Consider the following 72,089-nt stretch of genomic DNA (forward strand, 5'->3'; position numbering starts at 1 on the left):
AACAGGTAAGTGACTTTCGTACATCCCTATCAAGTAGCTGAGGAAGGAACGGAAGCAAAAAGCAAGGGAGAAAAAGGAAGAATTATCCAATTGAATGCAGAGTTCCAGAGAATAGCAAGGAGAGACAAGAATGCCGTCTTAAATGAACAATGCAAAGAAATCGAGGAAAACAATAGAATTGGAAAGACTAGAGATCTCTTCAATAACATCGGAGCTATCAAGGGAACGTTTTGTGCAAAGACTGGCATGATAAAGGACAAAGAAGGCAGGGACCTCACAGAAAGTGAAGAGATTAAGAAGAGGTGGTAAGAATACACAGAAGAACTATACAAGAAAGATCTGAAAGTCCCTGATAGCCATGATAGTGTGGTCACTGAACTTGAGCGGACATCCTAGAAAGGGAAGTCAAGTGGGCCTTAGGAAGCATTACTAACAACAAAGCTAGCGGAGATGACAGTATTCCAGCTGAGCTATTTCAGATCCTAAAAGATGATGCTGTCAAAGTGGTGCACTCAATATGCCAACAAATTTGGAACATTCAACAGTGGCCACAAGACTGGAAAAGGTCAGTTTACATCCCAATCCCAAAGATGGGCAATGCCAAAGAGTGTTCAAACTACCATACATTTGCGCTCATTTCACATGCCAGCAAGGTGATGCTCAAAATCCTACAAGCTAGGCTTCAGCAGCATGTGAACTGAGAACTACTGGAAGTACAAGCTGGGTTTCGAATAGGCAGAGGAACTAGAGATCAAATCACCAACATTTGCTGGATCATGGAGAAAGCAAGAGAATTCCAGAAAAACGTCTATTTCTGCTTCATTGACTAGGCTAAAGCCTTTGATTGTGTGGATCACAACTAACTGTGGCAAATTCTTAAAGTGATGGGAGTACCAGACCACCTTACCTGTCTCCTGAGAAACCTGTACGAGGGTCAAGAAGCAATAGTAAGAACCAGACATGGAACAACCGCTTGGTTCAAAATTTGGAAAGGAGTAAACAAGGCTGTATATTGTCACCCTGTTTATTTAACTTATATGCAGAGTACATAATGAGAAACACTGGGTTGGATGAATCACAGGTTGGAATTAAGAATGCCGGGAGAATTATCAACAACCTCTGATAGGCAGACGATACCACCCTAATGGCAGAAAGTGAAGAGGATCTAAAGAGCCTCTTGTTGAGGGTGAAAGAGGAGAATGCAAAAGCTGGTTTGAAACTCAACATTAAAAAAACGAAGATCATGGCATCTGGCCCCATCACTTCCTGGCATATAGAAGGAGAAGAAATGGAAGCAGTGACAGATTTTACTTTCTTGGGCTTCAAGATCACCGCAGATGGTGACTGTAGCCATGAAATTAAAAGACGTGTGCTCCTTGGGAGGAAAGCTATGGCAAACCTAGACAGCATAGTAAGAATCAGAGACATCACTTTGCCGACGAAGGTTCATATAATCAAAGCTATGGTTTTCCCAGTAGTAGCGTATGGCTGTGAGAGCTGGATTCTAAGGAAGGCTGAGCACCGAAGAATCAATGCTTTCAAACTGTGGTGCTGGAGAGGAGTCTTACGAGTCCCCTGGACTGCAAGGAGGTCAAATCAGTCCATCCTAAAGGAAATCAACCCTGAGTGCTTATTGGAAGGACAGATACTGAAGCTGAAGCTCAAATATTCTGGCCACCTAATGCGAAGAGAAAAGTCACTGGAAAAGACCCTGATGCTGGGAAATATTGAAGGCCAAAGTAGAAGGGGACTTCAGAGGATGAGATGGCTTGATAGCATCCCCGATGCAATGAATATGGACTTGAGCACACTCCGGGAGAGAGTGCAGGACAGGAAGGCCTGGCGTGCTCTGATCCATGGGGTCATGAAGAGTCAGATATGACTGAACGATTGAACAACATCAAGGCATGATCACATGCTTTAACACGGGCTCAGTCATTTCCATCCTGAATCTTTTTCCAGTTGCCGTGGTCAGTGGAGGCTTGTGGGTTCTATTTCAACAGGGTTGTGAATCTGCATTGGATTTCAGTCAGAACTCTATAGGAGCTATCCAAGGATTGGAACCCATTTTGGGACAAGGTTGAGCAACTTCAATAACTCCTTCAGAGGTCGCACTGGTTGTGACTGAAATGAAACCCAGAATGGATTCACAGCCCCACTGAAATAGGCACCACCAGCCTTCACTGGTGGTATTTTTGCAAAAGGAAAAGGGAATACCTGCCATGGCCACAGGCTTTGACGTTCCAGCCTGCCTCCTCCACCCACCATCAACATTCGTTTTGATCGGGAGGAATATGCCACATCTAAGGCATGTGCCACAGTTTGAACACTGTTGTAGGTACTGTAGCTGTCTTGAGACAAGGCTCTTTCTATCTCCTCCTGGGGCAGCATGTCCAGTTGTCCTTTCTCTGTGCATCGTGTCCAACTTTTCTTGAATAATGCATGCTTTGAATAGAAACAGCTAAAAGCTGTTTGCCAAAGCTGTTTAGTAGCTAAAGAAAATGGTTCATAGTAGTCATATTTTGTCCTTTGGGTGGTCTTCATTATGGATGACAAAGAACCATGGAGAAATGGAAAGTAAGAAGGATCGTCAGACAAGATCATGTTGATGTCCTGAAAAGTTGTTGTGATCCAGAGTTTTGCCCCAGCTTGTCTCTTTTCAAGTATATGTTGTATAACGAGAATTGGAGAAAAGCCATAGTGAGAGTCCACATAGAAAACCATTACTTTGACTGTTTTCCACATGACAGGTAGATCATTCAGAGACATTTGGTACAAGACATTTCGTGGCAGTCTTTTTGAGAATGCAACACAAATCCCGTGACTGATCATGAGGGGTGTCATGGCCCTCATGAACCCCTCTCCATTGTCAGTGTCTGGAGCATAGAGTCCAATCCACGTCCATCCGAAAAACAGGAGGAGCTGGACAATCCCTGGGTACTGGGTTTCTTCCCTTGGGGCCATCCGGTAGACAAAAGGAAACTGAGTTTTATCATTAGGAACATGTGCAACAAAGCCATAACTCATCTAGTGAGGAAAAGAAAAGACTAGTGTTTAGCGCTGTTGTTGTTGTTGTTGTTGTTGTTTTAGGATATCGTATGGTTTTGTTTCATTCTGGTGCTGGTTTTTAATATGGTATTATTCTGCATGCTTCTCATTTTGCTTTAATTTTCAAACATAGTTTTCAATGTATTGTAAATAAATAAATAACATATAAACAAAGTAAAGATCAAATAATTGTTTACCAGAAATTATTAGTGTCTAATCAAATGCATGAACCTTCATTCAGGTATTACAGCTATGGATTGACAACGTGAGCAGAAAAGGCACTGGGGGGGGGGTGCCTTTTGCTCAGGGTTGGGTAGTATCATAAGGAAACCATAAGAACATAAGAAGAGCCATGCTGGATAACACCAATTGTCCATCTAGTCCAAAATTCTTTTCCCATTATGGCCAACCAGGCTCATGTGAAACCCAGAGTAGGACATGACAGGAGTGCAACAGCACCCTTCTTCCCATGTCCCCCAGCAACTGGTGCATGTAGGCATGATACTGGAGGTAACATTAATCTGGGGGGTGCATTGCCCGCAGTGGAAGCCTGCGGGGGCTAAAACCAACCATTATCATCAGAATCAGTGAAAAGGCTGAAATCCAAGGGTAGAATCCAACAAAGTCCTACTTACAGTAGACCCATTGAAATGAATGTGAGAAGTTGGTCAACCCCAAGTGATTGTGCTGGGAAAGAAAAGGGTGCAGGGAGAGTGCATCATGCTTCCCAGCATAATCAGGCTGGTGGGCTGTGCTGGAATGCAGCAGCGGAAGGATAGCAATGACCAGGAGGGGGCTGTATGCATGTTTTCCACCCCTGCTTTAGCTTCTCCCCGGTCATCATGTGCATCGTGCCGACTTCCCTATGTTGTTGTGTAACTTCAGCAGTGAGGAGATGGGAAACTTTTCAACAAACACTGAAGAAGCCTGGAAGGTCAGGATGGACCCTGGAAGGTTCTTCAGTGGGTAATTAACATGGTATTGGTAGCTGAAAACTGCATATGGGTGCCAAAACTTGGTTTGTCTCAGCTTCCATCCAAAGGCCACCAAAGGGCTCTGGGCCTGTGGTCCTTAGGCAGCTGCCCAGCCATTCCAACCCCTGACCCCAGAACTAATTATTGTCCTCCTCAAAATGCACTTTTGATGCCATGGCTCCCATTCTAAAGTTCCACCACTGCCACTACTCATGTCCAGCACACACACCAGAGGACCATCTTCCCCAGTGGGCACAGACGCCTTGAAGTGGAATTCAAGCCAAGCAAGTGCTCAGCTCACATTTCCATGGACCTCACATCCTCTCCAATCTCAATTCATACCTGTGGGATTTTGTAGATGCCCGACATGGTTGAAATCAGGATGGAGAGGTCAGATTCAGCCCCTTCAAGGACAGCCAGCGGGTGATTCTTTCTCCCACAGCTGTAGTTTGGAAGATTGCTTTCCCCACCAGCAACCAGCTGTAACATCGCATAGGATGTGGTTCTTCCATCGAAGTAAGACTTATAGACATCATAGCCCAGGGTGATGTTGGGTAAGAGGCTGGGAGTCTGATTGATCTCCTGAACAGCAAACAAGAAGGACAGGATGTGCCAGTACCTTGGATCTAGCAAACTGCGAAAGAATAAATGAAATGAAAATAGATCAGTCACACTGTCATCCTCCATTCAATGAAATCAAAATGCCATTTACTTTCTTTTATAAATCTAAAGCCCCTTTAAGGCAATATATATATATATATATATATATATATATATATATATATATACATACACACATACATACATACACACACACACACACACACACACATACATACATACAGTCAGAGGAGCCTATCCTGCAATAATGGTCTCTAAGGTAAATAAATATCCATTTCCTGTTTAAGAAAAACAAAGATTGTAAATTATGCTCCATTCCTGGACAGGGCAATCCACAGCCTTCAAATAACTGAAGCTCTCTGGGCGTTTTCAGAACAATTAAAATACATTATACAAGGTGTATAACCATTCACACCAAACCATATGAACAGACAGTGTGTACACAGAGGGCAGCATCCAGCTGTGATGCTCCGCAAACTCAAATACCGCTACCAGAGCTCTGCTGAATCTTTCTGCCGCACAGCCAGTTGCACAACAGGTGACACAATGAGTTGTTGTTGTTCAGTCGTTCAGTCATGTCCGACTCTTCGTGACCCCATGGACCATAGCACGCCAGGCCTTCCTGTCCTCCACTCTCTCCTGGAGTGTGCTCAAGTTCATATTCATTGCATTGCCGGTGATGCTATCTACTAGCCATCTCATCCTCTGCCATCCGCTTCTCCTTTGGCCTTCAATCCTTCCCAGCATCAGGGTCTTTTCCAGTGACTTTTCTCTTCGCATTTGGTGGCCTAAATATTTGAGCTTCAGTTTCAGTATCTGTCCTTCCAATGAGCACTCAGGGTTGATTTCTTTTAGGATGGACTGATTTGACCTCCTTGCAGTCCAGGGGACTCGTAAGAGTCTTCTCCAGCACCACAGTTCGAAAGCATCAATTCTTTGGCACTCAGCCTTCCTTATAGTCCAGCTCTCACAGCCATACGTTACTACTGGGAAAACCATAGCTTTGATTATGCAGACCTTTGTTGGCACGGTGATGTCTCTGCTTTTTACTACGCTGTCTGGGTTTGCCATAGCTTTCCTTGCAAGCAGCAATCATCTTGTAATTTCATGGCTACAGTCACCGTCTGCAGTGATCTTGGAGACCAAGAAAATAAAATCTGTCACTGCTTCCATTTCTTCCCCTTCTATATGCCAGAAAGTGATGGGGCCAGATTCCATGATCTTCATTTTTTTAATGTTGAGTTTCAAACCAGCTTTTGCACTCTCCACTTTCACCCTCAACAAGAGGCTCTTTAGATCCTCTTCACTTTCTGCCATTAGGGTGGTATCGTCTGCATATTGGAGGTTGTTGATAATTCTCCCAACAATCTTAATTCCGACCTGTGATTCATCCAACCCGGCGTTTCTCATGATGTACTCTGCAATCTAAGTTAAATAAGCAGGGCGACAATATGCAGCCTTGCCGTACTCCTTTCCCAATTTTGAACCAATCGGTTGTTCCATGTCCGGTTGTTCCATGTCTGGTAATCAACCATAGGACAAATCCAGGACTTGATTACAAACTCTCATCGTATGCTGGCAAATGCCTGAGAGAAGAGAAATGACTAAACACATATGTGTGTGGCCTTAATCTGGAAGACAATTCATAGGCATTACACCAATCACACCTCTGTTTTATTCTCCTAAGGGACTTTCCTCTCCAGGCATTTCAAACTCCAACTCCTGATTCCCATTTAGCAGCACAGCTACTGTTGATTGCAGAAGATGAAACGTCGAGCTTAAGTATGTGTGTGAATACTCTGTTGTTAGTGTTTCTGTCTTTAACATACATATCTGTGTTTCTTACCCCATAACTGGAGCAGCCTGTTGCAAGACATTTCAACTTTCCTTCACATTGTCTCTCAGATTGACAGTTGCTTCCAAGAGAACAAACAAAAGACAATGACATGCTTGACAAAAGTGGAATTTTCTGGATCTACAGACTGAAAACTCTCAGACCAAATAGCCTTAATCTGGAGTACAATTTGTAAGCATTACACCAATCATAACTCTGTTTTTTCTTCCTAAAGAATTTTCCTCTTCAGGCATTCCAAACTGCTACTCCTGATATCCATTTAACGGCACAGCTATTGTTGAGGGTGGAAGCCGAAACATGCATTTTAAAATATATATTTTTAAACCTCTGCTGTTGGTCGTTCTGTCTTTCTTAGATAAGAATCCTTCTTATATGAAGATCACAAGACCCTACCAGTTTAAGAGCAGAGTTAGGACTACCTCATGTTGGCTCAAGCTCCACAAAGACAGAAAATCAGAAGCTAAGGCGGATGCCCTAACTCAGTGGTCACCAAACTTTTTTGATCATGCACACATGTCAGTGAAAATCTTTTGAGCATGCACCCCGATATATGTATATTTATTTTTGAATTATATACATGTACTACCATACTGAAATATTATGTACATTATAAAACATACACAAAAATATAAATTAAGAAAGGATGAAATAAAGATGAAATAAACAATATATTTAAAATAATTTATTTTATTAATGGTATAAAAACCCTCTTTGGTTTCACTAAAAAATATTATTAATACTACTTTTTAGTGAAAGCAGTGGGATTGAATGCAGTCCATTATTTTATGCTTCATTCTTTTTTAAAATCTTGGCATAATCCTCTGTGATACAGCAATTCGAAGGTCTGGTTCTGATTTTTGATTTCTAATCTTATTTTGATACTTGGTTTTAATGGCTGTCATGGCTGAAAAAGACACCTCACAAGGATACATAGATCCAAATGGAAGAAGTGCATCATTGGCTCTGTTTACCAAGTCATGATTCTTATTTTTCAGTCCCATCCAGCAGTGATGCAAGGGTTTTGTTGAAATTCAGCTGGTAAACTTCCACCTTCCCTGATGTCTATCAGTCGTTCTTGTGAACTAATCGGAAGGTGTTGCATTTTTATATTTGTATTGAATGCATTCAAAACCCACGGAAACTCTTTGTTTCGAAGATTGTTGCACAGATTAGAAAATTCTGTTGCCAATTTTTTGAAGTGTGCAGATACGAGAGTTTTTACAGGTGACACACTTGCATCATTTTCAGCCACAAAATCACATATGGATGGAAACATTTCCAAACTTCCATTTCCGAAATGCTATCTCCACAGCATGAGTTCCTTTCAAAAAAACAGTGGCGAAAACATCAGCTTTACCTTGAAGGGGCAGATTCAGTGTGTTTAGTTCTTCAAAGACATCACCCAGGTAGCACGCCACTGAGAGCTGCTTCCCATCACAGGAAAGGGCAGCCATTTTGGAGCAAGTTTGCTCTCCTGCAGGAGGACGGCAGCTGCTCTGGTGCCATGGCGAAGCAAGCCACTGCGCCTTGCTCTGCTGTGCCTGGCAGGGACCGGCGCAGTTGCTCTCAGTTGCCATGGCAGAGACCCAATAAGACAGGAGCCGAGAGAGAAATGCTGTAGAGAGAGAAATCCCTCTCGGCTCCTCTCCAATCCTGCTGCTTCTACCACTGCCATCGTTGCACACCGCGGCAGCTCATCAGGGCAGCGGGAGGCTTCTCCATGATCAGGCAGCTCACACACCTCAATGGATCGTCTTGCACACACCTGATTTTGGAGACCACTGCCCTAACTGATATGCCCCATGATCAGTGATGATAGTGTGCTATATAATTGTGCTTGTTTACAACCTGCCCTCCATGACCCCCCCCCCACATTTCCCTTGGTCTTTGAGGCCCAAATTGGCAGATTTATTTATTTATTTTACGCAACGGGCCAGCTGCTTCTAGGGGCAAGTGGCTGCCATCTCTTTCTCCTTCCCCCTCTTTCTTCCTCCCACTCCCAGTGGAATTTTCTCTGCTGCTCCTCCTCTCAAGGAAGTTTTCTTCCTCCCAGTTTGCATCCCCGGAGGCGCAGCAGCCTGACTCTGAGTAGACATGTTGAGCAGACCGTTAAGGCTCACTGAGGGGAAAACCAAGCACGATGGTTCTCTGGTGCACACCTCCGGAAAAGTGCTTATGACGCAACTTTCCCTTCCTCCTATCGGCGCTGTTCCCCCCAGCAGGCCGAAGGCAGGATCGCTAGCTGAGGTCACACAGACTCCCGAACTGCACTGAAGCTGGTGTGACAGGAAAATCCATCACAAAATGACTTTGCAAAAATGTGGATTTTCTGGCATGAAAAGACGCAGTTGCTGCAGGGAGGGGTGAACGTGTTGTACCATGATCGTTTATGAAGGGGTAGAAGAACCAGAGTAAATCCCCCAGGTAGATAGGACATTGGGGAGAACTTCCATGCATAGAGGAGGTTGTCCTCTGCAGACACCCCATGTAGAATGTGACCAAAACAGTGAGGGAGGGGGTGGAGCTCGTGAACTCATCCCCGCTGTCCTTCCTCACATTCAGAGCTTACACGTGAGGAGAATGACTGAGTAGGGCTGGATTCTCACAGCCAACCTAATGAGCATACATAGAGTGTGTTCACTAGCATGTTAATATACTCCTAGTGGCAGACACAATCCTTGCATGTCCCTTTCCCACCCAACAGAAATTAAGAGCAAGAATCAGGGCCCTCGTGCTGCATTTCTGGTATAAACAGTGTGGTTTGTGACACTGGATCCTTCTGTTTCCTCCACCTGTTTGGATTGGGGGCCATGTGCTGCATTTCTGCTTTCAGGAAGGTGGTGTTTGGCCCTGATCCTTCTGCTCCCTGCACCTGTGCATTCCATCCCCAGCTCTCCCAAATTGTCCAATCGTCAACCTACATGTTACTTTAAAGATGTTCCTAGGTGTTTTCTTGTTTTACTCAACACTGAGCTCATCAGACCTACTATGGACCAGGACCCTAGAGTGGGGGCTTCATGCCTTTGCCCTACTTACATTACAACTGGATGCCATTTTGGCAATACAACTTGGAGGCACGGGGGGTGGGGGGTGGGGGAGGAGGTGATCCAGATCATGTCTACAGTGTGGGGGGCAAAGTTTTAAAGTCTCCCAAACCCCCATCCCCATTGCTAGGGTCTCAATCTGTGTAGTAACATGTTGTTTCCCTTTCTGAGGTCACATTCCATAACTAAAGGGGTAGACATGGCAGACAGAATTCCTCTGAAAACACAGGAGTACTGGCAGCAGTCTAGCTTCATGGAATCATAGAATCATAGGATTGGAAGGGGCCTACAAGACCATCGAGTCCAACCCCCTGATCAATGCAGGAAGCCTGATTCCCTGGCTGTCTCCCATCCAAGTCCTAACCAGGGCTGACCCTGCTTAGCTTCCGAGATCAGACGAGATCAGGCGCATCCAGCCCTGAGTCAAACGGAGCTGCTATGTGACTTAGGTTTTCATGGGGAAGAAAAACCTCAACAATTTTTGAATCACTACTCAGAATTTCACCAAACCGATGAAAGGCACACCTCCTTCTCAAGCGAGAATAATGTACATAAGTAGTTCCCATCAAAATGTGAAAGAAATTATGATCTGCTGAGCTGTGCTTTGGAGGAAAAAGTAGAAATGTGCCCATTGCAGCATATTGTGGCTCATACGGGCCGAACCTTACTTTTGTGACTCGCCTCCACGAAAGGGACACTCCTGAGTCCCTTTAATTATCTTCATATAGAAAATAATGTTATCCACTTGAAAGGAGACATAGTAATATTCGTATTTAGAAAATGTTACAAATGTTCAGAGAAGGTCGTCGGAATGCATTTAGCAAATGGACAAAACAATTAAATGGCTAATGAGGATGTTATCAAAATGTTATTCATAAAGCAATGGACACCAATTTCAGCAGGAACATTAGGCCTACATCTCCTGCCAGCCCATGAGCTTACTGTTATTAAACTATCCCAGTATGAAAAGGAAAATCTAGGGATGGACGGAAGTCCCTTACCTGGTCCCGCAGCTTGCTTCGCGGTGGGGGGGAGGCGCTTCGGTTCTTCCCCCGAAGTTTATGGTGGGGGGGAAGGCACCCCGCCTCGCCCGGCTGAAATTCAGGCCGGGGGGGAGGCACCCCATCCCTCGCCGCCGAAATTCAGGCCGGGGAGAAGCGCCCCATCTACCCGGCCGCGAGATACAAAAGTAAATGTAAAACACACACACACACACACGTGATAGGCTACGTAACGATTTACGTAGCCTATCATGGCTAGATTTCCAAAGTCAGCCGTGATAGGCTACGTAAATCATTACGTAGCCTATCACAGGTGACTTTGGAAAAAATAAAAGCGCGTATACAAATGGCGGCGCCCATGGGCGCCACCATTTGTGTTCCTTATTTGGGCCCGGGTAGTCTACATAAAGATTTACATAGACTACGGCAAAAATAAGGGCAACGCAAATAATGTTGCCCTTATTTTCGCCATAGTCTATGTAAATCTTTATGTAGACTACCCGTGCCCAAATAAGGAACACAAATGACGGTGCCCATGGGCGCCACCATTTGCGTACGCGCTTTTATTTTTTTTCAAAGTCAGCTGTGATAGGCTACGTAAAGATTTATGTAGCCTATCACCTTTTTTTTCTTTTTTACTTTACTTGGAAATGGCGGTGGCGGCAGCCAGTTGGAAGACCGGCCGCCACCGCCACCACCTCCGCACCGCCGCCGCACCACCGCCGGGACCCGCCGCCGCGAGAGACATTCGCACGAGGTAAGTCCCATCCTGGGGGGGGTGTTGGAGAATTTCCCCACCAATTTTGGGGGGCCGAATGCGTTGGCATTCAGCCTCCCAGAGATTTGTGGAGAAATTCTCTGACATCCCTAGGCACGACTGGAGCAAAGTTGGGAGAGTGAATTACTAGGGATGAGCAGGGATATGAAGAAATATGGGCTATTTCCAGTTAACAGGGACAGTGGCTGTCCAGGTTGTGAAGCATTTGATCTCTGCTACTTACCAATCAACCCTGGTGAAAGGGGACTTCAAAAACTCGTATGGCTGGAGATACTTAATATATTGTGAAGATAAGACTCCACTAATGAGGTAGTCTCCAGGCCGGTAGTAATTTAGTACTCCTTTTTGATTTCTGATTGGATCCAAGGGGCATTCTTCCTTTTTCATCTTGCAGGCTGCATGAGGCAGCAGCAGCAGCAGGAGCAGCAGTGATACCATGATGGTTCTGGTGTCTTGCTCCTTCTCAATGGACCTCTCAGCACTGAAGTCAGCTGGTCAGAAGAAGCCAGAACAGTCTTGCAAGGGCAAGGCTGCAATAGAATACAATGAGTTCTGAGCTGAAAGAGCTTTCCACCAAACTGCAGCACAGTTGTGGTCATCCCAGGCTGCCCTGGATCTCAGCACGGATATCAAAAGACCTATTTAAAACACCCGGCTTTTCACACTTAGTGCACTAAGTTGCCTCACAATGCCTTCAGTTCTGCTGTTTAGGTCTTTGGTCTCAAAGGGAATCTCCAGAAGACAGAAATCGCTTGAGCTTTGGCAAGAATCAGAATCAATCACAATGTTTTTGATATTTACAAGAGGGAGCATCACCTGTGCATCTTCATGGACTCTTGGAGCGGCCTGAGTCACAGCTGCAGAGCTGAAGAAAAACATGTTTTTGAGAACTCACTGATGAGGCTTCATCTTCTGATGTGGGTCAGCAAAGGGCGGGGGGAAAGATGAATGACCTTGGCCTGACCTTTGCTGCAGAATGCAACAAAAATGCCAGGATCAAAACAATCTTTTGGGATGTATACCAAGGATGGGGAATATGTGGCCTTCCACATGTTGTTGGATTAAGTCCCTTCACCCCGACCCAATGGTGAGGAATGCTGGGAGTTGCACTCCAAAAACATCTGAGGGGCCACATTGTTAGTAGGAGGGGAAGGGGTCTGGGGTCGGACCCTCAGCTCCTCCTTCTTAGGTCAAAGTGCTGTCTCTGACCTCAGAAGAGTTCCCCAAGCCATCCTGTTGTTCCTGGGACACTCACTCAAGGCCTGTAGGATGGCTCTCAAAAAGATGATCTTTTAAGATGCTGCAAAAATATATGTAGTTTTATTCCAAGAAGCAGAGCTGTGTTTCAGACATGAATATGGGCCTTCTTCAGGGGTAAGTTTTAATATATATAAATGCCTGCACAGATCTCTGAAAAAGATGAATCCTGCACTGTAATGTGTAGGGCTACTTCGCAGAATAAAACCACATGTTTTCTCATTCTGAGACTGTGTCATTATTCTGTTGCACTAGATCTAGGGGTGGACGGAAGTCCCTTACCTGTCGTCGAAGGACGTTCGCGGTGGGGGGGAGGCACTTCGCTGCTCCCCCTGCGAAGTTCAGGCCGGGGGGGAGGCTTCCCGCCTCGCCCCAGCCGAAATTCAGGCCGGGGAGGAGGCTTCCCGCCTCGCCCGGCTGCGAAAGCGAAAGTTTTTTTTTTTAAAAAAAACGCCCCCTGATAGGCTACGTGACGATTCACGTAGCCTATCACGGCTAGATCTGCAAAGTCAGCCGTGATAGGCTACGTCAATCGTCACGTAGCCTGTCACGGGTGATTTAAAAAAAAAAAAAGCGCGTACGCTAATGGCAGCCCCCATAGGGAGCTGCCATTCGCGTTCCTTATTTAGTCACTGTAGTCTAGGTAAATGTTTACGTAGACTACAGCGACCAAATAAGGAACGGGAATGGCGGCTCCCTATGTGGGCCGCCATTATCCGTACGCACTTTTTTTTTTTTTTTTTTAAAGTCACCCGTGATAGGCTACGTGACGATTGACGTAGCTTATCACGGCTGACTTTGCAAATCTAGCCGTGATAGGCTATGTGAATCGTCACGTAGCCTATCAGGGGGCGTTTTTTTTTTCTTTGATTGCAATGGCGGTGGCGGCAGCCAGTCGAAAGACCGGCTACTACTCCCGCCCCGCTCGAACACCCGCCAAACCGCCGGCCGGACCCGCCACCGGGAGGGACATTCGGTGAAGGTAAGTCCTGTCTCGGGGGGGGGGGTGCGGGGTGCGGGGGGGGTTCAGAGGATTTCTCCCCGAAACGTGTTTGGGGGGCCGAACACGTTGGTGCTCAGCCCCCTGAAGTTTCAGGGAGAAATTCTCCGCCATCCCTAACTAGATCTGTCAACTACGAACCCCCTAAACTGGAATCTCCTCCAAACATCTGCGAAGTTGTTTTGCTAGTTTTGGGCCATTGTCTGCCACAAATCCTGAGTTTTGTGCCACCACTCGAAGTGTGAAAATGATATACCCATAGGAGTAGCCTTGGGAATGTGGAAATGTCCACATTCTCATATCACCTCCAAAGCTGTGACAACGTTTTATGCTAATTTTGTGCCACAAAGTCCAGAAGCAGGAAACTATTTTGTCCTGGTACCTGAATCATGAAACAGACATACAAAAGAAAACTTTAGCTATTAGGCAGTATATAAATGTAATCCAGAAGGAAGGAAGGAAGGAAGGAAGGAAGGAAGGAAAGAAAGAAAGAAAGAAAGAAAGAAAGAAAGAAAGAAAGAAAGAAAGAGACCATTAGGTATGGCATGGTGAGAGCTGAAAAATCCACAATGTCATATCACCTCAGAATCTATTCCAATGACATATGCTTGTTTGGGCCATTTGGTGCAATAAGTCCTCAGCTTTGTGCCAGTACCAAAAAGTGTGAAAATGACATACTCTTAGGTGGGGCCTGGTGGAGGCAAAAAAATCCATATTCTCATAAGACTTCTGAACCTATGCCAAAGCTCTGCACTACTTTTGTGCTGTTTTGTTCCACAAAACCTGAGTTCTCCTTGGCTTCAGATGGATATTCTTGGCTTCTCGACCTTGGACTTTAATGACTAATGCTAGTTGCTGCTTATCGCTCAATTTGAACAATTCCCAACAGAAATAGCTGAAGCTCTCTGTTTTTTAATCTGGCTTTTTGCTGTTTGTTTGTTTTTTAATTAATATATTGTTGCCTTACTTGTAAGCAATCTTGTTAAGAGTTTATTCTGAAAGGCTGTGTATAAGTAAGTGTAGAAATATATTTTTTTCAAAATTTGGGCTCAAGTTACAGGAAGCCAGATTTCAGGTGAACATCAAGAAAAATTTCCGGACTGTTAGAGCAGTACGGCAATTGAACCAATTACCTAGGGTGGTGGTGGGCTCTCCCATACTGGAAGTATTGAAGATGAGGCTGGACAGCCACCTGTCAGAGATGCTCTGACTTGGATTCCTGCACTGAGCAGGGGGTTGGACTTGATAGCCTTGTAGACCCCTTCCAACCCTACTATTCCATGATTCTATGGGTTATGAAGAGTTGGACACGAATTAAAGACTGAACAACAACTATGATTCTTTGAAAAAGCAACACTCTTTTGGTTTAATTCTGCTCATGATGAAAAAAGAAATAATACGTCACTTGGTCTTTCAAACAGCAAATATTATGAAAGAACCTTGACCTTAATACCTTAAATGCATCATGTGGTAAGCCATGGAGGAGTGTATTATAGATCTCTGAAGATTAACTAAATTGTGATTAAGTAAAGAAGTAAAACGTTTATGGTGGAGAGCATAGGGATGTACGACTTGTGTATCTTCAGTGCCGCTTGACTTCCGCAGTTTGCGGCCAGAGCTCCGTACTGTCGTTCGCAAGCCCCCGGAATTCTCCTTTTTTTTTTTCCACTCCAAGAATTACGAAGATAAATCCATACCGACAGCCATAATTCTGCATAACTTCCGTAAGAAAGGCTATTTTTCGTAGATATTTACAAATTTTCCCCCCTACCCTGAGACATGCAGTAATTACTTTCAGCCAAAACACTTCCTCCTCCTCGGGGCTTCCCAAAACAAGGCTGCCCTAGGTGTGCCAGAGCGATGCACTCTTTGTTTAAAGCAACGCTGTTTGAAAGAAAGAAAGAAAGAAAGAAAGAAAGAAAGAAAGAAAGAAAGAAAGAAAGAAAGAAAGAACCTTTTAAAATGACCATGCCGGTCTGGAGCCCTGCACGAGTATTATTCCCCCTGCTAGGCTTTCTATTTCCACATCCAGGGAATATGAAGAACTATATTCTTCGTGTGTGTGTGTTTGTGTGTGTGTGTGTAATCTCCCTCCATCCAGCTGTTTCCTGGAACCCCCCCCCCATTCACCCAAGGGTCTTCTGAGATAACTAACAGGAGGTTTGAACATGAGCTGGATGTGGAAATACAAAGCTGAGCTGGGGGCAAGTGGGGTGCTGACATGTGTAGGAGTAACTCACATTGAACTCAGTAAGACTTACTTCTGAGTAGACATGCACAGAGTTGGTTCTCCTCTCTGCTCAGCTTTGTATTTCCACATCCAATTCATTATCAGACCTCCTGTTAGTTATCTAAGAAGACCCTTGGGTGAATGGGTTTTTTTTCCAGGGAACAGCTGGATTGAGGGAGATTACATACATACACACACACACACACACACACACACACAATGTAAGAATATAGTTCTTCATATTCCCTGGTATGTTTATTCCTCATTTTGTCCATTCCCTGATCAAGTGCAGAGTGTCCTTTTTATTCAAACAAGGAAAAACCCAAAAGTTCAGGTGAGGGGGGAGGTGCCCCGCCTCACCCGACCGAAATTCAGGCCAGGGGGGGAGGCGCCCCATCCCTCACCGGCAAAATTCAGGCCAGGGAGGAGCACCCCGTTTCCCCGGCCGTGAAAAAAAAAAGTACAGTAAAAAACACACACACACCCGTGATAGGCTACGTGACGATTTACGTAGCCTATCACGGCTAGATTTCCAAAGTCAGCCATGATAGGCTATGTAAATCGTCACGTAGCCTATCATGGGTGACTTTGGAAAAAAAAAAGTGCGTACGCAAATGGCGGCCCCCCATGGGCGCTGCCATTTGTGTTCCTTATTTGGACAGGAGTAGTCTACGTAAAGATTTACGTAGACTACGGAGAAAATAAGGGCAACGCAAATAGCGTGCCCTTATTTTCGCCGTAGTCTACATAAATCTTTACGTAGACTAGACGTGCCAAAATAAGGAACGCAAATGGCGGCGCCCCATGGGCACTGCCATTTGCATACGGGCTTTTTTTTTTTTTCAAAGTCACCCATGATAGCCTACATGACAATTTATGTAGCCTATCACGGCTGACTTTGGAAATCTAGCCATGATAGGCTACGTAAATCATCACATAGCCTATCACAGGTGTGTGTGTGTTTTTTTTTACTGTACTTTTTTTTTTTGTAATGGCGGCGGTGGCGGCCGTTCGGGAGATCGGCCCCCGCCCCCACCCCCACCAAACCGCCGCTGAACCGCCGCCAGGACCCGCCACCGAGAGGGACATTCGCCGAAGGTAAGTTCCATCCCGGGGGGGGGCGGGGGGCCAGCGGAGAATTTCCCCACCAACTTCGGGGGGGCGAATGTGTCGGCACTCGGCCTCCCGAAGATTCATGGAGAAATTATCTGCCATCCCTAATGAATACCAGATTTTGGAAAGGACCCAGGTGGCACCAGGTGCTTCTTTCAGGGAAGCACTATTGATGCACCACAACATGGCAGGGAACCTCTTTGGTCTGTTGGTTTGTATCAACCCTTATGTGCCATCTTCTCTTTACATGCACTCAAGAAATGTACAAAACTAAATGATACGAGTTAAAATAATGAGAAGAACTAAAATACAATCCTAGAATAACAGAAATTATGAAGCACAGCCATTAAGCAGCAACCATAAAAGTGGTTACTGTAAGACTGAAAGCTCATGTTACATATAAAGCAGATTCCTTTGCTATCGCTTCAAAACTTATTTGTGTAGCCACTAGGGATGGACGGACTCACAGCCATCTGGTGCGTTGGTGACTTGACCAGCTGCCATCTGCACTGCTTGCTGCACTGTGCAAGTAGCTCTACAGCTCAGTGAGCAACCAGCAAGCGCAGCGGGGCCGCCCACTCCTCCCTGAGCTACCATTTTGGGTAGAAATGTTGTCTTGGGTCTTTCCAGAACAGCAATGTTGTGCAGATTGTGGCCGCAAAGGGGTGCTCTCTGCAACATGACAAGTGTGAATGGCCCATTCATGCCCATAATGTTGTGTAGATCACCCCTTTATGGCTGCATCCTGCACAATATTGCAGTCCCAATTGCTCCCAAAGAGCTCACTTCACCTCATCATTCGGACTTCGTAACAATGCAGTGCACAGCCCTAGTTTGTGGTACCCTTAATTAGGGATGTACAGACTGTGTAAAATCCGCTCCGTCTGTGTTTGCGGATTGTCAGGTATGTTTTGTTCCATCAGCCATCCACAGATGTATGCAAACATTTTTTTTTTTGTCATGAGGAAAAATACAGAATAATTATGTAAATATTTATGTAAGTATTTACGTAAGTATTCAGATAATTTACTCCATTTAGTGTATTGTCCCCTATTCCATTCTACATTTCCTAAGCAGAAATTTACGTATTTTTGTACAGATTTAGATGCGTAAATTTTGGGAAAGTAAAAAAATCTTCCAAAAGTCCACGGACTCCGCAGAGCCTGAGGGGGTCGCTCTGCATCAGATTCTGCAGGTCGGATTCTTAGAAATCCAAGCTCATCTTAATCCATCTCGAATTTCTACAGCATCCCTACAATTAATTGAAAAATCCTCTTACCAGAGTCCTTTGGATATGATTTTGTATCTCCTAGTAGATAGATACAAAACTAGGTCACGCGCATACATAGGTAGAGAAAGTTTTTGGTCCAGAATTGTAACGGGGGCAAACTGCAGACCATCCAGTTCCTTACTCATATCATTAATGGAAACGTTTCACACCAGTGGTGCCAAAATGCATCCCTGTTTAACTCCAACAAATGTTTGTATTTGAGAGGTAAGATAGAGAGCCAGATCAACTTTAACTTGCACTGACGTATCAGTATACTGTGTTTTAATAAGAAATAGAAGCCTATATTTGTCTTTTCCAATTTCTGTCTTGCAATAAACCCCTTGATCTGATTGAAAGTGACATCTGACCATTCAGGGAGATCTAATGATAGAGTCTGAGGGAACAATAATATCGTGTTTTTCTAATATGGTTTCATCCCTTAGCAAGACAAAATCAAGGGATCCTGAAATCTTGGAATTATTTTGAACATATCTCCATCAATTGGAACATTTTTAGACATCAACATATAATCAATAGTGCCAGTGTACCAGCTAGGAGAAATAAATGTAAAGCAGCCCTCCTTTTCCCCTGTTCCATGTGCACTGCGTATCAAAAGATTGTGCTTTATTGACCTCCAGTCGGAGCCAATGTCGCCCAGGCAGCATTCCTCAGAGCCACCATGGGATGCTATCTCAAACCGCTTTTTAAAAGGTTGAAAAACCTTTTCATCTCTCCCCTGGAATTAAAAGGGGAGTCAAGGCGGCAACTGAATGAAGTCTTGGAGAAAAGTCCTCTTGGTGACACAGCAGGGGGTCTGGATTCCGAGACTAACCTCCCAGAGCCTAATCATCGCAAAAAGCTGTTTTGAAACTCCTATTAGGAGAAAGCAGGGCTGACATGTTCCGAATTGTAATATATGGATTAATAAATACCAACAACATTTGAAGGATGTTTTAAGAAATATTAACAATATTTGAAGATATTTGAGGACTTGCAAGATCTGTTTGAAAAGAAACATCACTACACCAAGGAGAAGAAAAGGAACTGCATCTCTGCTGCTCCCCCCCCCCCGTACCTCCTTTGGCAAAGGCTTCAAGAACCAAAGATACATGGGAGTTACTTACGCTGATAAAAAACTTTGTCTTCACAATTTTCTAGGGATGTACAAAAGTGACTTACCTTTTGTGGATTATGTTGATGGTGGGGGGGAGGCGTTCTGTCCCTCCCCTTGGAATCCTGGCCAGGGGGGGGGAGGCACTCCGTTCCTCCCCCCAGAATCCTCGAACGGCCGGCTGAGCTCCGCGGCAGCTCCGCGGAGCAGCCGGCCAGGCCCGGCCCAGCCAGGCCAGAGCTGGCTGCAGCTGGATTTCCAGCCGCGGAGGGCTCTGGGCAGGTAAAAGAAAATAAAACCGTGTACGCATTCCTTCTTTTTGGCCATCTTAATCTACAGAAATATTTACATAGACTATGACAGCGAAAATAAAGGGGAATGTAAATAGTGTAGCAGGCGCTATTTGTGTCCCTTTTTCATTCACCATTTTAGCCTACGTAAATCTTTACGTAGGCTAAAACAGCAAATCAAAAGGGGACGCAAATAGCGCCCGCTACGCTATTTGCATTCCCCCTTATTTTCACCATCATAGTCTACGTAAATATTTATGTAGATTAAGACGGGTAAAAAGAAGAAATGCAAATGGCAGCAGCTGTAGCCACCGCCATTTGCATATGCATTTATTTTTTTAAACCCACCCAACCATGATAGGCTTCATAAAGATTTATGTAGCCTATCACGTCTTTTTTTTTTTAAAACCTAGCCATGATAGGCTATGTAAATCTTTACGTAGCCTATCACGTCTTTTTTTTTTTTTTACACAAGCCTGGAAATGGCAGCGGCGGCGGCTGGTCAGAAGACCAGCTGCCACTGCTGGAGCCACTGCTGCTGGAGCCGCTGCCGCCCAGAAGATCCGCCCCAGGTGAGTCTTGTCCCGGGGGGGGTGATCCGCGGGGGGCGGGGGGGCAGGCCGTTCCACCACATATTTCGGGGGGGTGAATGCACGGCATTTGGCCTCACCGAGATCCGTGGCAGAATTCTCTGACATCCCTACAATTTTCTGAACAAGCCAAGAGGTTGGAAACCATTCAAAATTCCCTCACTGCCCTGCAAAGGTCTGTGGATTTAATTAACATGTCTTTGCAAAAAATGGAGGTGAAGGTTAATGAGCTGCAAGATAGGCTGGTAGCAAACAAAACAACATCACAAACTTTTTTCAAAAATATCTCTGTCAGAATTTTCCAATTGGAGGCTTCTACATGCAGATCAAATGTACGTATCATTGGTATTAAAGATTTGCCTACTGATGTAAATTTGTCTCCTTTTGTAGATAAGCTTTTGCATGAGATACTCCTTGTGCCATCTGATTATTTACTTGATATCGAGCAGGCATTTTGTGTGCTAAATGCTAAAGGGACTGGTTGTACGATTATTTGCAAGAATCTCCATAAAGAATTATATCCTGCAGTTGGCAAGAGGGGGTGGAAATCTTTTTTGGAAACAAGATAAAGTTATGCTATTTCCGGATTACATCAAAGAGTGGCTGATAAAAGAAGGCAATTCATCAAGTCGAAAAATCTAGGCATGTATGAACTGTGCTTGTACCATCCTGCTTGACTTCCACAGTTTGCGTCCTCTGTCCCGTTCCGCTGGCCACAAGCCCACAGAATCTTCCGGGTTTGTTTCCACTTTGGAATTTAGGTAAATAAATCCGCACCAACTGTCAAAAAACCCTTCCCACCCAGCAGCCGCCCATCCTGGTCTGCCATTCTGCAAAGTTCTGGAAAACACTATTTTTCGTAAATGTTTACATATTTTTTTTGTCGAGGCAGCAATTCCCCACTTAACTTCCATGATAATTGTTTTTTGTAAATATTTACATTTTTTCTGTTGGCTGGAATTGACGCCTATGTAACTTCTGCCACACTGGCCATTGTAGTGATTGCTTACACATTTTCTCCCTAGGCAGGAATCCCCCCCCCCACGTAACTTCTGCTGCACTCGCCATTGCTGTGATTTCCTTGGCCAGAACCTTCCCACTATTTTCGTAATTGTTTATGTATTTTTTTCATTGCCCCCTGGAATGTTTCCTGCCCTCTGTGCACTCCCCCGCTATCTTGTTTTCTCGGGCAGGGACAGGGACTGTAATTTTATTAATTTTTGTGTATTTGTGGTTGATGTTCCTCACATTTACTGGTCTTGTTAACCTCAGAAAACCCAGCATCTCCCAATTTTTTTTAAAAAAAAAATGGGGCTGCAGCTCCGCTTCCGCAAAATCTGTCATCAACTTCCTGCTAACTTCCTGAATGTCGTCTGTGTCTGCGTTTGTGTCTGCATGGTGATTTGTAGGTGGAGTTCTGTTGTGTGGTGGTGGTGGTGGTGCGTTAGTGGTGGTCATTCAATCTGCTTAGTTAGTGTCAGTGTGTGTGTACTTGTCCGTTGTGGTGGTTTTGTCATGCGTGTGTGTGTAGGTAAGTGGTGGTTGTGTGTGGCTGTCTGGTGTGTGTGTGTGTGTGTGTGTGTGGTTGAGTGGTGGTGGTTGTGCATGGGTCTGGTGTGTGTGTGTAGTAGTAGTTGAATGGTAGTGTTGTGTGTGGACAAAAAAAAATGGCTGCAGCAGCTGCACCAGTACTTGGCAGGTGGTGGGACTGGGAGGAGACCAAGGCCCTCCTCATAAACATCAAGAACAGTGAGGCGGTGGCAGTGCTGTTTGGCAGCTGCTCCTGCCGAAATGAATTGTACTGGGGGTGCATAAGGAGGAGGATGGGGCAAGTGGGCCACTTGTGGACCACGGGACAATTACGGTCCAAGTGGAAGGCCTTGAAGCAGTCCTTCATTAAGGAGGGGATGGCTGCCGCTGAGAGGAGGGCACTGCTGTCAACCCTCCCACACCCTACTAAAGTGTGGGTCCAGGAGGGCAAGCCCCCATTTTCACAGAGGCATATGCCTGGTAAGTTATATTCATCCCATCCCATCATCAAGTATGACTGAATATGAAAAAAAAAAAAATGATGTGCACTGAAAATGAAGCTATCGCTTTGTGGTCTCATGTGGAAACAAACAAATCCTGACATTTAGCCTGCAATCCTATGCTTGTTGGACAGAAAAAGGTCCTACCCCCATCATCTTCCAGCCACTTTGGCTGGTTGAAGAAGGGATACTGGGAACTGCATTACTTTTTCCTGTACAACCACATGCATAGGATTACATGGCCCTGGCTACAAATCATATTACACACAGACACACTGTCCATTTCTGGTGAAATGCTGCTTCTGCTGCTGCTGGTCTCAAGGCAGAGAGAGAGATTGGCACAAGCAGCAGCAGGACCAGCCTCTCGGTGTGTGCACGTCATCCTTCTTTATGTAGGGATTGCTGAATTTTTGCACCCCACCCCACCTTTCTACCAAGACATTGGCACTCAAGTCAACTCATGAACAAGCATTGACCTGGGAGCTTGCAGATCTGGGTATAGTCCACTCAGCCATGGAAGCTTGCTGGGTGACTTTGGCCTAGATTGTACAGCAGATTAATCCAGTGAAGCCTGAAAAGCCCAGGATGCTGGAGGATGGAGTCCTTCTGAGGCCTAAACACAGGCTGCTAGTGGAAGGATTCTATGCATCCTGAAAAGCCCAGGATGCTGGAGGATGGAGTCCTTTGCTGCTGGCCTTCCCCCCCCCACCCAAAAATTACTAAATAGGGGCACATGCATGTAAAGTAAATATATCAAAGAACATACATTCATAATAATAACGGCTATTATTATTATTTCATAGTAATAACAGCTGAACTGCAGTGCCATAGAACAGGGACACACACAAACACACTCCTTGCAGCTGGACATGGACACTCTGCCTACAGCAGCAGCGGTGCCTCTGGTCTCTGATTTTGGGTCTGGAGAAACTGAGGCGCACGACACTCACACACTGTCCTAAGGCGGGAAAAATGGTCAGAGTCCCTCCCCTCCCCCTCCCTTGTGTTCCCTCCCCTCAATGACATTGTCTTCCTGGTGGGGTGGGGGGTGGCCTGGAGGGATCTCAGTCACCTGACCTCACCTGACCTCACCTTCACGGATAATAAAAGAAAAAGATTGAGGCTACATGCGCTTTGTGACTCAGTCAGGCTTTTCGTGCACTTCATGACTCAGTCCCTCCTAATGAAAGAAAGCCAATCCGCATGGCTGCAAGAAACTGCGCATGTATCTTTGTAAAATCCCTTACACGGTCTGTTTTATTCGTTCTGATTTATGGAGTTTCTTTTGTGATTATTTTAGTAAAATGTGCCATTTTGCGGACCAAAAAAAAGAGGTCTGCGTAAGCTCCAGTCCGGGTAGACCGGGCTGCCCCATTCCGAGGAGGATTCCATGGACCGGATATGTCAGAATTCAATCCCATTTAAAATTCAGGTGGATTTCTCTGACATCCCTAGAAAAATCTGGCAAAACAAATGAACTTACAATATCACTTAAAATATCCTGCTACATTTTGCACTGTTTTTGGAGGCCAGATGAAGAAGGGATGGATGGAACAGCTAAAAGGGATGGACGGAACACTTACCTTCTGTTCCATCATGTTTCCACTGGGAGGGGGAGGCGCTCCGTCCCTCCCCCTGGAATCCTCGATGGGGGGGAGGTGCTCTGTCCCACCCCCCTAGAATCCTGCCCAGCCGGCGCCATGGAGCCACGGAGCTGCCGGCCAGCTCCGGCCACCCGCAGCCGGACATCCGGCCGCTGGGCAGCCTGCAGGGACTCAAATGGCAGCGGCTGTAGCCGCTGCCATTTGCGTCCCTGTATTTAGCCATGATAGGCTACGTAAGTATTTACATAGCCTATCACGGCAGGGGGGGGGGGGGGGAAACCAGCGTACGTAAATGGCGGCTACAGCTGCCGCCATTTGTGTTCCTTATTTTTCGCCGTCTTAGTCTATGTCAATATTTATGTAGACTATTACGGCAAAAAGAATGGGGAACGCAAATAGCGTAGTGGGCGCTATTTGTGTTCCCCTTTCTTTTTGCCATAATAGTCTATGTAAATATTGACGTAGACTAAGACGGTGAAAAATAAGGAACGCAAATGTCTTACGTAGCCTATCACGTCTATGTAAAAAAAGAGAAAAGACCAGACTGCAAATGGTGGCAGCGGCAGCCAGTTGGAAGACCAGCCGCCGCTGCCACCGAAGCCACCGCTGGAGCCACCGCCGTCCAGAACATCCGCCCTAGGAAAGTCTCGTCCCAAGAGGATCCACGAGGGTGCCGGGGGGTGGCTGGCCATTCTGCCACAGGTTTCGGGGGGCCGAATGTCAGTGTTTGGGTTTGGCTGAAACCCAAACACTGCAAATTGCAAGTGCATTCAGCCTCACTGAAATCTGTGGCGGAATTCTCTGCCATCCTTAGTGGCTAAATGCAAAAGCACGTGATATTTCTGTTCCAGCCCCATGAACTGGAATCTACAAATCTACAAACGTGTTTTGTTAAGTGGCTATGTTTAGTCTGTATGATTCAGGCTAGGCCAGAGGTAATTGTTTATACATATCCATTTGCTTTCTTTCATTTTTCTCCTTTTTTCCTTCCTTTTTCTTTATAATGGTTACCGTACTTACATATATTGTTTGAGGGTGTATAGAAATGTGCACTCTCATTTATATATCTAGTATAAAATATATTACTGATTGTTTGTAAGGTTGCTTCTCAGCTTTATTATTATGTAATATCATAAAATTTATTATTGATCTGTTATCCTTTTTAATCTCCTTTTTATTATTACTCTTACCACTACTATAAGACTGGTTAGCAAGATTTTTTTTTGCTGGTTTAATTGTTAAGCTTTACTATTATATTCTAACTTAACGGCAATATATGGTTATTGGAAATGAAGTGTAGGCCTGTTTCCTTGCTATAAGACTGATGATGTTACAGGTATAATTTTTAAGTAGAATGAGATCTGAAACCCGTATGTCTCGGAGTTTAAATTTAATATTTTAAAAAAGGGGGGAGGAGGGGGAGAGGGGAGATTTTTCTTCTTTCTTTTCTTTTCTTTTCTTTTCCTCTCCTTTTTTGTTATTGTTGTGTCCTCTTAAGAGTATTGTATTGTTGGAAAACTGTAGTAGTGGTTAAGATGCTGAAATGCGGACCGAAAGGTCGGCAGGACAGCAGTTCGAGACCCGAGTGCCGCATGACGGAGTGAGCTCCCATCTTCAGTCCCAGCTTCTGCCAACCTAGAAGTTCGAAAGCAAGAAATTGCAAGTAGATAAATAGGTACCGCTTTGGCGGGAAAGGTAACAGCATTCCATGCACCTCGGTGTTCACTCATGCCAGCCACATGACCACCGAAGCATCTTCAGACAGCGCTGGCTCTTCGGTTTAGAAATGGAGATGAGCACCACACCCTAGAGTCAGACACGACTGGCTGGGGACACCTTTACCTTTTTTTACTGTTTATTTAATTTATAAAGGCAAAAATAAAATAAAAAGTATTTTTAAAAAGATTGTGCTTTATTATAGGTTAACAAAGATACTTCCCTGCATGAGTAGAAACTGTGTCCATTGCTGCTATCTGACAAATTTCTGCTTCATCCTTCAGACTTAGTCCAGGAAAAGATGTATTAGCCAGAGAGGAAAGCAAGGCATCATGGATACCTTCCATACTTGCCCCCAGCAGAAGATATGGTTCCTACCTGATCCTGGTTGGACCAGAATTCTAACCGATCTCTAATATTAAAGATCAGATGCCAGGCTTGGTTTTCGTCATGAGATGCTCCCTTGTATTCAGGTCAGGTCTCAGTAAAATAATGTAGCACTTGGGAAGAAAGATGCAGCCCAACAACCCAGCACTGGAGGCCAAGATAGAGAAGACCTGCACAGCCACCATGTATTTGCCCTTTGTGCTCAGGTAGGAGGGCACAAAGGAAACCCAAACACTGCAAAAGACCAGCATGCTGAAGGTGATCAGCTTGGCTTCATTGAAGGCCCCAGGCAGCTTCCTGGCTAGGAAAGCCACCGTGAAGCAGATGGCAGCCAGGAAGCCCATGTAGCCAAGAGCAGTATAGAACATTGTCACAGATCCTTCGTTGCATTGCAGGATGATCTGTTCAGGCTGAGAGTGCATGTCAGAGTCAGGGAAGGGTGGAGAGATGCCCAGCCAAATGGAGCAGATGACAACCTGGACACTGGAACAAGAAATTATGATGGCGTTTGCAAGACTCTTCCCCAGCCATCTCCTCACTTTGTTCCCTGGCTTTGTGGCCAGGAAGGCCAGCACCACAGTGATAGTTTTGGCCAACACAGAAGAGACAGCAACAGAGAAGATGATGCTAAAGGCCATTTGTTGGAGAAGACAGGTTTCTTTTTTTGGCCAGCCAATGAATAGGAAGGAGGACAAGAAGGAAAGCAGGAGGGAGATCAAGAGAATGTAGGAGAGGTCCCGGTTATTCGATTTGACTACTGGAGTTTCGAGCAATTTAATGAAGACTACTAAAACGAAAACTGCTGTTAGGGATAAAAATAGGACAAAGAAAGCCAGAATGATCCCCAACATTTCATTATAGGACAGAAAAGTTATATGCTTGGGGACACATTGATCGTGGCCCTTGTTTGGATGCTGATCTTCTGGACACTTTTTGCAATGGTCTGCATCTGAAAAGAAGAAGAGTCACTTCAGCATGATGAACATCAGGCGTACATCCAGAACTCTTGGTGCTTTATTACATTCTGAGCAAAAATGGGGAAGTAGGTGATGTCTGGAAACAAGAATTCATAGCAGGGGAGGGAGAGAGACCAATGTTCTCTGGTAGAGGATCTGCTTTGTTGTCAAGAGATACAGTCTGTGGCCTCATCACAAAGGCAGAGTCTCAGGCAGTGTTGCTAGGAAAGCCTTGTGAGAGATTACAGGGCTCTTGCAAATCAGATTATACAATATGGCCTTTCTGAGTTGATTTGGAATAAGGACAGCTTCCTCTTTTGTTCAAACATGCAGTAACAACTTTGTTTAGCTAAACAATGTTTCAGGGTAGTATCTATGTTGTTATCGTATTTTTATCAAAGTAGTAAAAAGCGGGCCAAGGCAGTAAGCCTTGTCTCTGAGCAGGGATTTGAACTTGGGTCTGGCTAATTCCAATGGCAGTCTGTTAAGTTTCAAACCTGGAGTAGCAATCCTTCATCAAGTCTACGTATCTCACTGTTTCAGGGAAATTTTTGCTAAAAGCGTTTGAAGGAGTAGAAGAGTGAATCGACACTGGACAGGAAAGCAGTCTGATCAACAGAGAGCTGGGGGTTGTTTTGGGGAGGAGGTTTCCAAAATTGCATCTTTAACTTTACACTGTTTTCACATCCCCTTTTCTGCCAAGGAAAAGTCTCTGCATCTCTGCCACAGAATCACAGCACATTGCAGGCAATTCTCTCTCTATACTGGTAGAGTGGCCTTTGTTTTTAATGATATCCCTGCCCCAGTCATGCTAAATGCAGAGCTTTTCTTTATGGATTACTTTAAACCAGGGGAAAGAGATGCACTGTGCACAGTGGAGGCTGGTGGCTCCAATTTATGTGGGGCTCTGAAAGCATTCTGAGTTTCAGGCAGAACCAGCAAGAACTCTAAAGATGCTATCAAATGTGTTCAGACAAGAAAAATAAAAGATAGGATAAGAAGTTCAATTAATCACAATTAAAATAAAACAAAGCATTGAAATCCTGTAGAACAGAGAATCCCGTCATTAAAACCAGAATCACTTATGTGCTAAAATGGCTTGGCAAATAAAGACATCTTTGCCTGGCCCTAGAATAGAATCACAGTTGATGAGCCTTCCTGGGGAGGGCATTCCATTAGCAGGGTGCCACAACCAAGAAGGCCCTCTATCAGGTGACCAATCACCTAATTCCAGATGACAGGGGGATACAGAAGAGAGCCTCTGGTTATGAATGTGGTGTTGAGGGGGGGAAAAGCAAACTCAAAGTTTTGCTCTATTTCCCAAGGGAACAGCCTTTCCACTGAGGTCACCCACCTTCCTGAGTGGAGATTGTCCCTTCTGCACATGGAGTGCAAGCATAGCAGCAAGGTGGCTCTCCTTCCTGGATCTCCTTGGCATATCCAGGGCGACAGCTCTCGGCACACCTGGAGAGAGGCACAGTCTAGCAATAAAGAGAACGAGCAGCCAGGAAAACATGTTAGGAGCATTTGTGTCTATGGAAATGAATCTAAGAGTTTGGAATGGACCCAATGAGATCTCTAGTCCCAGCAACCTCAAGTGCCCCCAGGATGCTATTTGGGCTGTTCATTTGTTCATTTCAACATTTATATCACATTTTTCTCTACATAAGTAGACAGAACACAGAGTGCAAAACTGGAAAGTAAGAGGCACAGTAGTAAGAAAATAAAGTAAGGGTGTAATCCTATTGGGACAGTCTGAACTCGGAGGTGGCCAACTATCCAATGCATGGTGACAGGAGCTCGGAGGGGATTCTCTCCTCCATGCTCTGGCCACCCTCCCTTTGCAGCTGGACAGCCACCTTTGGCTGTCTAGCAGGAGGCTTCTGGGTGGGGGGTAGGAAGGCTGGGTGATGCATAGGATACGTTGCAATGATATTTGTGGTCTCCTTACCTCCTGGTCACCAGGAACACTCTGTTTTCACTTGCTCCACACTGTAGTTACAAGTGTGAAGACAAGGAAGAACCATGCCAGGTATGAGGGGGAGGGGGAGGGAGTGTGTTTCCCAGAAATCAAGTGACTATAGGATTGCTTTCCCCAGTGCAAAACAGAACTAGCAACAGAAATAAAATAGCAACCATAAAACACACCAGTGAAGAGAGATGACTAGACATCTCATATGTGTTAACCTCACATTATTAGAGCTTAGCAGATGCCACAAGCCCAGAAAATGACACTAATCATTTACCCTACCTGATTGAAATGCCTGGGCCACACAATGGTTTCTGGGTTAATGGTGAGCTTTCTGTGTGTGGATCCTTGTCTCTTCATACTCCCGATTTTCACTCTGCCTCGAGTTGAATTAGGAAACAGCACCCAGTTCACAAATTCAAAGTCAGCTTCCAGCTCCCCACGCTCATCCAGATACAGTTTGCTCACAGAAGCATTAGAAAACTGGACATCTCTTAAAAAAGCATGAAGCTAGAATGAGAGAAAAACAAGCTGCCATTCAAAAACCATGAAGACATACTCAATATCTTAGCAAGGGATGTACAGATTTGTTAAATCTGTTCTGTCCTTCTTTTGCAAATTCTCAGGCCTCTCTCATCTTGAACCTACCAGGACACTACAATTAATATCTGAGGCTTTCCTCTGTGTGCCTCCTCTGAGGGAGTCTGAGGCGATGGCAGCAAGGGAGAGGGCCTTCTTAGTGGTAGCCCCCTGATTTTGGAATGTGCTTCCCACCGGAATCCACCTGGGACCAACAGTGTCTTCTTTTCAGCATGAGCTTAAGCATGCCTTCTATTCCCAGGCATGGCATGGAATACTATGGCATATTTATCTCAGTTGCTTTTATCAGCTCTAGTATCTTACTGTAATTGTTTTTGTGGATTAAATTAAAAACAAATCAAAACACAAACTGTATGTTAAAGATTTTATATTCCATTGTTATTATCTTCTATTTGTGGTTTGTAATTTTTGTGAACCACCTAGAAGGCTTCAGCTATTGGGTGGTGTGGAAAAAAATAAATCCATCCAATCATTTCTAAATAAATAGGAAATAAACATCCACTTGCTGTTTAAAAAGGAAGATGGAGAGATTATGCCTCATTCCTTGAGAGGGGAAGTCAGAGCCTTCAAATATGCCACCCCACTCCTGCCCCCCCCAGGTTACTTTTTTTACCCATGAAGGGCAAGGGTCGAGAGGGAACATGACTGGGGGCCTTACGGCATGCACCTTGCACACTTCATCAAGCCCAATAAGGGAAACTGATCTCACAAGATGAAGCAGGAAGAAGCAGGAGACACCAGAACAGAATCCGCTACAAGAACAGAGTGAAATTTACTGTAACAACAAATGATTTTATCCCCAGCATTCTTCAACAAAAAGAGAGTGCTCTGTTTGTTGCTAGCACATCCATGCAGTACGCATGATTACATGCTTTAACACATGCACAGTCGTTTTCATCCTGAATCTTTTGCCATTTCCAAAAGTTCAGTGGAGGCTGGTGGGTCCTATTTCAATGGGGCTGTCAATCTGCTCTGGGCCTCAGGCAGAACTCTACAGGAGCTATCCAAGGTGCTGAATCTATTTTTGGGATAAGGCTCAGCACTTTGTATAGCTCCTTTAGAGGTGGGAATGGTTGTGACTGAAACCCAGAGTGGATTCACAGCCCCAGTAAAAAAGCAGCCACCAGACTCCACTGGGGGTGGTGTTGCAAAGGGAGAAGGGAATACCTGCCATGGCTGCAGCCTTGGATGATCCAGCCTGCCTCCTCCACCCACCATCAACATCCGCTTCGATCTTGATGAATATGCAGCATCTAAGGCATGTGCCACAGCTTGGACACTGTGGTAAGTACTGTAGCTGTCTTGAGACAGGGCTCTCTCTATCTCCTCCTGGGGCAACATGTCCAGTTGCTCTTTCTCTGTGCATCTTGTCCAACTTTTCTTGGAGAACACATGCTGAGAATAGAAACAGTGAAAGGCAGTTTGCCAAAACTGCTGTGTAGCTAAAGAAAATGGTTCGTAATAGTCATATTTTGTCCTTTTGGTGGTCTTCATTATGGATGACAAAGAACCATGGAGGAATGGAAAGTAAGAAGGTTTATCAGACAAGATCATGTTGATGTCCTGAAAAGTTGTTGTGATCCAGAGTTTTGCCCAATTTTGTCTCTTTTCAAGTAGATTTTCTATCAGGATAATTGGAGAAAAGCCACAGTGAGAGTCCACGTAAAAAACCATTACTTTGACTGTTCTCCACAAGACAGGTAGATCATTCTCAGAAAATTCAAACAAGATATTTCGTGGCAGTCTTTTTGAGAAGGCAACACAAATCCCGTGACTGATCATGAGGGGTGTCAATGCCCTCATGAACTTCTCTCCATTGTCAGTGTCTGGAGCATAAAGGCCAATCCATGTCCATCCAAAAAACAGGAGAAGCTGGATGATCCCCGGGTACTGGGTTTCTTCCCTTGGGGCCATCCGGTAGACAAATGGGAACTCTGTTTCATCATTAAGAACATCTGCAACAAAGCCATAACTCATCTAGCAAGGAAAGGAAAAAGACTAGTGTTTAGCATAGTTGTGTGTTGTTGTTGTTTTGGCTATCGTATGGTTTTGTTTCCGGAGGGTGGTGGTTTTAAATTGGTTTCATTCTGCACAGTTCTTATTTTGCCTCAATGTTCATACCTTGTTTTATAATGTATTGTAAATCAATCAATCAATCAAAATAAAGATCAAATATTTGTTTATGAAGAAATATTAATATCTAACAAAATGCATGTCTCTATGATAGGTGTGGGGTATATGTTGAGGTGGGTTCTCAAAATCCTGCAAGGACTCTTTTTAGTGTAGCCATTCTGTGAGTGACTTGCCAAAGAAGCCCACTGGGTACTTGTCAGTGGAAAGCAAGCCACTGTACCCATTCTGAAAGCAACAGCATCCCAAAGGCGCTCCCTTTCTTTTCCACAATGCTAACCTTTCAATTACACAAAATACAGTAGAGCTGTACAGTTGAAGACACCAGAAGATTTAGCCCTCCCCACACACCTCTGTTCCTGAAACTGTTTTGGGGACACACTAGTCTTTTATTCAGGAATTACAGCGAACGAGGGGCAACATGAGCAGAAAAAGCTCCAGGGCCATGTCTATAGCTGCGGGGTGGGCAGTTTTCTAGGTCCACATGGCACTGTTGCCACCAGACATGGCCATGAAGGTTTAATTTGTTCACAGTGGGATCAGGCACCCCACAGCCCATCAAACACACTGGGGTCACATTACAGCCTCATTCAGGTACTACAGCCATGAATTGACAACATGCGTGGAAAAGGCTCTGGGGTGTGCGTGTGCCTTTAGCTTAAGGATGGACGAAAGTCCCTTACCTGGTCCCGCAGCTTTCTTTGCAGTGGGGGGGAGGCACTTCGGTTCTCCCCCCGAAGTTCTTGGTGGGGGGAGGCACCCCACACCTCCCAGCCAAAATTCAGGCTGGGGGGGAGGCGCCCCATCCCTCACCGGTGAAATTCAGGCCGGGGGGGAGCGCCCTGTCTCCCCGGCCGCAAAATAGAAAAAGTAAAGTAAAAAACAAAACAAAACACGTGATAGGCTACACAATGATTTACGTAGCCTATCACAGCAAGATTTTCAAAGTCAGCCGTGATAGGCTACGTAAATCTTTACGTAGCCTATCACAGCTGACTTTGAAAAAAAAAAGCGCATACTCAAATGGCGGTGCCCATGGGTGCCGCCATTTGCGTTCCTGATTTGGGCACGAGTAGCCTACGTAAAGATTTACGTAGACTACGGCGAAAATAAGGGCAACGCAAATAGCATTCCTTATTTGCATTCCTTATTTCGGCACGGGTAGTCTACATAAAGATTTACGTAGACTACAGCGAAAATAAGGGCAATGCTATTTGAGTATTTTGTGTACAAGCTTTTTTTTTTTTTCAAAGTCAGCAGTGATAGGCTATGTAACGATTTACGTAGCCTATCACGGCTGACTTTGAAAATCTAGCCATGATAGGCTACGTAAATCGTTAGGTAGCCTATCACGTGTTTTTTTTCCCCCCCATAACTTTTTTATTTTGCGGCCGGGGAGACGGGGTGCTTCCCCCCGGCCAGAATTTTGGCGGTGAGGGATGGGGCGCCCCCCCAGCCTGAATTTCAGCTGGGAGGGGCGGGGCACCTCCCCCCCGCCAAGAATTTTGGGGGGAGAACCGAAGCGCCTCCCCCCACCGCGAAGCAAGCTGCGGGACCAGGTAAGGGATTTTCGCCCATCCTTACTAGATAGCATCACCAATGCAATGAATATGAACTTGAGCATGCTCCAGGAGAGAGCACAGGTCAGGAACGCCTGGCGTGCTATGGTCCATGGGGTCACGAAGAGTCAGATATGACTGAATGACTGAACAACAATTGAAATGAATGGAACAACTTAATCATGCCTAACTGAAGTCCAGTCATTGCAATTGGTCTGCTCTAAGTAGACTTCAGCTGGATTATCTCCGAAGTGATTCTGCTGGGGGCGGGGGGAGTGGGCAAGGAGAGTGCTTCATGATACCCAGCATAATCAGACTGGCAGGCTGTGGGGAAATCCAGCAGCAGAATCATGGCAGTGACCAGGTGGGGGCTGCAAAACCTCCAAGCGGGCCCTCATGCATGTTGCTCACCAGTGCTTTAGTTTCTCCCTTGTTGTCATCTGCCTCGTGCCTCCTTCAATGTGTTTTAGTGTACTGAAAACTGTGTTCTGAAAACTGCATCTGGGAGCCAAAGACTGGTTGGGCTCTGCTTCCATCCAGGTGCCACCAAATGATTTGAAGTTGGGATTGGAAGGGTTCTGACCCCGTGGTCCCTAGGCACCTGCCCCATCACTCCAACTCCTGAGGCTAGAACTGATTTGATGCCCTGGCTCCCATTCCAAAGTTCCACCACTGCCAGTACTCCCCTCCAGCACACACTCCAGAGGACCAGTTTTCCCAATGGGCAGAGGCACCTTGAAGTGGAATGCAAACCAAGCAAGTGCTCAGCTCACATTTCTATGCACTTGGCACCGTCTCCACTCCCAACTCATACCTGTGGGATTTTGTAGATGCCTGACATGGTTGAAATCAGGATGGAGAGGTCAGATTCAGCCCCTTCAAGAACAGCCAGCGGGTGATTCTTTCTCCCACAGTTGTAATTTGGAAGATTGCTTTCCCCACCAACAACCAGCTGTAGCATCGCATACGAAGTGGTTCTACCATCGAAATAGGACGTATAGACATCGTAGCCCAGGGTGATGTTGGGTAAGACCCTGGGAGTCTGACTGACCTCCTGAATGGCAAACAAGAAGGCCAGGATGTGCCAGTACCTTGAACGTAGCAAACTGCAAAAGAGTAAATGAAATGAAAACAAGTCACCCTGTCATCCTCCATTCAATGAAAACCAATTGTCATGTACTTCCTTTGATAAATCTAAAGGCCTGTTAAGGCAATACCAATCTCAGAAGATCTGATACTCACATTACGTTTTGTATGTTCGTAGGGAGCAGCAAACCTAACCTCATTGCAAGGTAAATAAATATCCATTTGCTGTTTAAAAACAAAGATGGAGCGATTATGTCTCATTCCTGGAGAGGGCAGGTCTGCAGCCTTCAAAGAACAAAATTGATGTATATATTTACATTCCTATTCCACTTCAACACTGAAGTTCTCTGGACCTTTGTAATAGCTTTGGCCTGTTGCCAAGTTACCAGTAGTTTTCGAGGGGCCTAGGGATCCATAATGTTCTCTGCTTTGGTTCATTATTAGTGCAATTCTCTTGCAAGGTGGGCCTCTTGGCTGGTAAGATGAGTCAAAGGTCGATATTGCCGCCTCCGCACATTCCATGCTAATGAGCTCTGAACCATTGATCTTATCCAGACCTAGGATGCACCTGAGAAGTGAGGCTCTGTATATCCTAAGGTACAGGTTTCTGTGCAGGGAATGTTCTGATGGTTTTACTTCTGAACAAGCACTGTTTGTCTATGCTGAGAAGGTTGCAGATGAACACCCATTTACGCTTGCTGCTGTCATGCTGCCTCAGTGCTAATATGGATGGTATAAAGCCCAGCTTACCCTTGGCTCTGGGTTCAGAGAAGCTGTGTGATCCAACCATTGGGTACGTCTGTGTGCTGTAAGTTCTCCATAAAGTCTCCTTGTAAGCAAACCTGGAACTGGCTTATCACTATCTCGGCACCTCTAAATCTTGTCAGCCCACGGCCAAGGCAATAAAGCATTTTACAGAAATTAAAATACATTGTACACAGTGTAAAACCATTTACATAAAGGCAATGGTGATGTTCTGCAAAATCAAATACCCACTAGCACAGCTGTGCCGAATCTTTCAGATGCACAACTTGTTGCACAGCCAGTCGCAATGCAAGTGCAAAGTGGTTATGCAACGGATTGCACAAAGGGTTGCTCAACAGGTTCAAGAAGTTGCATACCTGAAGCAGAATGCCCAATGGGTGGCACAACAGGTGGCAAAAGCATAATGCAAAATCGCTTCCACAACCACACTTGCACAAATGTAACTTTAGTTGGATTCTTCTCTTGCGCTTGGTTCAGAACCGCGTTTCCATTAGCTATGTCATTTCCACTATGAGGGTGATACAGATACTGAGAGGACAACATACATCTAAAACAATTTTAATCAACTCATTGGACAAAACCAGCACCTGATTAAAAGCTCAACGTTTGTTGTCAAATGCCTGAGAGAGGAGAAACATCTTGACCTCACTCCAAAAAGGAAACAATGTGGGCACCAGGCAGGCCTCACACACACATGCACAGACACACAGACACACAGACACAGACACACACGTATTTAATGAAATTTTCTGGATCAAAGGACAGAGAGCTGTGACACAATGGCCTTAATCTGAAGGACAATTTGTAGGCATTAAATAATCACACCTCTGTTTGTTTTTTCCCCTGCAGGCATTCCAACCTGCCACTCCTGATCTCCATTTAACAGCACAACTACTGATGAGGGTGGAAGCTTAAGTATACTTTTGGAATACTCTGTGTTAGTTCTTCTATCTTCCAGAGAGAGAGAGAGAGAGAGAGAGAGAGAGACAGATAGATACACACACACACACACACACACACACACACACACACACATATATATATATATATATATACACACATACACACACACACACACATGTTGTTGTTGTTGTTCAGTCATTCAGTCGTGACCGACTCTTCGTGACCCCATGGACTATAGCACGCCAGGCCTTCCTGTCCTGCGCTCTCTCCCAGAGCGTGCTCAAGTTCATATTCATTGCATCCGTGATGCTATCTAACCATCTCATCCTCTGCCGTCCCCTTCTCCTTTTGCCTTCAGTCTTTCCCAGCATCAGGGTCTTTTCCAGAGAGTTTTCTCTTAGCATTAGGTGGCCAAAATATTTGAGCTTCAGCTTCAGTATCTGTCCTTCCAATGAGCACTCAGGGTTGATTTCCTTTAGGATGGACTGATTTGACCTCCTTGCAGTCCAGGGGACTCGTAAGAGTCTTCTCCAGCACCACACTTCGAAAGCATCAATTCTTCGGCGCTCAGCCTTCCTTATAGTCCAGCTCTCACAGCCATACATTAGTACTGGGAAAACCATAGCTTTGATTAGATGGACCTTTGTCGGCAAAGTGATGTCTCTGCTTCTTACTACGCTGTCTAAGTTTGCCATAGCTTTCATCCCAAGGAGCAAGCGTCTTTTAATTTCATGGCTACAGTCACCGTCTGCGGTGATCTTGGAGCCCAAGAAAGTAAAATCTGTCACTGCTTTCTGTCATTAGGGTGGTATCGTCTCCATATTGGAGGTTGTTGATAATTCTCCCAGCAATCTTAATTCCGACCTCTGATTCATCCAACCTGGTGTTTCTCATGATGTACTCTGCATATAAGTTAAATAAGCAGGGTGACAATATGCAGCCTTGTTGTACTCCTTTCCCAATTTTGAACCAATCGGTTGTTCCATGTCTGGTTCTTACTGTTGCTTCTTGACCCTCGTACAGGTTTCTCAGGAGACAGGTAAGGTGGTCTGGTACTCCCATCACTTTCAGAATTTGCCACAGTTTGTTGTGATCCACACAATCAAAGGCTTTAGCGTAGTCAATGAAGCAGAAATAGACCTTTTTCTGGAATTCTCTTGCTTTCTCCATGATGCAGCGAATGTTGGCAATTTGATCTCTAGTTCCTCTGCCTCTTCGAAACCCAGCTTGTACTTCCGGTAATTCTCGGTTCGCATACTGCTGAAGCCTAGCTTGTAGGATTTTGAGCACCACCTTGCTGGCATGTGAAATGAGCACAATTGTGCGGTAGTTTGAACACTCTTTGGCGTTGCCCTTCTTTGGAATTGGAATGTAAACTGACCTTTTCCAGTCTTGCGGCCATTGCTGAGTGTTCCAAATTTGTTGGCATATTGAGTGCAGCACTTTAACAGCATCATCTTTTAGGATTTTAAATAGCTCAGCTGGAACACTGTCATCTCCACTAGCTTTGTTGTTAGTAATGCTTCCTAAGGCCCACTTGACTTCAGTCTCTAGGATGTCTGGCTCAAGTTCAGTGACCACACTATCATGGCTATCAGGGACATTCAGATCTTTCCTGTATAGTTCTTCTGTGTATTCTTGCCACCTCTTCTTAATCTCATCTGCTTCTGTTAGGTCCCTGCCTTCTTGGTCCTTTATCATGCCAGTCTTTGCACAAAACGTTCCCTTGAGATCTCCGATTTTCTTGAAGAGATCTCTAGTCTTTCCCATTCTGTTGTTTTCCTCAATTTCTTGGCATTGTTCATTTAAGAAGGCCTTCTTGTCTCTCCTTGCTATTCTCTGGAACTCTGCATTCAGTTGGATATATCTTCCCCTTTCTCCCTTGCTTTTCGCTTCCCTAATTTCCTCAGCTACTTGTAAAGCCTCATCAGACAGCCATTTGGCTTTCTTGCATTTCTTTTTCTTTGGGATGGATTTCGTTGCTGCCTCCTGAACAATGTTACAGACCTCCGTCCATAGTTCCTCAGGCACTCTGTCTATCAGGTCTAATCCCTGAAAACTATTCCTCACCTCCACTGTATATTCATAAGGGATATGATTTAGGTCATACCTGAATGATTTAGTGGTTTTCCCTACGTTCTTCAATTTAAGCCGAAATTTTGCAACAAGAAGCTCATGATCTGAGCCACAGTCAGCTCCAGGTCTTGTTTTGACTGACTGTATAGAGCTTCTCCATCTTGGGCTGCAAAGGACATCATCAATCTGATTTCGATATTGACCATCTGGTGATGTCCATGTGTAGAGTCGTCTCTTGTGCTGTTGGAAAAGAGTGTTTGCTATGATCAGCGTGTTCTCTTGGCAAAACTCTATTAGCCTTTGTCCTGCTTCATTTTGTACACCAAGGCCATGCTTGCCTGTTATCCTGGTGATTTCTTGACTTCCTACTTTAGCATTCCAATCCCCTATGATGAAGAGGACATCTTTTTTTGGTGTTAGTTCTAGAAGGTGTTGTAGGTCTTCATAGAACCGATCAACCTCAGCTTCTTCGGCCTCAGTGGTTGGGGCATAGACTTGAATTACTGTGATTTTGAATGGTCTGCCTTGGATTCGTACTGAGATCATTCTATCGTTTTTAAGATTGTACCTCAGGACTGCTTTCCCCACCCTTTTGTTGACTATGAATGCTACTCCATTTCTTCTAAGGGATTCTTACCCACAATAGTAGATATGATGGTCACCTGAATTAAATTCACCCATGCCTGTCCATTTTAGTTCGCTGAGTCCCAAGATGTTGATGTTCAATCTTGCCATCTCACATTTGACCACCTCCAACTTACCTTGATTCATTGATCTGACATTCCAGGTTCCTAAACAATATTGTTCTTTACAGCGTCGGATTTTCTTTTCACCATCAGACACATCCATAGCTGAGTGTCCTTTCTGCTTTGGCCCAGCCACTTCACTCTTTCTGGCGCTACTTGGAAATACCCTCTGCTCTTCCCCAGTAGTATATTGGACACCTTCCGACCTGAGGGGCTCATCTTCCAGTGTCATCTCTTTTAGCCTTGTGATATGTTCCATGGGGTTTTCTTGGCAAGAATACTGGAGTGGGTTGCCATTTCCTTCTCCAGTGGACCACATTTTGTCAGAACTCTCTGCCATGACCTGTCCGTCTTGGGTGGCCCTGCACAGCATAGCTTATGGCTTCACTGAGTTACGCAAGCCCCTTCGCCACAACAAGGCAGTGATCCATGAAGGGGCACACACACATATACACATTCATATATATGGGCTTCTTACCCCCAAAGAGGAGCAGCCTGTTACAGGACATTTCAACCCAGCTGCACCTATTCTCTAGGACTGGATTGATAGTTTATTCCAATAGAATAAACAAAAGACAATGAAATACTTGACAAAAGGTGAAATTGCTGGATTTTGAAACTGAGAATGCATGTCCCATATCTTTTGAAGCAGTTACTTCAGATAGGGACAGGGAAATATAAGAATCACATGCCCTCAAAAACAGGGGGGGTACTTGTAAGTGTCACCCCCAATTTTCACACCAAGGAACACTGCCTGTGCATTTACCCTCTCTCCAAATATTCAGTTGGATGATGTTGTATTTGGCCCTGCTTATTGCAGAATAGCTACAACTCAAATACGTCCAAGTACATTTGCTGTCTTCTAATAAGCATTTACGCTGGGGATGGAGGGGGAAACTGTGTGATGGCATTTTCGTTCAGACTACAGCCAAGAAAGAGACAGCATAGCTCCAGCCTGTGGCTTGTCACAGGGCTTAAAAGCAAAGAGGGTGTTTGATTTCTTCTTTTGGTTGGAACTATACAAGAACACTGTAATTATCCAGCTATAGGTGATCATACTGAATAAGATGCTGCCTTAATGCTAATGACAATCCACAATTTTCCTTCAAAAGGCATAACAGGGGCAAAATAGGGAGAGTGAATTATTAGGGGTGACCAGGGGTGTGAGGAAATACGGGCGATTTCTAATAAATGGGGTGTCCAGGTTTGGAAGCATTTCATCATCCCTACTTACCAATCAACCCTGGTGAGAGGGGACTCAGAAAAGACATATGGCTGGAGATACTTAAGATATTGTGAAGATAAGACTCCACTGATGAGGTAGTCTCCTGGCCGGTAGTAACTGAGTGCTCTAGTTTGATTTCTGATTAGACCCAAGGGGCATTTTGCCTTTTTCGTCTCACAGGCTGCATGAGGCAGCAACAGCAGCAGCAGAAGAGGCATTGATACCATGATGTTTCTGCTGCCTTGCTCCTTATGCCTGGTCCTCTCAGCTCCAAAGTTAGCAGGTCAGAATAAGCCAGAGAAGTCTTGCAAGTGTGAGGCTGCAGTTTCTTTCTGAATACAATGAGTTCTGAGCTGAAAGAGAGTTCCACCAAACAGCACCACAGTCGTGGTCATGGAATCATAGAACGGTAGGGTTGGAAGGAGCCTATAAGACCATCGAGTCCACCAGGTCATCCCAGGCTGCCCTGGATCTCATCATGGCTTTCACAGGACCTATTTAATACACCAGGCTTTTCAGGCATAGCACAAGATGTTGCCTTTGACTCTGCTGCTTAGGTCATTGGTCTCAAAGGGAATTTCCAGAAGACAGAAGTCCCTGTTGCTTTGGCAAGAATTGGAATAATTCACAATGTTTTTGACATTTACAAGAGGGAACATCGCCTGTGTGTCTTCATGGACTCTTGGAGTGGCCTGAGCCACAGGTGCAGAGCTGGAGAAAAACATGTTTTCGAGAACTCACTAATGAGGCTTCCTCTTCTGATGTGGGATGGGAAAGGGAGGGATGTGACCGTGGATTGAGCTTTGCTGGAGAATGACCAACAAAACAGCCAGGATCAAGAAAAGCTTTTAGGATGTATACCAGGGGTGGGGAATATGTGGCCTTCCACATCTTGTTGAACTAAGTCCCTTCAGCTCTACCCAATTGTAAGGAATGCTGGGAGTTGCAGTCCAAAAACATCTGAGGAGCCACACTGTTAGCAGGAGGGGGCGGGGTCTGGGGTTGTGGCTGTCTCTGACCTCAGAAGGTTTTCCCAAGCCATCCTATGGCTCCTGGGACACTCCTCCAGGGATGATAGGATGGCTCTCAAAGAGAAGATCTTTCAGGATATTTAGACAATATATCTAGTTTTATTCCAACACCTATGTGTTCTGGCCCTAAATATGGACCTTTTTAGGGGTTAATGTTAACATATATAAATGCCTGCAGAGATCTCTGAAAAAGAAGATTCCTGCACTCTAACTAATAGGGCTACTTCCCAGAATAAAACCACATATTTTCTCATCCTGAGACTGAGTCGTTATTCCATTGGACTGGCTCCATTAACTATGAACCCCCTGAAGTAGAATCTCCTCCTAACATTTGCTACATTTTTGTACTACTTTGGGGCCATTGTCTGGCACAACAAATCCCAGTTTTTTGCCTCCATCTGAAATGAGAAAATGAAATAGCCTTAGGTGTGGCCTGGGGAATGCAAATATTGCCACATCACTCATATCACTGTTGTTGTTGTTAGGGAGGGTATGTTGTCTATGCGTTGGTCTGTTGTAGTCCTTGATTTTGGGGGGTTGTACATAACACAAACAAGTAATTGTCTGGATAATCTCAGAGGGGCGAAAATAATACAAGTGTGCCTTATCAATGTTTTTCTTCTTAATTTTTTTTATAGTTGAAAACATTTCAAATAATCTTCAGAGATCTGCAAAACATTCCTCAAGTAACTTCAACGTAATGCAATGAAGGTATGATAGTTGAGGTATGTAGCTTGTTGTTTCCTGTTTGAATGATCAAACAATGTAGCACCTCTGTTTTATCAAGAACAGATTAAACCAAGGAATTTTTCCTTCCTTCCTTCCTTCCTTCCTTCCTTCCTTCCTTCCTTCCTTCCTTCCTTCCTTCATTTCATTTCATTTCATTTCAATTCAATTTTATCTTGCTTTTGAGGATACACTCCTGCCAAGGCAGCTTACAAGTCAGATAAAAATTGACAGGCTCTTCAGGGACCCCTTGACCCACTCCAGAGTAGGGTTTGTGGAGAATTTCTCCCCGAAACTTCGGGGGGCCGAGCACCAACATGTTCGGCCCCCCGAACAAATTTCGGGGAGAAATTCTCCGCCCCCCCGCCCCCCGCCCCCCCCCCCCGGGACGGGACTTACCTTTGCCGAATGTCCCTCCCGGCGGCGGGTCCAGCTGGCGGTTCGGCGGGTGTTTGTCCAGGGCGGGGGCGGCAGCTGATCTTTCGGCCGGCTGCCGCCGCCGCCATTCCAATCAAAGAAAAAAAAAAAAACGCCCCCTGATAGGCTACGTGACGATTCACGTAGCCTATCACGGCTAGATCTGCAAAGTCAGCCGTGATAGGCTATGTCAATCGTCACGTAGCCTATCATGGGTGACTTAAAAAAAAAAAAAAAGCACATACAGATAATAGCGGCACCCATAGGGAGCTGCCATTCCTGTTCCTTATTTGGTCGCTGTAGTCTACGTAAAGATTTACGTAGACTACGGCGAAAATAAGGGCAATGCTATTTGCGTTGCCCTTATTTGGTCGCTGTAGTCTACGTAAAGATTTACGTAGACTACAGCAACCAAATAAGGAACGTGAATGGCGGCTCCCTATGGGGGCCGCCATTAGCGTACGTGCTTTTTTTTTTTTTTTAAGTCACCGGTGATAGGATACTAGGGGTGGACGAAAGTCCCTTACCTGTCGTCGAAGGACGTTTGCGGTGGGGGGGAGGCGCTTCGCTGCTCCCCCCGTGAAGTTCAGGCCGGGGGTGGGAGGCTTCCCTCCTCGCCCCGGCCGAAATTCAGGCCGGGGGGGAGGCTTCCTGCCTCGCCTGGCCGCGAACGTGAAAGTTTTTTTTTAAAAAAAAAACGCCCCCTGATAGGCTACATGACGATTCACGTAGCCTATCACGGCTAGATCTGCAACGTCAGCCGTGATAGGCTACGTCAATCATCACGTAGCCTATCACGGGTGACTTTAAAAAAAAAAAAAGCACGTACGCTAATGGCGGCCCCCATAGGGAGCCGCCATTCACGTTCCTTATTTAGTCGCTGTAGTCTACGTAAACATTTACGTAGACGACAGGGAAAATAAGGAATGGGAATGGCGGCTCCCTATGGGGGCCGCCATTATCCATACACTCTTTTTTTTTTTTTTTTTTAAGTCATCTGTGATAGGCTACATGACGATTGACGTAGCCTATCACGGCTGACTTTGCAAATCTAGCCATGATAGGCTACGTGAATCATCACGTAGCCTATCAGGGGGTGTTTTTTTTTCTTTGATTGCAATGGCGGCGGCGGCAGCCGGTCAAAAGACCGGTTGCTGCTCCCGCCCCGCTCGAACACCCGCCGAACCGCCGGCGGGACCCGCCACCGAGAGGGACATTTGGTGAAGGTAAGTCCCTTCCCAGGGGGGGGGAGCGGGGGGCGGAGGGGCAGAGGATTTCTCCCCGAAACTTGTTCGGGGGGCCAAACATGTTGGCGCTCGGCCCCCCGAAGTTTCGGGGAGAAATTCTCCGCCATCCCTATAGGCTACGTGATGATGAACGTGGCCTATCACAGCTGACTTTGCAGATCTAGCCGTGATAGGCTACGTTAATCGTCACGTAGCCCATCACGGAGGCGTGGTTTTTTTTAAAAAAAACCTTTTTAGTTCGCGGCCGGGCGAGGCGAGGCACCTCCTCCCCGGCCTGAATTTCGGCCGGGCGAGGCAGGAAGCCTCCCCCCCAGCCTGAATTTCGGCAGGGCGAGGCGGGAAGCCTCCCCCCCCAGCCTGAACTTCATGGGGGGAGCAGCGAAGCGCCTCCCCCCCCACCGCAAAAAGCTTCGAGGACAGGTAAATGACTTTCTTCCATCCCTACTCCAGAGGCTGAGGTGGATCTACCAAATTGGCTCTGACCTGCTTTGGGCTGATCTGGACCCTGGCCTGGACCCGTGGGAGGCAACCACAGTCTTGGAGGGAGTCACTATTTTAAGCGACTCTTCTTCTTCTGGTAAGTAAATGATGCGTGGATTGCAGTGGTAAAGGGGCCATCTGCACAATTGTACAGGCAAAAATGGGCCATTTACAATTCTAATAATGTGTAGATGGCCCCTTCAGGGCCACAGTCTCTGCAGATTTACTTAACAGAAGAAGAGTCACCACTGCAACTCGCTCCAATACGACGGTGGCTGTGGTTGCTTCCCATAGGTTTAGATAAGGTGCAGGGGGTTTGCCTGCTGTGTGGTGACAGCCCAGATTGGGCCAACCTAGTAACAAGTGTCCCAAAGTGATTCAAGTGTAATTCAAACCACTTCAGGATGCTCCCAACACATTCCAGACCTGGACTGCTTTTATTTGAATTGCCCACTCCGCTTCAGGATTCAGGCTGAAGAGATGCACAGCCCTAGAAATGGATTAATAAAAACCACTATAAAAGAATATTAAAAATGAAAAAGAAACCTTGTAACAATCCATTCCACAGGGTAGTAGATGGTAGTATGCCCTATAAGAGAAACGAGGAATAGACCAGATGAAGCAGGGTCTGGAGGGGATCTTTGTCCACCTTCCTTCCTGTCTCCAAAGGAAGAAATGTGTTTGATTAATTCATTTGATGGTCACACCAACAATGATGGAAGTGGATTAGGAAAGGGCCTGGTGGCCCTGAGGAAAATGGCTGGTCCCTCAGGTGTTTCAGCAGAAGGATCAGCAACTGAACTTGACCGAAATTCTCAGCCTCTGCAGTCATGCAGAGTCAGCAGAGAAACACTGTTGGCTCCTTTTGTCACCTCATCCCTGCTGGGTGGGAGACCAAAGAGATCCTCTCTGGCCCTATGCAGTTGTGTTGATGCTTCTGTAACACAGGTGAGACCAGGCCAAGATTTCCCTCCCCTTTCCAGGCTCTGAGCTGGCAAAAAGAGGAAGGCACTTGGGCCCTGGCACTTGGGTCCCTCTTTCAAGACCTGTCCTGGAGCCTTCCAGAACCTCCTAATCTAACCTCCTAACCTCCAGAACCTCCTTACACTTTATTTGTAAAGCAAAACATGGACCTCAATCATGCATCTTTCTCTCCTCATCTAACAATGATGCAGACACTTTTCCTTTCTCCACTGCTAGAGCAATGTGACCCTAAAAGGAAAAGGTTACATTTTTTTTAAGAGCTCCCTCTCCTTGTAAGGAAATCTGCACAGTATTTCTGGATCCACCTGCATCCCACAGGAAAGCAAAAGGCCATACATACATTCCACATTTGCCCCCACCAGAAGCTATGGTTCCCATCCAATCCTTTTCAGACCAGAATTCTAACCCATATCTAGAATTAAAGATCAGATGCCAGACTTGGTTTTCATCATGAGATGCTCTTTTGTATTCAGGTCAGGTCTCAATAAAATAATGTAGCACTTGGGAAGGAAGATGCAGCCCAACAACCCAGCACTGGAGGCCAAGATCGAGAAGACCTGCACGGCCACCATGTATTTGCCCTTTGTGCTCAGGTAGGAGGGCACAAAGGACACCCAAACACTGCAAAAGACCAGCATGCTGAAGGTGATCAGTTTGGCTTCATTGAAGGCCCCAGGCAGCTTCCTGGCTGAGAAAGCCACTGTGAAGCAGATGGCAGCCAGGAAGCCCATGTAGCCAAGAGCAGTATAGAACATCATCACAGATCCTTCGTTACATTGCAGGATGATCTGCCCAGGCTGAGAGTGCTTGTCAGAGTCAGGGAAGGGTGGAGAGATGCCCAGCCAGATGGTGCAGATGACAACTTGGACACTGGAACAAGAAATTACAATGGAGTTTGCAAGACTCTTCCCCAGCCATCTCCTCACTTTGTTCCCTGGCTTTGTGGCCAGGAAGGCCAGCACCACAGTGATGGTTTTGGCCAACACAGAAGAGACAGCAACAGAGAAGATGATGCTAAAGGCCATTTGTTGGAGAAGACAGGTTTCTTCTTTTGGCCAGCCAATGAATAGGAAGGAGGACAAGAAAGAAAGCAGGAGGGAGATAAGAAGAATGTAGGAGATGTCCCGGTTATTTGATTTGACTACTGAAGTTTCGAAGAATTTAATGAAGACTACTAAAATGAAACCTGTTGTTAGGGATAGGAATAGGACAAAGGAAGTCAGAATGATCCCCAGTGTTTCAGTATAAGAGAGAAATGTTATATCCTTGGGGACACATTGATCTCGGTCCTTGTTTGGATGCTGATCTTCTGGACACTTGGTGCAACGGTCCACATCTGAAAAGAAGAGTCTCTTCAGCATGACTAACATCCTTCAGACTAGGGTGTGCACAGACCCCCCACTCCACCTTGCATGCTGCTTCAGATCTTCTGACATGACCCCGCTCCACTTTGGGGTGATTCGAACTATTTCACCCAGGCAGGGCACGGGGTGGGCAGGCGATCTGATTGATCCTGCAAGGCTTGTCCAAAAATAAGATAAGCTATGCATACACAAGGGGGTTACAGTGAGACTGGGAAAGGCTAATTAATTCTGTTATAGTACCTTTGGGAGGAGCGGGGCGGCCAGGCAGATGGGCTGAGGTTTATGTCAGAGTGTGGAATGAAAATATGATGCCCAGCCAGACTCAAAGAATGACAGAAACAAACAATAATAAAGGGAAACAGCAGGGTGAGTGAGTGAGCCACTCAGTTGCCTGAAGGCTGGAGGGTGGGGTAGCTCAGCCAGTGACCCGGGGAGGTAATGACAAATAACTATACAGGACTCTTTCGAGGCCCAGAATCTGGAAGGGATGAGTATGCTTCCCTTCAAGGAACATTGGGAGGGCAATTCTGGTGCCAGGGAGGTAGTGGGTGTTGGTAATATTTAGCGTTTTCTTCTTCTTTTCTGCTCCCAAAGCATACATTATAGGTCCTGCAGTTAAAAAATTCATACTCTGACTCCTGAATGTAATGCAGAGATGGCGGAGGGTAAGTGGGATGCACTTTGGCTCAAAGAGAAGATTGGGTGTGAGACCTCCCAACCAGAGTCTGCAGAGCAGAAGGCTCTCTCCAGAGGGTGTACAGGAGAGTGGCCAGGAGCAGAAAAAGGGACAACAGAGCCTTGAAAGCTGACAGTGCCTTGTCCACGGTGGCATCTGACTCCTCAGACTGCAAGCAGGACATTGCCTGGCCCACCACAGCATATGACTCTTGAAGGGCAATGTGATTCTGGAAAGCGGCCAGTGCCTAGCCCAGAAGAAACAAACCAAATCTAAGGCCATCAAGAGGGCAGTTACATAGGGGAACACCCTGAGGGGTGACTGGGCATCTACCACCCTGGAGAAAATGAAAGACAGATACAGAAAGAAAACTCCCTGCATGCCAAAGGGAAGAACGAAGGGAGCAACAGTGCATTGCTCATAGGGACTTGAAACTGGAGAAGGAGCCACTCTCATGCAGCTGAAGTAATATAGCCATTTACTGCTTTGGGGAAAAAATAAAAAAAAATAAAACCCTGCAAAGCGGGCACCTTGAAATTGAAAATGCCACAGATGGTCAGTTGTTCTGACACTCTGTAACAGAGGCAGGAAGCCTACACAGCCAGCCCACAAGGAGGACACATCCACATAGCTAGGGATGGACAGAATCCTTACCTTCCATCCTGTTGTTGGGGTTCACGGATGGGGGGGTTGAAGGCGATCCTCCCCCCCTCCGAATCCTCCGGAGCGGCTCCGTGTCCGGAGGCTTTTGTGGAGCCACACTCCGGCTGCATGGCTTTTGCGATACAGCAGTGGCGGCCACCATTACTGTATTCCTGGGAGAAATGCAGCCGCAAATGGCATGGTGGATGCCACTTGCAGCTGTAAAGCACTGTTTTTTACCTGAATAGAGGTGTAAACGGCTGCAATTTGGTTAAACTCAGGGCTTTACGGCTGCAAGAGGCATTCAATATGCCATTTGCGGCTGTGTTTCCCCCACAATGGGCTAGCCTACACATAGCAGATGCATACCATGTCTGTGGTGCTGAAGGAAGACATAGAGATGCTACTGTATCCCCTTCCAATCAGAGCTACAGTCTTGCACTGAGCACACAGCCTGACATAAATTAGGGATGTACGAAAATTCCGCCATAGATCTCGGTGAGGCCGAATGCCAGTGCATTCGCCCCCCCGAACTCCATGGCGGAACGTCCTGCCCCCCCCGCCCCCCCGCGGATCCCCCTCGGGACGAGACTTACCTGGGGTGGATCTTCCGACTAGCTGCCGACGCCGCCATTTCCAGTGTTAAAAAAAACAAAAAAAGACACGACAGGCTACATAAATCTTTATGTAGCCTATCACGTCTGACTTAAAAAAAAAATGTGCATACACAAATGGTGGCGGCTACGGCCGCCGCCATTTGCATTCCTTATTTTGGCCCATCTTAGTCTACGTAAATATTTATGTAGACTAAGACGACGAAAATAAGGGGAACGGAAATAGCATAGCACCTACGCTATTTGCGTTCCCTTATTTTTGCCGTCTTAGTCTACGTAAATGTTTACGTAGACTAAGACGTGCCAAAATAAGGAACGCAAATGGCGGCACCCATGAGCGCTGCCATTTGCATACATGCGGGGTTTTTTTGTTGTTTTTTTAATCAGCCATGATAGGCTACGTAAACATTTACATAGCCTATCACGGCTGACTGCAGGGACACAAACGGCGGCGGCTATGGCCGCCGCCATTTCCGTCCCTGCCAGCCAGCGACCAGATGCCGGGCTTCTGGTGGAGCCCGCCAGCGGCTCCGCAGAATTCCTGCAGAGCGGAGCCGGCCGGCCAGGATTCCGGGGGGGGGGAGGAACAGAGCGCCTCCCCCCTGGCCAGGATTCTGGGGGGAGGGACGGAACGCCTCCCCCCCAGCATCAGCATAATCCGCGGAAAGGTAAGTACATTTCGTACATCCCTAGCCTCTACCCATCATACTAGGCCGTCCCTCAACCTTGTCACCAATTCCTGCATGTCAGGTAGGAAGCACCTGCCTGTGATGGGATCCCCAGTCTCTAGGAACTCATCTATCTGCTTCTGGAGATGCCTGGCCACAGGGATCACTTTGCTGAGGAGGGCGGTGCTGGTGCTCAGAGTCTCGGTGGCCTCAAGGAACGGCTTGAGGACCACCACAGGCTGGGACATGCCATACCCCTGCTACCTGCCCGGGGGTGCCTGGATGCCAACATCCCTGACCCTTGACAACTTGTGGAGAGCATGCTTGTCCAACATACACTCCAGCATGTGGTGCAAGGAGTTTCAGCATCTTGCCACATCCTGCATGAGCAGTGCTGTGGGAGCCCCAACTCCACCTGCTTCTCCTACAGCAGCCTCCTGCCCTTGACAGTGTGATGGAAGTGCCCAGCCCCCTTCCTGCAGCTCTCCAAGAGGTTACGGATTCCGGACATGGGGGTGGGACCCACCTTGGTGCTGCCCACACCAAGGGCATCCCTAACAGTGAGGTTGAAGGTATGTGTGATGCAGTGGATGCCCTCAAATCCGCCATCGCACACAGCCTTTCCCATGCTGGATCCCCCATCTGTGACCAGGTAACCATGGGTGAGCTGGTGCCTGGCCAGTCACCCCTCCACCATGCAGATCATGGGCTCCATAATCTCTGCTGCCATGTGAGACTGGTGCATGACTTGTGTGTGAAAGAGGGCCTCCACCTGTGCTTGCCTTCCCACCTCCCCCTGCATCCCACATCCGCTTGCCTTCCCCCTCCCCCCTCCTCCCCCTGACCATCTGTGTGATCTTTGAGAAGTTGATACATCTTGGAGACAGTCTCTCTCAGCTGCTCAGATGGCATAAGGAGAGCTACAAATCTCAGAGGCCGATGAAGCGCCTTGTGAAGGGGGTGTTTCGATTGTGGTGCCTCTGTGCTGGGCTGATCCACTTCGCATCATGCTGAGGAACCTCCTAAACATCTGGCTTCACCTCATAATTCGGGCTTTGTACCAAAGCGGTGAATGGCCTACTTCAGACCCATCAAAGCTTTGCCAGGGTGCCACACACCATTCCAAATGCTGTGCTCAAGGAGATTGGCTATGCCAGGGCAGCAGAAAGCACCAGCAATGCAAATGAAAGCAGGGCAGCAGGCACATGCTTAAAGTGTGTGCTAATCGCTGTCATAGGATTCACCTTAAAGAAGGAGGGGGTGAAGCGGATGATATGGGGAAAGAAGCCAACACTGGATAAAAAGAAGGAAAAGGAGATCGAGGGAAAGGAGGTGAGGCTATTTCCCCTACGTCAGTCTGGTTGCTTCCAAGGGTGATCTGTCAAGTTTCAAATGTGGAGTAGCGATCCTTCATAAAATCTACTTTTCTTACCCTTAGAAATTTTGCAGAAGGGGTTTAAAGGAGAACAACAGGAGAGTGTTCTGATCAACAGAGTGTTGTGGGTTGTTGTGAGGCAGAATTTTCCAAGCTTTGCATCTTGAACTTTACACCATTTTCACATCCCCTGTTCTGCCAAGGAACGTCTGCATGTCTGCCACAGAATCACAGCACATTGAAGAGGGTTCTCTCTCCATACTGTAGACTGGCCTATGTCTTTAATGACATCCCTGCCCCAGTCGTTAGGGGTGTACAAAACCCCGCTTACCTGGCTCTGCCGGGTTCCGCAGGTGGGGGGAGGCGCTCCGCCCCTCCCTCCAGAATCCTGGCCAGCTGGCTCCACTCCGCGGCCAAGCTGCAGAGCCGCCAGCTGGCTCCAGCTGCCCACAGCCAGACATCCGGCCGCTTGGCAGCCCTGCAGGGATGCAAATGGCGGGTGTCGTAGCCACCGCCATTTGCGTCCCTGTATTGAGGGGGGAAAACCCCAGTGTATGCAAATGGCGGTAGCCGCCGCCATTTGCGTATGCTGGGGTCGTCGTCCCCGCCGTGATAGGCTACTTAAATACTTACATAGCCTATCATGGCCTCCTCAGCGACACAAATGGCATCCCTGCATTAGCCGTGATAGACTACATAAGTATTTACGTAGCCTATCACGGCTGAAGAGGTGGAAGCGAATTGCTGCCGCAGGACAGCTGCCATTTGCAAAGCAGCGTGGACGGGAGCAGGTAAGTGCTCCGTTTCGCGTGCCTTTCATGGGGTGGGGGTGGCGGGGACTTTGTCACGCATGCCTTTTGTGGGGTGGGGGGATGGGGGCTTCGTTCCGTGATGGATTTTGGGGGGCCAAATGCACTGGCATTCGGCCTCACCGAGATCCGTCGCGGAATTCTCTGACATCCCTACCAGTCATGTGAAATGCAGAGCCTTTTGTAGGGTGTGCTTGAAACCAGGAAACAGGGGGTGCACTGAGCATGGTGGTGGCTGGTGGCTCCAATGTTTGGTGGTGCTTTGAATGCATTCTGAGTTTCAGTCAGAACCAGACAGAGCTGTAAGGAGCTCTGGTGAGGATTAAAATACTGATGTTCAGAAGGGATCCAGCTTCAAAAAAATCTTTATAATCTTCACTGAGAATGTCTGAATATTTAATTCATTTTTTCATATAACTTTTGAGCCTGCTCTTCAGAAAAATGGTTAGGCTGATCTACAAACCAGAAAAATATAAGATAGTATAAGAAGATCCATTACTCACAATGAAAACAAAACAAAGAACAACTGCATTGGAATGTGGTCGAACAGAGAAAACCATCATTAAAACCAGATTCACTCTATTTGCTGAACTGGCTGGGCAAATAAAGACATCTTCACCTGGCTCTAGAATGGCATCACAGTTGATGAGAATACCTGGGGAGGACATTCCAGTGGTGGGGTGCCACAACCAAAAAGGCCCCCTGTCAGGTCACCAGTCACCTCATTTCAGATGGCAGGGGGATGCAGAAGAGAGCCTCTGAATACAAATGTGCTGTTGAGGAAAAAAAAAATAAACAGATGTTTGCTCATTTCCTATGAGAACAGCTGTTCCTCTGAGGTCACCCACCTTCCTGAGTGGAGATTGTCCCTTCTGCACATGGAGCACAAGCATAGCAGCAAGGTGACTCTCCTTCCTGGACCTCTTTTGTGTATCCAGGGCGACAGCTCTCAACGCACCTGGAGTGAGGGACAGTCTAGCAATAAAGAGAAGGAGCAGAAAGGAAAACTTGTTAGGAATATTTTTTGTCTCTGGGAATGAAGAATTCATTTTGGAAAGGACCTGATGAGATCTCTTATCCCAGTGACTTCATCTGACCCCAGGATGCTCTTTGGGCTGTTCATTTCTTTGTTTCAACATTTATATCCAAGTGTTCTCCACAGAAATAGACTGAACAGAGAATGCAAAACTGAAAGGTAACAGGTGCAAGAACAAAATAAACTAAGATGCAAAACAGAACCAACAACAGCAATAACACAGCAACCATTTTAAAAAAATCAGTGAAGAGACATTACTAGGCCCCTCATTGGTATTAAGCAGGGCTTAATTGGTATTAAAAAGACCCTCCCCCCACTTTGCTTTAGTCTGATTCAGATGCATCCCCTTTCGGTTTCAATCCAAACTGAGATTTGGTTAGCCTAATTATTCGGATTTGAAGTTTTCCCTATGGGTTTCATTGGAAAACAGGAATGGCCATAACATTTTTACTTTTCATGATAAATGCACAAAATCTGGAAACCTAGCAGTCCCCATGGAGGGGATTCCATCCACCACAACTCAGACAATGTGGCGCAGGAGTTTGTGTGCTAGGTGTAGATTTTGTCAACAAAAACTCTCAAAGCAAAGAGCTATAACTTTTCATTGTTTCTGCAGAATTGCATGAAATTTGGGGACCTGTTAGCCCCCTTGGAGAGAGGTCCATGGGCCAAAGGTCAGACAGTTTGGCCTAGTAGTCTTTGTGCTAGCCACAGATAAAATGTGCTGTCCTCAGAAACTCAAACCAAAGGTCATATAGGGATCATCAGAGAAGTTAGGTGTTTCAGCGGTGATCAGGAGGAGGCCACTATCCCTACTCTCTGCTGTGAGTTTCTCTGAAGTGAAAATAACCCCCTCCCCTTCCCTATTCAGCTTCACAGTGGATAAACTCTGGCTCTTTTAGGCTGAATGGAGTAAAACAGGAAGGCAGGCAGGCTGTGCTGTGTTTTCAACACAAACTCTCCAAGCAAAGAGCTATAACTTTCCACTGGTTGCACAGAAGTGCATGAAATCTGGGCAAAGGGCAGCCCCAATGCCAAAGCCCTGAAGGTGCCCCATATCAGGCTTCCTTTGCCACACAGTGTAATATTAAATATAAACAATATATGTTGTTAACATGTGCTGTGTTGTTAGCTTTCTAGTCTTTTAGCTCTGCTGTTTTAAATCTCTATTTTAAATCTCTGCATTGCTGCTAGGTTTTATTCTGATTTTATTCTGGTTGTATTGTTATATTGTACTTTTAATGCTTTAATATTTTATATTGTTTTACCGTGTGCTTTCAGGTTTAAATTTTTGTGAACCACCCAGAGAGCTTCGGCTATTGGCCCTATAGAAATGAAATGAAATGAATAAATAAATAAATAAGTAGTGCTTTGCTCACGGTATTTTAAAGGTGAACTTGTGTGTTGCGCTTAGCCCCACACTGTTTGCTTGACCACAATACAAGCGTACCCACAGAGATGCACAAGAGCAAAAGAAAAGGAAATAAAGAAGAACGTAAAAGATAAGAAAAGGGTGTTGTTGTTTTTTGTTTGTATTTTAGGTAAAAGAGACAGAGTTCAAAAATAGGAAGGGAAGGAATGCATAAATTGAGAAGGGGGGGCAAGAACAAGGAAAGGAAAGTACTTATATTTATATAAGTATTATATATATATATTTAAGGTATCTACCTGGAAAACACCGAAAAAAGGTGGAAACTACTTTGCAAATTTTTCTTTGTTTTTTTAAAATAAATAGTCTACAAAGTAAGAAAGGGAAAACTCTTAAGAATGGTTGACTACTTCAGAAAGGTAGGAGGGGTGGGCAAAAACAAGGCACGGAAAGGAGGAAACTAAAGTACTTTTTAAATGTTTTTGGTTTTTTAAATAAATAGCTTGGAAAAGAAAGAAAGGGAATAGTTGAATTGAAAAGGGCTGGGTGGGAAAGAATAAGAAGAACAAAGCAAGAGTACAAGATCCCCCTCCCCACAAATAAAAGAAAAGAAAGAAATAGTGCTTTGCCACACACTGTTTGCAGAAAGAAAGGGAATAGTTGAAATGAAAAGGGCTTGGTAGGAAAGAATAAGAAGAACAAAGCTAGTGTACAACACACACACACACCACAATTCTAGCCAACTAACTAAGCAGTTCTAACAGCTTCCGTCCCTCCCCCCTGAAATTCTGGCCGGGGGGGGAGGGACTCTGTCCCTCCCCCCCCCCCGAATCCTGGCTGGCCATTTGCGTCCATGCAGTCAGCCTTGATAGGCTACGTAAATGTTTACGTAGCCTATCATGGCTGAATAAAAAAAAAGAAAAACACCCACGTGTACGCAAATGGCGGCACCCATGGGCGCCGCCATTTGCGTTCCTTATTTTGGCACATGTAGTCTATGTAAACATTTACGTAGACTACGGCGAAAATAAGGGGAACGCAAATAGCTTAGACGCTACGCTATTTGAGTTCCCCTTATTTTTGCCGTAGTCTACGTAAATGTTTACGTAGACTACACGTGCCAAAATAAGGAACGCAAATGGTGGCGCCCATGGGCGCCGACATTTGCGTACGCGCTGTTTTGTTTTGTTTTTTTTACTCAGCCATTATAGGCTATGTAAACATTTATGTAGCCTATCACAGTATTTTTTTAAAATCTAGCCATGATAGGCTACATAAATTTTTATGTAGTCTGCCTATCACGTTTTTTTTTTTTTTTTTTTACTGGAAATGGCGGTGGTGGCAGCCGGTCGGAAGACCAGCCGCTGCAGCTGCTGCCGCCCAACTGCCGCTGCTGCTGCTGCCACCAGAAGGATTCGCCCAAGGTAAGTCCCGTCCCCGGGGGGCGGGGGGGCAGACCGTTTCGCCACCGATTTCGGGGGGCTGAATGTGGTGGCATTCGGCCTCCCCGAGATTCGTGGCAAAATTCTCTGACATCCCTAGATCTGACCTAGGCAGCCCCGAAGCACCCCGATTCACTTTGGTCTTTGGATTTGACACTGAAGCTATGCACAGCACCTGCATTAAACACATATTATTAGAGTTTAATGGATGCCACGAGCCTCAGATATGACTCAAATAATTTCCCCTACCTGATTAAAATGCCTGGGCCACACAATGGCTTCTGTGTTAATGGTGAGCTTTCTGTCTATGGATGCTTGTCTCCGTACACTCCCAATTTTCACTCGACCACGGGTCAAATTGGGAAGCAGCACCCAATTAATGAATTCAAAGTCAGCTTCCAGCTCTCCATGCTCATCTAGATACAGTCCGCTCCCAGAAGCATTAGAAAACTGGATGTCTTTTAAAAAAGTGTGAAGCTAGAATGACAGAAAAAACAGCCAGCCTTTCAAAACATGAAAACATACTCAATATCCTTTCTAGGGATGTACAGATTTTGTCAAATCTGTTCCATCTGCGTTTCACAGGTTCTAAGGCCTCTCTCAACTTGAACCTACCTGGATATGCAATCATAATCTGAGGCCTTCCTCTGAGTGCTTCCTCTGAGAGAGGCTCAGAAGGTGGCAATAAGGGAGAAGGCCTTCTCAGAAGTAGCCCCCTGATTCTGGAATGCTCTCCCCAAGGAAATCCACCTGGCACCAACACTGCCATCTTTTTGACACCAAGTTAAGACTGCCCTCTACTCCCAGGCACATCATGGCATATTATGGTGCATTTATCTCAGTTGTTTTTATCAGCTTTATTATCTTACCGTAACTGTGTTAGGAATTCAAATTGTTTTTTAAAAAATGTTAAAAATTCCATTTTTATTATCTTGGATGTGTGGTCTGTAATTTTTATGAACCACCCAGAAGGCTTCAGCTATTGGGTGGTATAGAAATAGGTAAAAAAAAAAACCTTTACAAATAAATATTAAATAAACATCCACCTGCTTTTTAAAAAGAAAGATGCCTCATTCTTTGAGAGGGGAAGCCGAGAGCCTTCAACATGCCCTCCCCAACCCTGGGCTCCAGCTTCATTTTACTAGCCATGACAGACAAAGGTCGAGAGGGTATATGGTTGGGTGCCCCACTGCAAGGGTCTTGCCAACCTTACAGTGCAATAACTGAAACAGATTGCACAAGATCAGGAAGAGGAGGCATCAGACACCCCAACTAAATCCACCTCAAGAACAGTCTCAGATTTACTAAAGACAAATTACTTTCTCCTCAGAGTCCTTTAAAAAAAGGTATCCACTCCTTCCTGAGTGGTCCAGGGGAACGTTTTTAGGAGAGTGCACCAATAACCTCTGCACCACTCAGAATAACTTCCTGGGAGACTACATGAGGAGGTAAAGGAGGCATCAAAATAAGCTCCGTTTGTTGCTGGCACTGCCACACCGAAGGCATGATTATGTGCTTTACACCAGGCTCAGTCATTTCCATCCTAAATCTTTGGCTATTTGTGGTGGACAGTGGAGGCTGGTGGGTCCTATTTCAATGTGGTTGTGAATCTGCACTGAGTTTCAGTCAGAACTCTACAGGAGCTATCCAGGGTGCTGGACCCATTTAGGGATAGGGTCCAGAACTTCAGATACCTCCTTTAGAGTCAGACTGGTTGTGACTGAAACTCAGAGTAGATTCTCAGCTCCATTGAAATAGGAAACAACCAGCCTCCACTGGGGGTGGTGTTGCAGAAGGAGAAGGGAATACCTGCCATGGCTGCAGCCTTTGGTGTTCCAGCCTGCCTCCTCCACCCCGCATTAACATCCATTTTGATCGGGATGAAAATGCAGCATCTAAGGCATGTGCCACAGCTTGGACACTGTGGTAAGTACTGTAGCTGTCTTGAGACAGGGCTCTCTCTATCTCCTCCTGGGGCAACATGTCCAGTTGCTCTTTCTCTGTGCAACTTGTCCAACTTTTCTTGGATAACACATGCTGTGAATAGAAACAGTGAAACGCTGTTTCCCAAAACTGTGCAGTAGCGAAAGAAAATGGTTCATAGTACTCGTATTTTGTCCTTTTGGGGGTCTTCATAATGGACGACAAAGAACCATGGAGGAATGGAAAGTAAGAAGGTTTATCAGACAAGATCATGTTCATGTCCTGAAAGGTTGTTGTGATCCAGAGTTTTTCCCCAGTTTGTTTCATTTCAAGTCCCTTTTGTATCAGGATAATTGGAAAAAAGCCATAGTGAGAGTCCACGTAAAAAACCATTACTTTGACTGTTCTCCACAAGACAGGTAGTTCATTCTCAGAAAATTCAAACAAGATATTTCGTGGCAGTCTTTTTGAGAAGGCAACACAAATCCCGTGACTGATCATGAGGGGTGTCAATGCCCTCATGAACTTCTCTCCATTGTCAGTGTCTGGAGCATAAAGGCCAATCCACGTCCATCCGAAAAACAGGAGAAGCTGGACAATCCCCGGGTACTGGGTTTCTTCCCTTGGGGCCATCCGGTAGACAAAAGGGAACTCCATTTTATCATTAAGAACATCTGCAACAAAGCCATAACTCATCTAGCGAGGAAAGGAAAAAGACTAGTGTTTAGCATAGTTGTGTGTTGTTGTTTTGGCTATCGCATGGTTTTGTTTCCTTCTGGTGGTGGTTTTAAATTGGTTTTATTCTGCACAGTTCTTATTTTGCCTCAATGTTCATATCTTGTTTTATAATGTATTGTATATCCATCAATCAATCAATCAAAATAAAGATCAAATATTTGTTTATGAAGAAATATTAATATCTAACAAAATGCATGTCTCTATGATAGGTGCGGGGTACATGTTGAGGTGGGTTCTCAAAATCCCACAAGAACACTTTCTAGTGCAGCCATTCCGTGAGTGACTTGCCAAAGAAGCCCACTGGGTACTTGTCAGTGGAAAGCAAGCCACTGTACCCATTCTGAAAGCAACAGCATCCCAAAGGCGCTCCCTTTCTTTTCCACAATGCTAACCTTTCAATTACACAAAATACAGTAGAGCTGTACAGTTGAAGACACCAGAAGATTTAGCCCTCCCCACACACCTCTGTTCCTGAAACTGTTTTGGGGACACACTAGACCTTTATTCAGGAATTACAGCGAACGAGGGGCAACATGAGCAGAAAAAGCTCCAGGGTCATGTCTATAGCTGCGGGGTGGGCAGTTTTCTAGGTCCACATGGCACTGTTGCCACCAGACATGGCCATGAAGTTTTAATTTGTTCACCGTGGGATCAGGCACCCCACAGCCCATCAAACATACTGGGGTCACATTACAGCCTCATTCGGGTACTACAGCCATGAATTGACAACATGCGTGGAAAAGGCTCTGGGGTGTGCCTTTAGCTCAGTGGTGGATAACATCCTAAGAAGATCATAAGCACATAAGAAGAGCCATGCTGGATCAGAGCAAGGGTCCATCTCATCCAGTATTCTGTTTTGGCAGTGGCCAACCAGTGCCTCTGTGAAACCCAGAGCACGACATCAGTGCATCGGCACCCAACTGCCCACGTTCCCCAGCAAGTGGTCCACATAAGCATACTGCCTCTGATACTAGAGGTAGCATGTAGACATCCAGATTCTGATACCTTTAACCTCCATGAATTGGTCCAACCCCAGTTTAAGGCCATCCAAATTGGTGGTCATGACTACATCTTGTGGAAGTGAATTCCATAAGTGAACAAGGACTTCCTTTCACCTGTCCTGGACCTCCCACCAATCAGCTCCATGGGATGTCCTCTGGTTCTAGTATTCTGAGAGAGGGACAAAAATGTATCCCTGTCCCCTTTCTCCACACCATGGATAAGTGTCTCCTTTGGAACCTGAAGGGGCTGAAACCTACCACGATCATCAGAACCAGTCACACAGCTGAAGTCTGAGGGTGGAATCTGACTAAAATGCTACTTAGAGTAGGCCTATTGAAATGAATGGGACAACTTAGTCATGCCTAACTGAAGTCCATTCATTGCAATTGGTCTGCTCTAAGTAGACATTTGTTGGATTCTCTCCGAAGTGATTCTGCTGGGTGGTGGGGGAGTGTGCAAGAAGAGTGCTTCATGATTCCTAGCACAATCAGACCGACAGGCTATGGGGAAATGCAGGCAGCAGCAGAATCATGGTGGGGACCAGGCAGGGGCTGCAACATCTGCCAGAGGGCCCTCATGCATGTTGCTCACCCCTGCTTTAGCTTCTCCCTTGTTGTCATCTGCCTCATGCCAACTTCCCTGTGTTCTAGTGCATCTTCAGCAGTAAGGAAATTGGAACCTTTTCAACAAACGCTGAAGAAGCCTGGAAGGTCAGGATGAACCCTGGATGATTCTTCAATGGGTAATTAACATAGTAGCTGAAAACTGCATCTGTGAGCCAAAGGCTGGTTGGGCTCTGCTTCCATGCAGGTGCCACCAAAGGATTTGAAGTTGGGATTTGAAGTGTTCCGAGCCCATGGTCCCTAGGCACCTGCCCCACCACTCCAGCTCCTGAAGCTAGAACTGATTATGGTCCTCTTCCAACATCCCTGTTGGATGCCCTGGCTCCCATTCCAAAGCTCCACCACTGCCACTACTCCCTTCCAGCACACACTCCAGAGGAACAGCTTCCCCAATGGGCAGAGGTGCCTTGGATTGAGCAAGTGCTCAGCACAAATTTCTATGCACTTGGCACCCTCTCCACTCCCAACTCATACCTGTGGGATTTTGTAGATGTCCGACATGGTTGAAATCAGGATGGAGAGGTCAGATTCAGCTGCTTCAAGAACAGCCAGCAGGCGATTCTTTCTCCCACAGTTGTAATTTGGAAGATTGCTTTCCCCACCAACAACCAGCTGTAGCATCGCATACGAAGTGGTTCTTCCATCAAAATTGGACTTATAGACATCGTAGCCCAGGGTGATGTTGGGTAAGACCCTGGGAGTCTGAATGATCTCCTGAATGGCAAACAAGAAGGCCAGGATGTGCCAGTACCTTGGCTCTAGCAAACTGCAAAAGAGTAAATGAAATGAAAACAGATCTGTCACCCTGTCATCCTCCATTCAATGAAAACCAATTGTCATGTACTTCCTTTGATAAATCTAAAGGCCTGTGAAGGCAATATCAGTCTCAGAAGAGCTGATCCTCACATTACGTTTTGTATGTTTGTAGGGAGCAGCAAACCTAACCTCATTGCAAGGTAAATAAATATCCATTTGCTGTTTAAAAACAAAGATGGAGAGATTATTCCTCATTCCTGGAGAAGGCAAGTCCGCAGCCTTCAAAGAACAAAATCGATGTATATATTTACATTCCTATTCCATTTCATCACTGAAGCTCTCTGGACCTTTGTAATAGCTTTGGCCTGTTACCAAGTTACCAGTAGTTTTAGTGGGTCCTAGAGATCCATAATGCTCTCTGCTTTGGTTCATTATTAGTGAAATTATCTTGGGCCTCTTGACTGGTATGATGAGTCAAAGATCGATATTGCCACCTCAGCACATTCCATGCTAACAAGCTCTGAGCTGGTTATTTTTTCAGGGCCTAGGATGTGCCTGAGAAGTGAGGCTCTGTTTATGCTAAGCTACAGGTGTCTGTGCTGGGAAAGTTCTGATTGTTTTCCTTCTGAACAGGCACTGTTTGTCTATGCTGGGAAGGTTGCAGATGAACACTCGTTAACGCTCGCTGCTGTCATGCTGCCTCACTGCTAATATGGATGGTATAAAGCCCGTCTTACCCTTGGCTCTGGGTTCAGAGAAGCTGTGTGATCCAACCATTGGGTCTGTAAGTACTCAGTAAAATCTCCTTGTAAGCAAACTTGGAACTGGGTTATCACTATCTCGGCACCTCTAAATCTTGTCAGCCCATGGCCAAGGCAATACAGCATTTTACAGAAATTAAAATACATTGTACACAGTGTAAAACCATTTACATAGAGGCAAAGGTGATGTTCTGCAAAATCAGATACCCACTAGCACAGCTGTGCCGAATCTTTCAGATGCACAACCGGTTGCACAGCCAGTTGCAATGCAAGTGCAAAGTGGTCGTGCAACGGATTGCACAAAGGGTTGCACAACAGGTGCAAGAAGTTGCATACCTGAAGCAGAATGCCCAATGGGTGGCACAACAGGTGGCGCAAGAGCATAACGCAAAACCGCTTCCACAACCACACTCGCACAAATGTAACTTTAGTTGGATTCTTCTCTTGCAATTGGTTCAGAACTGCATTTCCATTAGCGCAATGTCATTTCCACTACCAGGGTGACACAGTTCGATATTGCGTGGACAACATACATCTAAAACAATTTTAATCAACTCATTGGACAAAACCAGCACCTGATTAAAAGCTCATCATTTGTTGTCAAATGCCTGAGAGAGGAGAAACGCCTTGACCACACTCCGAAAAGGAAGCAATGTGGGCACCAGGCAGGCCACACACACACACACACACACACGTGTACTCAATGAAAATTTCTGGATCTACAGGCTGAGAGCTGTTAGTTGCAATCGCCTTAATCTGGAGGACAATTTGTAGACAGTAAACAATCACACCTCTGTTTGTGTGTTTGTTTTTTCCCTGCAGGCCTTCCAACCTGCCACTCCTGATACCCATTTAATAGCACAACTACTGATGAGGGCAGAAGCTTAAATATAGTGTGGAATACTCTATGTTAGTTCTTCTATCTTCCACACACACACATACACACACACACACACACACACACACATATATATACACACATTCATATATATGGGCTTCTTACCCCCAAAGAGGAGCAGCCTGTTGCAAGACATTTCAACCCAGCTGCACCTAGTCTCTCAGACTGGATTTATAGTTGGTTCCAATAGAATAAACACAAGACAATGAAATGCTTGACAAAAGGTGAAATTACTGGATTTTGAAACTGAGAATGCATGTCCTATATCTTTTCAAGAGGTTAATTCAGATAGGGACACGGAAATATAAGAATCACATGCCCTCAAAAACAAGGGGGGGATATTTGTAAGCACCACCCCCAATTTTCACACCAAGGAACACTGCCTGTGCGTTCACCCTCTCTCCAAATATTCAGTTGGATGATGTTGTATTTGGCTCTGCTTACTGCAGAATAGCTGCAACTCAAATACCTACTATTGTGGGCAAGAATCCCTTAGAAGAAATGGAGTAGCACTCATAGTCAACAAAAGGGTGGGAAAAGCAGTACTGGGGTACAATCTTAAAAATGATAGAATGATCTCAGTACGAATCCAAGGCAAACCATTCAACATCACAGTAATTCAAGCCTATGCCCCAACCACGGAGGCCGAAGAAGCTGAGGTTGATCGGTTCTATGAAGACCTACAACACCTTCTAGAAATAACACCAAAAAAAGATGTCCTCTTCATCATAGGGGATTGGAATGCTAAAGTAGGAAGTCAAGAAATCAGCGGGATAACAGGCAGGCATGGCCTTGGTGTACAAAATGAAGCAGGACAAAAGCTAATAGAGTTTTGCCAAGAGAACATGCTGATCATAGCAAACACTCTTTTCCAACAGCACAAGAGGCGACTCTACACATGGACATCACCAGATGGTCAATATCGAAATCAGATTGATTATGTCCTTTGCAGCCAAAGATGGAGAAGCTCCATACAGTCAGTCAAAACAAGACCTGGAGCTGACTGTGGCTCAGATCATGAGCTGCTTCTTGCAAAATTTCCGCTTAAATTGAAGAACGTCGGGAAAACCACTAAACCGTTCAGGTATGACCTAAATCATATCCCTGATGAATATACAGTGGAGGTGAGGAATAGATTTCAGGGATTAGACCTGATAGACAGAGTGCCTGAGGAACTATGGACGGAGGTCCGTAACATTGTTCAGGAGGCAGCAACTCAATCCATCCCAAAGAAAAAGAAATGCAAGAAAGCCAAGTGGCTGTCTGAGGAGGCTTTACAAGTAGCTGAGGAAAGAAGGGAAGCGAAAAGCAAGGGAGAAAAGGGAAGACATACCCAACTGAATGCAGAGTTCCAGAGAATAGCAAGGAGAGACAAGAAGGCCTTCTTAAATGAACAATGCAAAGAAATCGAGGAAAACAACAGAATGGGAAAGACTAGAGATCTCTTCAAGAAAATTGGAGATCTCAAGGGAACATTTTGTGCAAAGACGGGCACGATAAAGGACAAAGAAGGCAGGGACCTAACAGAAGCAGATGAGATTAAGAAGAGGTGGCAAGAATACACAGAAGAACTATACAGGAAAGATCTGAATGTCCCTGATAGCCATGATAGTGCAGTCACTGAACTTGAGCCGGACATCCTAGAGAGTGAAGTCAAGTGGGCCTTAGGAAGCTTTAGTAACAACAAAGCTAGTGGAGATGACAGTGTTCCAGCCGAGCTATTTAAAATCCTAAAAGATGATGCTGTTAAAGTGCTGCATTCAATATGCCAACAAATCTGGAACACTCAACAGTGGCCACAAGACTGGAAAAGGTCAGTTTACATTCCAATTCCAAAGAAGGGCAACGCCAAAGAGTGTTCAAACTACCGCACAATTGCGCTCATTTCACATGCCAGCAAGGTGATGCTCAAAATCCTACAAGCTAGGCTTCAGCAGTATGCGAACCGAGAACTACCGGAAGTACAAGCTGGGTTTCGAAGAGGCAGAGGAACTAGAGATCAAATCGCCAACATTCGCTGCATCATGGAGAAAGCAAGAGAATTCCAGAAAAACGTCTATTTCTGCTTCATTGACTACACTAAAGCCTTTGATTGTGTGGATCACAACAAACTGTGGCAAATTCTTAAAGTGATGGGAGTACCAGACCACCTTACCTGTCTCCTGAGAAACCTGTACGAGGGTCAAGAAGCAACAGTAAGAACCAGACATGGAACAACCGATTGGTTCAAAATTGGGAAAGGAGTACGACAAGGCTGCATATTGTCACCCTGCTTATTTAACTTATATGCAGAGTACATCATGAGAAATGCTGGGTTGGATGAATCAGAGGTCGGAATTAAGATTGCTGGGAGAATTATCAACAACCTCCGATATGCAGACAATACCACCCTAATGGCAGAAAGCGAAGAGGATCTAAAGAGCCTCTTGTTGAGGGTGAAAGAGGAGAGTGCAAAAGCTGGTTTGAAACTCAACATTAAAAAAACTAAGATCATGGCATCTGGCCCCATCACTTCCTGGCATATAGAAGGGGAAGAAATGGAAGCAGTGACAGATTTTACTTTCTTGGGCTCCAAGATCACCGCAGACGGTGACTGTAGCCATGAAATTAAAGGACGCTTGCTCCTTGGGAGGAAAGCTATGGCCAACCTAGGCAGCATAGTAAGAAGAAGAGACATCACCTTGCCGACAAAGGTCCGTCTAATCAAAGCTATGGTTTTCCCAGTAGTAATGTATGGCTGTGAGAGCTGGACTATAAGGAAGGCTGAGCGCCGAAGAATTGATGCTTTCGAACTGTGGTGCTGGAGAAGACTCTTACGAGTCCCCTGGACTGCAAGGAGGTCAAATCAGTCCATCCTAAAGGAAATCAACCCTGAGTGCTCATTGGAAGGACAGATAATGAAGCTGAAGCTCCAATATTTTGGCCACCTAATGCGAAGAGAAAACTCTCTGGAAAAGACCCTGATGCTGGGAAAGACTGAAGGCAAAAGGAGAAGGGGACAGCAGAGGATGAGATGGCTAGATAGCATCACGGATGCAATGAATATGAACTTGAGCACGCTCCGGGAGAGAGCGCAGGACAGGAAGGCCTGGCGTGCTATGGTCCATGGGGTCACGAAGAGTCGGACACGACTGAACGACTGAACAACAACAACAACAACAACATTCGCTGCCTTCTAATAAGCATTTATGCTGGGGATAGAGGGGGAAGCTGCGTGCTGGCTTTTCTGTTCAGACTATGCCCAAGAAACAGACAGCATAGCTCCAGCCTGTGGCTTGTCACAGGGCTTAAAAGCAAAGAGGGTGTTTGTTCTTTTGGCTGGAACTGTGCAAGAACACTCTAATTATCCAGCTATAGGTGATCATACTGAATAAGATGCATAAGATGCTGCCTTAATGCTAAGGACAATCCACAATTTTCCTTCAAAAGGCACAACAGGGGCAAAATAGGGAGAGTGAATTCTAGGGATGACCAGGGGTATGAGGAAATACGTGCAATGTCTAGTAAATGGGGTGTCCAGGTTTGGAAGCATTTCATCATCCCTACTTACCAATCAACCCTGGTGAGAGGGGACTCGGAAAAGACATATGGCTGGAGATACCTAAGATATTGTGAAGATAAGACTCCACTGATGAGGTAGTCTCCTGGCCTGTAGTAATTGAGTGCTCCTATTAGATTTCTGGTTGCATCCAAGGGGCATTTTGCCTTTTTCATCTCACAGGCTGTATGAGGCGGCAGCAGCAGCAGCAGGAGCGGTAGTGATACCATGATGGTTCTGCTGCCTTGCTCCTTCTGATTGATCCTCTCAGCTCCAAAGTTAGCAGGTCAGAATAAACCAGAGAAGTCTTGCAAGTGTGAGGCTGCAGTTTCTTTCTGAAATCAACGAGTTCTGAGCTGAAAGAGAGTTCCACCAAACAGCACCACAGTCGTGGTCATGGAATCATAGAACGGTAGGGTTGGAAGGAGCCTATAAGACCATCGAGTCCACCAGGTCATCCCAGGCTGCCCTGGATCTCATCATGGCTTTCACAGGACCTATTTAATACACCAGGCTTTTCAGGCATAGCACAAGATGTTGCCTTTGACTCTGCTGCTTAGGTCATTGGTCTCAAAGGGAATTTCCAGAAGACAGAACTCCCTGTTGCTTTGGCAAGAATCAAACTCAATCACAGTGATTTTGACATTTACCAGAGGAAGCATCACCTGTGCATCTTCATGGACTCTCGGCTTGAACCCCAGGTGCAGAGCTGGAGAAAAACATGTTTTCAAGAACTCAGTAATGAGGCTTCATCTTCTGATGGGGGATGGGAAAGGGAGGGATGTGACCGTGGATTGAGCTTTGTTGGAGAATGACCAACAAAACAGCCAGGAACAAGAAAATCCTTTAGGATATATACCAGGGGTGGGGAATATGTGGCCTTCCACATCTTGTTGCACTAAGTCACTTCAGCCCCACCCAATGGTGAGGAATGCTGGGAGTTGCAGTCCAAAAACATCTGAGGGGCCACACTGTTAGCAGGAGGGGGAGGGGTCTGGGGCTGCGGCTGTCTCTGACCTCAGATGGGTTTTCCAAGCCATCCTATGGTTCCTGGGACACTCCTCCAGGGATGATAGGATGGCTCTCAAAGAGAAGAACTTTCAGGATATTTCAACAATATGTGTAGTTTTTTTCCAAGAAGTAGACCTATGTGTTCTGGGCCTGAATATGGGCCTTTTTAGGAGTTACTTTTAACACATATAAATGCCTACAAAGATCTCTGAAAAAGAGGAATCCTGCACTCTAACTAATAAGGCTACTTCCCAGAATAAAACCATATATTTTCTCATCCTGACCCTGAGTCATTATTCCATTGGACTGGTTCCGTTAACTACGGAGAAGGAGTGGAATCTCCTCCAAACATTTGCCACATTTTTGTGCTAGTTTGGGGCTGTTGTCTGGCACAAATCCCAGTTTTGTACCTCCATCTGAAATATGAAAATGATACAGCCTTCGGTGTGGCCTGGGGAATGCAAACTTTACCATATTCTCATATCACTGCCAAATCTGTGCCATAGTTTTATGCTAGTTTTGTCCTGTTTTGTGCCACAAATCCTGGCTTTTGTGTCAGTACCTGAAGCACGAAAAAGACATATGAAAGAGAGCTATGGCTACTGGTCAGTACAGAAATGTAATAAATACATAAATCCCATTAGGCATGGCCTGGTGAAGGCTGAAAACCCCACCTTGTCATATCACCTTGGCATCTCTGCCAAAGTTTTGTGCTAGTTTTCTACTCTCTTGTGCCACAAATCCCATGGTTTGTGCCACCACCCAAAGCATAAAAATGATATACCGTTATGTGGAACTGGGCAAAGGCTGAAATTTCCACAATCACATATCAATTCTGTACTCATGTGCTGGCACCAAGAGTGTGAAAATGTCATACCTCTAAGTGGGGCCTGGTGAAGGCAAAAAATCTACACTTCTGATCTTATGCCAAAATTGTGTGCTTGTTTAATGCTGTTTTTCCCACATATCCCAAGTTTTGTGCTCCCCCAAAAGTGTGAAAATGATATATGCTTGGAATGGCATGGCAAATAATAGAATATCTATATCCCCATATCACCTCCTAACATATCTCAGAGTTCTGTGCTAGTTTTGTGCTCTTTTGTGCCATGAATCCCAAATTTTGTGCTGACCTCCACAACTGTGTACTGAGACATCAAATCCAGGAGTTAATACATTTAAAAAAGCAACAACAACAACCACACATTCTCATATTATATCACCTAGAATTGTGCCAAAGATTACTGCCGTTTTGTGACACAAATCCCAGGTTTTATGATCTACTGTGTATTTAAGTCTTGCTGAGTTCAATGGAGCTTTCTCCATCATGAATAAGGAGAGAATTTTACCATTTAAAATGTTTTAGATGTTCAGGTGTGGTAATACATTAGCATGAGCTTTCATGGGTTACAATCAGATTTACAACTCTGGATTTGTGGCACAAAACAGCACAAAACTAGCACAAAACTTTGGAAAGGTTTAGAGGAGATATGAGGATATAGATTTTTTGCCATTGCCAAGCCCCACCTAAGGCTATGCCATTTTCATGCTTCAGGTGGTAGCACTTTGGTGCCACTCAGGATTCATGACACCAAAGAGCACAAAAGTAGCACAGAACTTTGACACATCTTGGTGGTGATATGAGATAGTGGATATTTCAGCTTTCACCAGGACCCACCTAATGGTATCTCTTTTTCACGCTTCACATGCTGGCACACAACTCAGGATTTGTGGAACAAAACAGCACAAAACTAGCACAAAACTTTGGATAAGTTCAGAGGAGATATGCGAAAATGGGGATATTTTTTATTGTTTTGTGTGTGTTTTTTAGCATTCATCATGCCACACCACAGTTGTGTTAGTCTCACACTTCAGATGGTGGCACAAAATTCAGGATTTGTGGCCCAGAGTGGTACAAAACTGGCAAAAAAATTGCCCCAGATTTGGGGGAGGTCGTAGTGTGTGTGGGGGGGAGGGGAGGCATAGTTAACAGAGTTCATTGGACCTTCTAAGGGAGGACATGGTGTCAGTGTCTGTCCATGGTGTCCTTCAATTCTTCGGGGATTGTCCCTAATGCAAACCAGTGTTTACCTTGATGATCTAATAGGAGGAGAAACAAAAGTCAAGTGTGCCATAAACGTCTGTTGTTGCTGTTGTTGTTGTTAAGTTAATCATATTATATTTAATATTCAGAGATTTACAAGACACCCCTTAATGAACTACTACATTATGCAATCAAGGTATGAAGGTCAAGGTTGTTGCATAGTATTTGCTGTAGGGAAGACCAAGTAATGTGGCATTTTTGTTTTTAGGATGAACCGAATTAAACCAACGGATTATTGCTTTTAGAGAAATGTCCTTATTTATTACAATTATTTATATCCAGCCATTCAGGATGAACTCCTACCAAGGTTGTGTACAAGTAAGGCAACAATACATTCATCATCATCAGGATAAAGCAATATTAAAACAAAACAAAAACAAAACAGGACTTCAGCTATTGAGCAGTATAGAAATATAATCAATAAAGACAGACAGACAGACAGACTGAATGCACGCACGCACACACACGCATGCACGCACGCACACACGCATGCAAGCAAGCTCATAAGGCTCTGTGCCCCAATAGGCAGTTGATGCTAGAAGACCCTGTGGGAGATGGGGAAGTCCAGCTGGAGCAGGGTCCTCAAGGGATCATAGAATCATAGAACAGTAGGGTCAGAAGGGGCCTATAAGGCGATCAAGTCCAACCCCTTGCTCAATGTAGGAATCCAAGTCAGATCATCCCTGACAGATGGCTGTCCAGCCTCGTCTTGAATGCCTCCAGTGTGGGAGAGCCCACCATCTCCCGAGCTAATTGGTTCCATTGTCATTTTGCTCTAACAGTCAGGACGTTTTTCTGGATGTTCAGCCGGAATCTGGCTTTCTGTCACTTGAGCCAATGATTCCGTGTCCTGCAGTCTGGAATGATTGAGAACAGATCCTGGCCTTCTGCTCTGTGACAACCTTTCAAATACTTGAAGAGTGCTATCATATCTCCCCCCAGTCTCCTCTTCTCAAGGCTAAACATGACCAGTTCCTTCAGTCTCTCTTCATAGGGCTTTGTTTCCAGTCCCCTGATCATCTTTGTTGCCATCCTCTGAAGCCTCTCCAATTCGTCTGCATCGTTCTTAAAATGTGGTGCCCAGAACTGGATGCAGTACTCCAGATGAGGCCTAACCAGTGCTGAGTAGAGGGGAACTAGTACTTCCCAGGATTTGGAAGCTATGCTTCTATTAATGCAGCCCAAATAGCACACACTAAGGCTGCAATCCTTTACTCACTGAGGAAGAGGAGGGCTTGTGTGTTTGTGTGTGTGGTTCCCCCTATCCCATCCCTCCCTCCCTCCCTCCCTCTTGGCTGTTCTCTCCTGCAATCAAGAGAGACCTCTATTTTGGGGGTGGGAGACAGATGTGCTTGGGGTCAAAGCCACAGCTGGCATTTCCAGAGCATGCCAAAGACATGTTTTTCTGCCCTCCCTTTCCTTCCTTGGGAGGAGGCCAGTCAGTTGCAGTCAGGGTCTGGGGGAGAAGATGATTTCCTACTGAAGGGATTTGGTGGGGAACAACTCCTGGCAGGGAAATGGAGAAGGAGTGGGTGGGCCTAAGTCAAATGGCAGGGAGGTGGCTGTTGCTCAGTGCCTTGTTTGAATCATGTCCCAAGACCCTCTGCCCATTTCCTTGAACAAAGGAGCTCAGGTAGCAGCAGATGATGGGGATATCCCTCCTGTGCCTCAGACCCACCCTTGACAACCACAGCTGGTCCCTCTTCTCCTTCCTGCACTGCTGCTGTGTTTCTGCTTATCTTAGCAGAAATGGGCAGGAGCACCTAATGGTAGAGCACCTGCTTTGCATGCCAAAGGCTCCAGGTTCCATCCATGACATCTCCAGGCTTGCAAAGATCCCTGGTTTTGGCAGGGCTTGGAAGGCCCTTTCTCTGAAACCCTGGAGAGCAGCTGCCACTAAGTGCACACAGTCCTAGGCTACGTGCACCTAACAGTGACAGTCTGACTCCTCCTAACAGACATCTGCTGACATCTGCTGAGATCTGCAACCCCTATTTAATTTTTCCATTGATGAGTGGCAGAGCATAAACTCCACATGCGAAAGGGCCCAGGTGCTGTCTCTGGCATCTCCCGTTGAAAGGATCTTGGCGGTCAGGGCTGGGAAAGACCATTCTCTGCCTTGGCCCTTTGAGGGGAAACAGGTGGGAAGGTAGCCTGGTCATCCAACCATAAGGCAACTTCCAAAGGCTTTTCCACATCCATAGCCAGAGAAAGGAAGATAGATGCTTTTGAACTGTGGTGCTGGAGGAAAATTCTGAGAGTGCCTTGGACTGCAAGAAGATCAAACCAGTCCATCCTCCAGGAAATAAAGCCAGACTGCTCACTTGAGGGAAGGATATGAAAGGCAAAACTGAAGTACTTTGGCCACATCATGAGAAGACAGGATACCCTGGAGAAGATGCTGATGCTAGGGAAAGTGGAAGGCAAAAGGAAGAGGGGCCAACCAAGGGCAAGATGTATGGATGATATTCTGGAGGTGATGGACTTAACCTTGGGGGAGCTGGGGGTGGTGATGGCCAACAGGAAGCTCTGGCGTGGGCTGGTCCATGAAGTCACAAAGAGTCAGAAGCGACTGACCAAACAAACAACAACAACAAGCCAGAGAAAGAGAGAGAGAACTCCATTCCCACAAGCTAACTGAGGAAGGGACTGAGTTAAAACTTTCTTCATTATTGTGTTCTGGGGGAAGAAAGCAGAAAATGTGAAGTTTGTCTTGGTATCTTCAGTTTTATTAAACAAATATGGGGGCTCAGGAAAATAGTGGCTTCACAATGCATGACTGCAGCTTCTCGGTTATACTGAACTCTTCCTTTGGATGCATTTTTTTATTTTTGTTTTATTTTTTTAACAGGGACATGGAAAAATGCTTCATGTTAGGGAGGCCATGGTGTCAATCTGTCAGCCTGTGGTGTTCCTTGATTGTTGTGGGTTGCACATAACACAAAATATATGTGTTTGTCTGGATGACCTCAGAGGAGGAAAAACAATCCAAGTGCACCTTATCAATGCTTTTATTCTTAATTATCCATATAATCAGAGATCTAGAAAACTTTCATAAATGACCGACAATGTAATGCAATGAAGGTATGGTGGTTGAGGCTGTTGCTTGTTCTTTCCTGTTTGAACCATCAAGTAATGTAGCATCTCTGTTTGAACAGGAGCAGAATTAAACCAAGGGATCTTTCCTTCCTTCCTCTCTTTCTCCCATCCTTTCTTTCATTTCTATCTCACCTTGGAGGACAAACTCCTGCCAAGGCAGCTTACAAATAATAGAAAAATGCTAGGGCTGTGCATTGACCCCTCGACCCACTCTGGGGGATGATTCGGAGCTTTGAATTGGTGCTGACCCAGCTCAGGCCAAGCTGCTTCGACCTCTGGATCTGAAGTGCAATCTGGACAGACCAAACTCCCTCTGCCCCCTTGTCCTGAGAGGCCCGCACCTGGACCCGTCAGGAGCTCCCTGAGCTGATGCAGTCTCAGAGGGAGTCCCCATTTTAATCGACTCTTCTTCTTCCGGTAAGTAAATGGGGTGTAGACAATAGGCATAGAGGGCCATCTACACAATATTAAAGGCATAAATGGCCCATTTATGCCTCTGTTAATATTTTGGTGGCCCCTTGAGGTCCGCAGTCTATGCACCACTTACTTACTAGAGGAAGAAGAATCATCACGGCAACTACCTCCAATATGATGGTGGCTGTGGGCGCTCCACAGGGGTCAAGATAAGGAGCAGGGCGCTCACGCAACAGTACAGGTGACAGCCCACATCAGGCCAATGCAGCCCAAAGCAGCCAGAAGTTCTTAGGGTGCATCTCAACCTGCTTTGGGATGCTCCCAACCCACTCCAGACCTTGATCACTTTGACCTAAGAATTTATTAATACAAATGACTCTAACTGAATGTTAAACATCACAACTCATAATG

At 45.7% G+C, this 72,089-nt stretch overlaps 2 protein-coding genes across 2 annotated transcripts; both read right to left on the reverse strand.

Moving 5' to 3' along the window:
• Nucleotides 1–25,720: 25,720 nt before the first annotated feature.
• Nucleotides 25,721–40,152, reverse strand: LOC146356390 (vomeronasal type-2 receptor 116-like). Its single transcript, XM_084830078.1, has 6 exons — nucleotides 39,944–40,152; nucleotides 34,080–34,239; nucleotides 31,242–31,421; nucleotides 30,660–30,839; nucleotides 29,207–29,354; nucleotides 25,721–26,868 (listed from the first exon to the last, which is right to left on the reverse strand). The coding sequence occupies exons 1-6, from the start codon at nucleotides 40,150–40,152 to the stop codon at nucleotides 25,958–25,960; spliced, it is 1,788 nt and encodes a 595-aa protein (XP_084686204.1). The 3' UTR covers nucleotides 25,721–25,957.
• A 5,092-nt stretch (nucleotides 40,153–45,244) lies between these two features.
• LOC146356391 (vomeronasal type-2 receptor 26-like) lies at nucleotides 45,245–46,189 on the reverse strand. Its single transcript, XM_084830080.1, has one exon. The coding sequence runs from the start codon at nucleotides 46,187–46,189 to the stop codon at nucleotides 45,245–45,247; it is 945 nt and encodes a 314-aa protein (XP_084686206.1).
• Nucleotides 46,190–72,089: the final 25,900 nt, after the last annotated feature.

This window comes from Heloderma suspectum, chromosome 2 (genome assembly GCF_057233095.1).
Source record: "Heloderma suspectum isolate Gila_16-S chromosome 2, 16-S_ref, whole genome shotgun sequence".
In the NCBI taxonomy this organism is placed as follows: Eukaryota; Metazoa; Chordata; class Lepidosauria; order Squamata; family Helodermatidae; genus Heloderma; species Heloderma suspectum.

Bases quoted from the DNA above. Each gene is read 5' to 3' on its own strand.
- LOC146356390 (XM_084830078.1), bottom strand. From the start codon at position 40,152: ATGCCTCTTCTGCTGCTGCTGTTGCTGCCTCATGCAGCCTGTGAGACG. The intron at 34,240-39,943 runs GTAAGTAGGGAT...ACTCTTTTGCAG, and splicing joins CCTCTCACCAGGGTTGATTG to TTTGCTACGTTCAAGGTACT. The intron at 30,840-31,241 runs GCATTGACACCC...TTCTATTCTCAG, and splicing joins ATGGAGAGAAGTTCATGAGG to CATGTGTTCTCCAAGAAAAG.
- LOC146356391 (XM_084830080.1), bottom strand. From the start codon at position 46,189: ATGTTAGTCATGCTGAAGAGACTCTTCTTTTCAGATGTGGACCGTTGC.